This window comes from Sinohyriopsis cumingii, chromosome 6 (assembly GCF_028554795.1).
Source record: "Sinohyriopsis cumingii isolate HCF-2022 chromosome 6, ASM2855479v2, whole genome shotgun sequence".
Classification (NCBI taxonomy): domain Eukaryota; kingdom Metazoa; phylum Mollusca; class Bivalvia; order Unionida; family Unionidae; genus Sinohyriopsis; species Sinohyriopsis cumingii.
The window spans coordinates 113,807,156-113,879,244 of record NC_142966.1 but is presented as its reverse complement, the minus strand read 5'-3'; the positions used below and the strand labels follow the sequence as shown (position 1 = coordinate 113,879,244).

The following is a 72,089-nucleotide window of genomic DNA, read 5'->3' as shown; positions in this document are numbered from 1 at the left end:
TTAAGAGTAGCGTATATGATAAGGATCACTTACCGTATCCGACATAGCTTGGTGTTCGTTTCTTATGTTTACAACCTGACGTAATCAAATCTTGTGTTCCACGGATGTCGTTGAGTTCGAGGGAGAAATGTCATAGCTCATAATGTGATGAAGCGTCGATATTATTAGGTTTCAATGGAACTCAACGATGTTTAGGATCAATATCTTTCATGATTAAGTATTATTCAGATAATTTGACAAACACGCTGTTTTGCACGTAACGACGACATTGGGGCTTGAAGATCGTGATACACTGCATTCGTTTATATGCTTTATGAAATACTGTGGTACATACGTACTAATGTAGTACCTTAACAAATGCACCACTGCTTAATTTTTACTAAACTTACGTAATCAAGCAAATTAATAATTTATAGAACCGTCGTTGTCTCTCTGTGATTCAATCCACTACATCGAAAACAGTAAAGGTGCACCAAAAACAAAGATATCAGAGAGCTAAAGCAGCTTGTATGCAAATTCTATAATTGATTCCGAAAATATATGAATTTTAGAGTAAAACAGTAAATATTACCCAACTTTCTGACAAGTTCGCGTAAGTGTAGTATGTTTTCATACTGATAAAAAACATCTGCTTGGCACTTCACAAACAATGTCTGATACGGTATACGTGCAGCAATACGCAACTTTACATCCGGTATGAAGTTACTCACGTGAACAACAACATAATAAAGAGAGTTTTGTGTGCATTAAAGTGCCGATCGTTATTTACGTAGCAAAGTGCAAAACCGACTGAACGCGTATGAAATACATGCATATCAAATAACTAAGAAGGTAAAGTTGGTTGAAACATTGACTAATGTTCTGTCTATATTACGAGAAGATATGCTTTCAAAACAATGATAAAAATGGTGTTAGGACAATAATTATTACATATGTCTGCATAACTGCTCTCAAGTAAACATAGAAAGGTAAGAACTAAACATTCTTATCTTATTCATATTAACCCAAAATACTAATATTCTTGATGTTGTCATTGTCGTCGTCATCGTCATCGTCATCAGTAGCAGAATCAGATACAGCAGTCGCATTAAGCACTTGAAAGTGACGATATTTATTGATCAAGGTTAATGCACATACCTAAGAATAAAACAAACAAGTTGTGTTGATAGCATTTGAGAGAACCGGAAAGCTATTGCTATTTCCTGAAGATAATAAGACAGTTTTACTGTCTAGTGGAATATTTGATCTGTTTAGTCTAGTTACGTCCAGTTATGTCGACCATTTGCAAAGAGAGAACAATTTAAACAAGTCACTGGTGGTATATTGCTTTAAGATGAACTAAATTCACCTAAACGTAAAATAAATAAGTCGCGCTTTCTAATTAAATAGTTCTTATTTTTATCCTGTTGGACTAAAAGAACTTTGACGAAAAAACGAACATTATCTGCCTGAAAATTTAACATGCTTTTGAGATGACCAACAAATATATCCTATACACGATTTATGGGAAGCTAGAAACTTAACAGTTTAAAAGAAAAACCCTCATTGGGGCAATATTTAATTTCAGATCGTTTAAAACAGTTAAAATATGTCAATTTTCAATGCGTTTCTGCGCTCGTTTGAACGTTTTTAAATCGTATTTTAATGCATAAATAAATGTTTGAGAAAATACTTCTTTAAATCAATGCAAAACTCTTTTGACTTTAAAGATCGTTTATTGAGCTGTAAACTCGTTTGAAAGATTTTTTTATTAACAAAAAAAATCGTTTGAATGAGCTTAAATCTCGCTTTAACGACTTTAAAAAAAAAAACATCCTTATGATGAGTGTGAGTTCCAAGTCGTTTGGACGAGTTTATAACTCCTTGAACAAATTTAAGTCTCACTTCAACGACCTGCTTATCCTAACGATTATGCAGTCCGCTTAGAAGATTTCGGGTTTTTTCAGTGTCTTTAAAAGTCGTTTAAAGCTTACATCACTGAAGCGAGAGGTTATTTGTTTCAAACGCGTTATAAACACGTTAATCACGAGCTTAAACTAGTTTATACGAAATTAAAAGGTGATAAAATGTTTCAATAACTAGTTACAAACAAGTTCCAGAACCGTGTTATGAGATATGAAGCAATTAAACTAGTTTTTAATTTTGCTCAAAATACTGTGCTACTAGCTTACACTATTAAAACTTGTTAAAATGAGTTACCAACTAGGTTAAAAATAATCCGACGTCGTTGACACTGGCTTATAAACTAGTCCAAATGAAGGGTTTGTTATCTTTAATGCATGTTATTTTCTCTTTTGAATGAAATAAAACTGCTTCAAACGTGTAAACAACCTCCCTCAGGCAAGACTTAAACTCTTTTAAATTCAAGTTTTGTTCTTTGAGATAGCTACAAAGTCGTTAAATGATTTGTCAATAGTTCTGTTCTCAGATAAACCATATATATATATATATATATATATATATATATATATATATATATATATATATATATATATATATATATATATATATATATATATATATCATGCGGTACTAAAAGATGTTTGAGTATGTAACAGATTAAAGAAAAACACCGTACCTATTGGAAATGTATACAGCCAAGTAATAATTTATTATATATTGTTTTTATCTGGGTGAAATACAAGTGTATCGTACACGGTAATCAAACATTATAGATTAAAGATAGTCCTAACGCCTGCATGGAGTTGAACATATGTCTTGCGATATTGATCTAGCGTCTATGTAGCAGGAGTTAATAATAGAAAGGTTCTCTAATTTTTAAGGCTTTTATAGTAAACATTGCAAATTTAGTCATCAGAATACTTCTAGTATCAGTGTGTATACAAGATATACATTATTCTCAATTTGGATTCTTATATACATCCGTGGGTAGATATTTTCTTCGTATTTCTCCATATACCGGACAATCAGTAATAAAATGGAATTCATTTTCTATGTTAGCGTTACAAACTTGACACAATCTTTTCTAGTAACAAATACTTTGATATCTTCCCGTATTACTTCTGATTGGCAAGTTCCCCACTCTAAGCACAGTGATTATATAACAAAAATCGCTAACTCCTAACAAATCTAGATATCTTAAAAGTGAATTATATTCTCCATAACCTATAAGACGCAGTCTTTCCATTGACTTAATCTCATCCTGCAGTTTTTGCATCAACATATATCCTCACATGTCTGGCTAGACAATCTAAGAAGTGTCTGGCTAGACAATCTAAGAAGTTTATTTTCATCATTTCCGCACTGAGTGCGCTGAACATTCCCATATGTATACGTAAGTAGAAGCATTTTACCATTGTTACCCCATCAATCACAATTTTCTCCATCGTGCCTGTAAATTGTAGCATTGTTTAGGATATCAGTCATCCGGCCTTTGTAGAATTCTAAGCCAATTATTCAAAATACATTGATATCTTATACTCTGCATACTAATTCTTCCTAATTCATTATGCACGAATGCTTTTATAGCAGACTTATATGTATCAAGAATATATTTACAAAATGACAAATGAAGTTTTCAATATCAAAGGCTTCATAAAACCCACAAACTGCAGCCTATATAAAAGGAAAATAAAATACATAACGTGCCAATGGTATCGAAATTCGTCTCAAGCGGTATGTTAAAAAAGCACATAAACTTCAGACTGGTTTCAACGTTTGTAAATAGACTATATCGGTATTTAACCCCAGTTTCTGATTCTAGGGGTCCATAGTCTCTGTCTGTTGTTCTGAATTCTCTCAACAAGTATCTGGAAAAGGTCTGGGTCAGGTATTTGTCTTTGCATATCTTGAACTGCAGTCTCCGTTTCTCTGATGTCTATGTATATGTCCGGACTGAGATTGAGGTGTTTGGACATACATTTTCTATAAAAGACGAAACTGTTTCCCATAAGAGACACAAAATTGTCCATTATGTGTCTTGGCTGCACGCCATTAACACTGACATGATCCACATCAGAATTACCCTCTGAAACGTACATAGACCTAAATGTTGCAAAAGGATACAAATTATTTTCTCCAAAAATGATATCGTACACAATAACACGTGTCTCTGTCAAGCTGGTTTCAAGCTTTAATTTCGCAGATCCGCCATCTTTGTACTTCACATCCATGATTAAAGATTGGAGATCAAGGTGAACACCAATGATAGTGGCATAAGGACGTACAACGGTAGGGTTTGCTTGCCCGATTATGACAGAAGAACCAAATGGTATCCAGTCCACGCCTTCTGGTGGTACCGGAAGAAGACGGGTATTTCCATCCTGATACATCACGAAGACTTGTGCATATCCCGAATTCCATGGAATAGGTCTATATATTCTAAAGTAAGATACGTTGTTATATGAGTGTCCGTTAGAAAGTGTAAGTCGCATTGTGTCTGGAGCTAACCACCAAAACTCCACAAAAATAGCTTCCACAATAACATTATCACTCTTATATAGGGTGACGACCTGGTCTGGCAACATTGGCCTCCTCTCAAGAGATAACGTGTCAATTGATAGTGGAAGAGACGCGTTGGAATTGATATACAGGAAAATGAAATTGAGTTCGGTCTCAGTCCATGAAAAGTCAGGAATCGACCAGGAGGCTTCAAGCTGGGACGGTGTTAGAATCTTGTGCTCAGTGGATATTATTGCCGCCTTACCCTTGTATCGCATTTGAATTATGGTCTGTCCGGTCATTCCGCTAAATTTTATTCTAAGTATTGATCCTATATCCGCATCAATCATCCCTTTTGACTTCCCTTCCAAATCAAACTGCGGAATTAATATAGTGGATAACTTTGATGTTTTGTCACTTCCTTTGGTGAAATAAACAGTAGCTTTGTCCGACTTAATGGATCCAGACATTCCATTGGTGAGCTCAATATCTCTAAAGGTCCAAAGAAACTGAGAAAGATGAGAACATCCACTAGTGTTTTCAGTTCTCCAATTAGAAAATGACCTATACTGTGGCAAGGCAGCCGTTATTTCAAACCTCTTGACGAAGTGGTTAAAAATGGGAACATTCACATTGTCCACTTCTGGACAAGTAGTTTTATAAGATTCCTGGACGGCATAAGAAAGTCCCACAGAACTCTCTTTGGGACGCAAGTTAAAGGCTACATCGGGAACACATGTTAGCTGACACATTGCAATTTCTTGCGTCATAAAGTTATCGTCTACATCTATTTCAACATAATCCACCGCAATACCATCGTCAGTACCGTTAAAGCGTACATGAATAGTATGCCAGCCTATATCGATGACAGATCTTCTGGGAAACCGTCCGGTGGACATGAAAGCGTTCCAGTCAGGATGAATCGAGGTGGGTGTAGCGAAGATACCGACAGCTTCATCGTCTATTTTGACCACTACTATATCGGTTTTGTTTCCGTTAGAAAATCGCAGATCTGATACTTGTACCATGCTTGCGGTACGTAGGCAGAAGTTGAGTGAGAGAGGCTCGCCCTTCCGTAGTATTAAGGCTTTTCCGTCCGAGGCGTTGGGCAGATCCCAAACTTCATGATTATCTTTGTTCCTCGTGAAATCTGCCTCAAAGCGAAACACTGTGCCGCTCGTCATGACAAATAAATATAAAAAGATGATAAGTGTTTGGCAAACACGCATCGTGGAAGATGGGCTAATTTTTTTCTTTGGTCTTACGGAGATGTAAACCTGCAAACAGAACCAAAATGTGACATTCAAATTACTTTTGTGTAAAAATAACATTAAAAAAGCAAACCAATTGCACCCACGCAATAAAGACGAAGCGTAATGAGACACGTCACAAGACAATAGCCTTATTTTGTCTTCCCTTAAACAATTATGAATATAACTCAGAAACGAGTTTTATATATTATCCATCATATAAATAACGAGTTGCGTCAATATTAGTAATAATATGATACATTTTTTTATAAACGAGTCCCAGGAGTGAAGCTATTTTCTTCAGCATGCTGTCTACAATATCGTGCCTTTTCGTCCAATTGTAATTTTCATTGATATGTGTTCTAAGTCACTCTTGAAGTTTGTTGCGAAGATGGAATCGGGAATTTCAACTTACACCTATTAACACTTTGTAATTTCTACATTTTGGAATATACACTTATATTTTGTAAATTTTTATTCAAAAATAAATTTCAACTATTTAATGATTAGTAGTGGATGCAAATACGTATTTTCCTGATAGAAGGTTCGCTGTGGGTCTTTTGGGGAACACGCACTTAATACATCTGGTATTAATACTTCAGTAGGGTGAATTACAACAGATACAATTCGAATAATCTTTGCAATCTATAGTTAAAACGTAAGAACAGAAAGGTTAATTGTACTAATAATGGAACAATAAAATTTTAGTTTTCCTCACTATGCACATATGTGCTACATGCTGACTTCTAGATTTAAACCTGCTCCAATAGTCCATTACGAATATACATTATACATTATTCTATTTAAAAGGCGCCAAACCTATGTCCTAAATAGGTAAAATGTAGGCATATTTTTAAAACCTTGCGGTTCAGACGCTTGTACGCCATCGGCGAACACACACGATTTTATGAAAACATATTTACGATGGAACACATGACGTATTTTACTTTAGTAAACCGACCTACTTACAATGTAAAGTATTCAATCAATTCTAGTCTTGCAACAGTGAAAATTGTTATTCAGTTTGCTGATATTAACGTCACTGAAATGAGTTACATGTTGCAGGAACTAACGTATTGTGTCTATACTTTGAACACCTTGTTCCGTTCCAAACCAATTTTTAATATAAAAACAAAAATACAGAACACTACATATTCTGAGGGAGATTTGGTAGGTTCAACAATAGATGAATAGGTTTTGGTAATGCTAAAGTTTTCATAATCATAATATTACAAAGAGAGGATTGTGATCTCTTTCATCACTGCAGATTGTTTCAAATGCTAATATTGTCATCAAAAGTTACATCTACCATATTATTGAGCACCATCGAAAATTGTATGCTCGGTTAAAAAAAAATTCGGATGAATCGTTATGTAGATGATACCCTGGACGATATTTTAAAATTGTTACATGTTCTATTTCGGTTTTCTTCAATATTTATGTTAAGGCCTCAAAAGATAAGAGTATTGATGAGTGAGGTCAAATACATTGGCAAATCTGAAACGAGGACTCTCATTATCATGGTCATTTTATTTTACCTTTACACTTTTCTTTTAATTTAGTTTTATGTATAGTTTCTTGCCGATTCTCTAGAGAAATCTACATGATTTGCTAACCATAATTTTTTTTCTATCTCAGTCTGGTTGTCTCAGCCCGGTTGTCTCAGTCATTGTGTCCAGGTTGTAGGAAATTGTTTTAAAAAGAAGAAACCCTGGCGGAGTTGTTAAAAATCAAACAACAATATAAGAAATATAACAATAACAAAAAGAACTTCACTCATTAAGTAGCTAAAGGCTCTCCAGCTTGATAACACATCACACAAACTATTTTGCGAGACAGACATACACGCGCACAAAGTTGAGTTATTTGCCAGAACTCATAAATGAAAGCATATCCTACAGGCCTAACAAAAATTGCAAAGAATATCAGTACTGATCACAGGAATAAAGGGTTTAAATCCGCATTGTTGGGCCTAACATTCCATCAACTTTATTAATCACTTTATGAAGGGGGTGATATCTTTAAAAGCAATATTGTGAATTTAATTTAGAATAAATTAAATTTACAATATGCAGAGTTTATAGAAAGCCTGACGAACACAAGGACATGCGAGTAAGTTAGAATCACAAGCAATAAAAAAACAAGAATGTACTCTAAACTCATAGTTCCATGTAGGTGTTTTATATCTACACATGTTATAAGAACAAATGTCGCAGTGATGTTTGTGACTTGACCACGCGTTCGTCGTTGCCCATGTGACAAATATGAATGCAACTGTGCCAAATGAGCAATGGATTTTCTACCTGCAACAGTCGAGTCAAGAAAGCTTAATGGCTTAATAAAAAATGCCGTGATAACAAACTTGTCAAAGTTGACTTCAAAACGTATCACATAAACTCAAGCGTGATAAATATTTATCATAGAAACCAACAGAAAACATCGTTCCAGAAACCTGTTTTCGGTGTATTTAGATTTTATGATTTGTACCCGTCTGTTTAACATGCAGATTACTTAAGACCTTTTACAGCTCCGGTTACCTAATGGTTAGAGCGTCCGCCTCGAATGTGGGAGGTCGCGGATCCGAACCCCAGACGATTTATACCAAAGACTTATAAAAATGATACTAACAGCTGCCTCGCATATCACCCAGCATTGATGGGTTAATGTTAGGACTGGTCGGTCTGGAGTCAAGATAATGTGACTGGGTGGGACATCACGATATATGTCCTCGGTATGACGTTCCAGTGCTAGACATCACTATAAACTGCCACACCGAAGACATCGTAGCGATATGACTGAAAAAGTGTTAAAGCTACGTTAAAAATCCAAAACACACACACACACACACACACGCTTAAGACATTATACGTTAGTTCAATATGGATATTCCCGCATCTGGGAGTATATTGCTATCTTGTAGAAAATATACGTCCAGCCAATATATTCAAGTGCATTAATGTTTCGTTCTCATGTCCAGTAATTTAACCTTCCAGCAGTGCCATCCAACCCCACAAATGTCTTTACTCAATAATTGCTAAACTAAGGCTACACATGAAACGTGTATACTGATTTAATTGAAGCTGAAACAAATTTGTCTATTAAACGCCAGACCGAAATTCCATAACCAGCTACATGCACACTTATTTCGTTTGGCAATAAATTCACATGACACTATACTCTGTATCTATTCACCTAAACATGCTATCAATTTTATAGTGATGTTCTCAAAAATGTATATTGATTTGTTAGTGGAAAAAAAAAAAGAGTTTCTATGTATTATATTGTTAATTATATTGTTATCCCCTTAACTATGTTTCATATGTTAAGTTACACAATTTATAGCGTTACATTGAACTGCAGATTATGGTAAGTTGCTAAACACTTCATTTTTTATTTTATTTTATTTTATTTATTTATTTATTTATTTATTTATTTATTTATTGGAATCTTAATTGTGTTATTTAAATTCAGGTAATTAATATTATAGGAGGATTTCTTATGTAAAATTATTAAGCCAGAATTCACTCTTCTTCACAGTCACGTGTATTTTGTTGCTGATTTCCTCTATGTAAGCATCTTACATCATCCACAGTTACCCCAGCTTCATGTCGTTGATTAAAAATACTCGTTACATATTTGATATTTTGTTTTTCCCTTTTCTATATCCTCTAACAGTTTTTATTGAGAGGAGGGGTTTAACGCCATTTCTGAGTGCAAGATGGGTTATGCATGGCGGCCAATATAACTGTTGGAAGAAGAACCGGGTAAAACCCCGGTAAGAACCACCGGACCCCACCCCCACCCAACCCAACCCACGGAAAGCTACTGGCAGTTCTCTCACTTTCAAGCGGTTTTCGTTGTCCTAATTCCACATTTCATTGACTATACTACAAACTAATAGTTTGTGTTCGCTCTTCGTCGTTGTCAATGCGTTGTCTGATGCATTCTTTCTAAATCCCGTACCATCCATTCTCACGAGTCACGAAGGTTTGACTTTTGTTGAAATGATCTCGTATGGCGCAATCCTAATACACAAAAATATAACTGCGCCAGAACTTCAAAAATGTATACTACTCTTATGTTAAATCGTGGTAGTTTGCGATCAGAATTTTACTGTCGGAATTAAATGTATGTATTCTTTGCTTTGTTAAACTTAGTTCCGTGTTATAAATAAAGTCGTTTTTAATCAAAACTTGTTTTGCACAAATATATGCGCAACTGCAAATCATATCGTTTGCGGAGAAAAACCTGGATTTCAAGGATATGTAATGAATCAGTTATTTGCTGAATTTCGGAACTGAAAAGGTGGAATGTGAAAACTACAATACAGTTTATGATGTATAAATTCTATCAGATGGAAACGGAACAAATACTTATATTAAACACTGTGTTGCAATGCATAACAGTCATATAAACATGCTTAGGAAATCTTGTGATAGCCTTGAGCGTTAAACGTACAAGATCTCTTCGCTTGTCAAAATAACCACAGACATTCAGGTTAGATATATTTCAAAGTTTTACAACTTGCCATCAATTTAGATCAAGTGAACCCAAGTTCTTGGTGCAGAAAAGTAGTTCAAAGTAATAAATCTCAATGGGGTTCGGTCTGTCTCATTGATGTGGAAAATAGCTGAAACAACGACGAGTATATGGTAAATAAGCTTAGTTTGAAGCGGAGCGACATCAACAACAAAAACAATTCCCTGTCTGTTTGGCCTTCTAATTGAATATTCATGAAGGTCTATTCCATTCTCAAAATAGGCTTTAATTTACATGCACGTGACAAGCACGATGCTGATGAATCATTTCGTGCGTATCCAGCATCCACAGTACATGCGTACCGATAAACCCTTCTCTCAAAAGGACTGGACGCTGATTCATCTCATAAACAATAGTCAAACGGATACATCATTTACGTTGACCTTCAACAAGCAATAATATTAATAGCAGACAATGGTCATATATTTACCATTATTTAAAACGAAAACTGAAACAGCTACATTAAATATTTTCAGGCAATAGCTGATGAAACAATGTCCTCTGGTGTCAAAGTTTCAGGTGAAATTATTTCTTTTTCAGAGACATGCTCATAAATGTTCATCAAATACACGGGAAAGAGGGTGGGGGTTCGGCTAATCTTTCAAATTAATTCAGGTTTTAATATCGCAATAAAAGGACTTAATACATGAACCCCTATCACAAGAACATTACTGCTCAAAATGATCGACGGCAGATTATTTTATCTCTCCCATAACTTATTTTTCACTGTTATTAAAATTCTTTTTGATAATAAGTCACAGTCTATACATGAAAATCTTCCTTGAACAACAATCTTCGACAGAACTAATAGTTCCTCGTCTAGAAACTATGCAAAATTAACGTTCATTGGTTACTGTCATTTTTTTATATCAAAATACCGGATGCTAGGGAAACGAATAGAACAAGAAATGCGAATGAACCGAATATTAGCAACTTTAAATCAAATACAAATTAAAATATTGCTAAGTAACATTGTTGTGCAGTTTTGCTTATATATATATATATATATATATATATATATATATATATATATATATATATATATATATATATATATATATATAAAAGTTTTTAGTAGAAGCGTATTGTCATAAAGGGACTTGAACATAAAAAGGTGACTTCAGGCAAAACCTCTTCCCAAGCATGTATTATTAAACATATTCATAGCATTTGCATTTTAATTCTTAATTTTAAAGATTGTTGACGAGATACATTTGAAGGATCACCATAACAGCATAATAACGTAGTTACACAAGTAACACACGTGTCATACATGTCTGTCCTGTGATTAATCGCCGTTGTTTAAAATCATATTAATTCATTGTTCTATACCTCACTATATCTATGTAACTTTGCCACCGAACCATATTTTCCTGACAGGTTAATGATCCATACGGCCTAATCATACTTATTTCCTGATGTGTGTGTGTGTGTGTGTGTGTGTGTGTGTGTGTTGTTTTTATTGTTTACTATGTCATATACTACAAACATGCCGACAAAATTGCAAAACCCATAATGTAAATTTAATATATTTAAACTTAAAATAACCAGTTCAAGTTACGATAATGCTGCTGTTTCCATAATCGTGTATTACTGGTTATGCTCCTGCTTCCATTGTTATTGCTGCGTTTGTGGTGGTGGTAGTTCTTTTCCACGTCATTGGTGACACTTTTTAGTATGGTTCTTGTAGGACTACAATTTTGAAAAGCTGATAGATAAAACGTCACGCGCCTTCTCTAAACAGGAAGAGACAGAAATAGTAAATACAGATGTTCTTCGTTCACAGCTAGGTCGTAAAAGAAAATCATAAAGCACGCCCATACCGTTTGTGTTCGTGCCTATTCAAACCCAGCGCGTGGAGGCAGGAAATGACATCCAGATCCTCTGATGAATGATAAGGACATGCAAATTCTCAATCCGCCAGAAAATAATTACGATCAATAATGTTTAGTCTGCTGTTTTGGAAGTATTTAGCATGTATATCGCGTGCAGCCGTACACTAATTTAGAATATACACAAAAGGTAAACGCACGTCCTGATGTAGACACCGCAGCAACTGCAACATTGGGAGCCGCAGAGTAGTAATACTAGATTACACATAATAGCATCACTTCAAAAGAAAATCGTGCGACTTTCGAGGAAATGGTAATGAGTGAAATTTAGTATATACTGATGTGTGAAATATAGAAACGTATTTGCGAAATCATTTTCATATTTTTGTTTCATTATATAATAAATCTGTATATTTTCATATGTGAAAAATATATCCTTACATTTTCACGTGAAAATATAACATTTCCCTTCATGCCATGCGACGTTTGATCGTACGTATCTTCAAAAGTTATACCAGCAATAACTAAAACGAGTACTTGGTGAGCTACACCAGATAAATAGAAACTGCCTTGCATTTCAGACATGGAAATTAATCTTTGATAAAGTAATCTGGGCAGACGAAGCCCGCCACTCGTTATAATATCACGATGTTGGTACCACAAGATGATCAATACCCGGTATTAACACAGGAAAAGGAAATGTCCTCTATGGACTTGTTCGTCTAGTGAAAAGCAATACACATCTGTGTTGTAACTTCGTTAATTACCAATACAGCTGACATGAAATTTATATTAAGCGATAGCTGTTATATTTACGGCTAAGTATTGTTGTCACAAATATTTATATAGATAATTTTGTGTATCGCGATCAATCAGTTTTTGTTCATTATCGGTATGTGTGCCGGAAGGCCGGCTGGCTTACTGGCAAATCAAGTTCTGCTGCGATCAAGTGATTGATAACACGACTTGAATACTTACCAGCCTTTGAGTCCAAAGAGCCACTGCCTGCGTTGCGACACTATGTGAGGTAGTTCTTCAAGTCCCGTGGCTTTAATAGGTGAATCTGTCACGCATGGCATGGTTCCTATTACGGCGCATTCGTCAGTTATTTACGTGTTGTTCGTCACACACTTGGTCTAGCTCAGTCATTAAATAAGAATCAGTGTTGCCTGTCGTTCGCGGTCTTCACAGCCATTTCATTTATCACACACACACACACACACACACACACACACATATATATATATATATATATATATATATATATATATATATATATATATATATATATATATATATATATATATGTATGTATGTATGTATGTGTGTGTGTGTGTATGCCGACATGACCTAAGCGTATAATTTGTGTAAGGAATACTGTGACCTCAACAATAACACAAACCAACACTACCAACAACAACAACAGCAATAATAATAATAATAATAATAATAATAATAATTAATAGAAGAAGAAAATTGAGTTTATTCTTTTAATAAGGTAGGCCAAAGGCCAATTATTACATTCCTAGTTGATTATAATTTCTTTACATTCATATATTTTTGTGTGTAATAAGTTGGTTCACAATAACCGGTCATGGAGCTGCTCCTGCTGTTTAATGTACGCACTCGTTCAATCAGAATGTTTGACTCATGGGTTTTAACTACTTCCCAATAAGGTCACATGCAGACGATATTTTACCCATTTTACCTGGACGACGGACAACCTTTGCGGTTTCTCCTATATGCGACCGCCAAAATCGACCATTTTGAACAAGGCACGCTAAAGCAAAATCAACTTATAAATTACAAGTATAATACTAACAGAAAGCCTGAGCTGCGTTCTGTTTTTGTATTTATGTTTTGTAACGGTGTCTTGAGATTCAATGAATTTATTTAAACTTAAAAACACTGTATAAACTCAAAGGGAAATTTGCCAGCATACCACACATATGGCTGTTAATGACGTCATTCGGAACAATCTAATAACACCGGGCTAATCGCATTTTATTTTCTCTTTCCGTCAACGATTCTTTATATTTATTTTCTTCAGTTTTATATCCATCTGTATTGAACCAGTCGTATCTTCAGTTAGAGTCGACAAGTTTGGGGATTCTGAATGAACCTGGGGCAATGCTTGGACCTAAGGCTGGGTTGAGTGAGTATAGGGACATATACTGTCTTTTAAAACCATGCACTGATTCGCCTATTTGTATTAATTTATTTTTTATATAGCTTCGTTAGGTGGAATAGGTGGATTGTTTAAATTACTACTGTGAGATGTAGGCACAGGAGTTCTAGCCTCATTTAAATTTCTCTCAAACCTAGTACTGTGATATTTTCCTTGCGGGTGTTTAATAGGTAGCGTTGACGTCCGCGGAAATTTTCCGAGGAAGAAGGGTGGGCAAAGCAATATTCCTGGTGGTGGTGGTGGCGGGTAAAAAGGCAAGCCAAAATTAGAAAGACCACGGTATTAAATATAAAAACTACCCACATCCCTCATGTTGTCCCTCCCCCTTCACGCGGATGCCCACGAGAGCTAACAAGAACCTACACATGGAGAAAGTGTTTCGCTTTTACTAGTTTTCCTCCACTGTACCGAATCAAAGCCCATCCTACTATTTAGTCAAATCACACAATTAGAACAGGGATAATCGTATGACCGATATAAACAAATACAACTTCACATGGCTTCGTGTATTAACTACAGGCATGCACTGACCTAGTCCTTTGCAACGCTCGCTGAATGAATGTAGAAACGTGCACGCATTTTACAAAACTGTGGCCAAAAAATGTTCTTTCTCAAAAATACCCGAGCAGATAATTTCATTCCCATGTCACTAATCCACCACATGTAGCATTCAGTCAAATATTTACTGACTGATTTGTTATGGATGAATGTCACGATTATTTAAGAAACTACAGAATATAATCAGAAGCACTGATCTCTTTATTCACTCATCCTGTATAATAATAATAATAACAATAATAACAATAACAATAATAATAATAATAATAATAATAATAATAATAATAATAGTAATAATAATAACAATAATAATAATAATAACAATAATAACAACAATAATAATAATAATAATAATAATAATAATAACAATAATAATAATAATAATAACAATAATAATAATAATAATAATAATAATAATAATAATAATAATAATAATAACAATAATAATAATAATAACAATAATAATAATAATAATAATAATAATAACAATAATAATAATAATAACAATAATAATAATAATAATAACAATAATAATAATAATAACAATGCACCCAAAAGGGTTTGTCGGCAAGGAGTCTGAATCTTATCAGTTCCATTAAAAGAATGTCTTTAAGATCAAAACATAATATTTTTAGTAACAGGACTAAAAACTCACGGAAAAACGTTTATAATCTGGTACCCTGACCGTCTCCACTACACTTCGCTCCATTCATAATGGAGAGAAGAGTAGTGAAGACGGTCGGGGTACCAGGCTAATACGTTTAGTCAAAGTATTGAAATCAAGAAATTATTTTTAGTAACTTTTTTATGTTCGAATTAAGGCAGCAAATTATAGATAGGCAATAAATCTCTCATATGTAGCTTTTGACACTATATTTCTTATTACTATAATTTTACTGTAGCTAATTCAGACGGTCTGCTGTAATAGCCTCTAGTTCTTTTAAAAGTTACCTGTGCGATACCTCTGAATCTAAGAGGTTATTTTTAACGTATTCAGATTGTATTTCCTTATTTGCTGTATCTAAGGATACAGTACGGTGTCTGTATGATGATCAGAACGTCAACATTGCAGTAATGTTATAATGTATATGTATGTATCTGGTTAAATACCTATGCACAGTTCATGTTTTTGTCATTATTATTATTATTATTGCTGTTGCTGCTGTTCTTGCTGCTATTATTATTATTATTATTAGTGTTGTTGTTGTTGTTGTTATTATTATTTAACAGTAGTGTAATTCGTAACAAGAGTCCATCGATTGGATTTCAGCTCGACAAGCGAAAAGATTTTCTAGGAATTCAAGTTAAGATCATTTTTCCTTCTGACTGCTGAGTATTGCCAACCATTTCCGATATTCGTCATCTATAACAAGATTTTAAAATTAGCTGCTATGGTGGACATACTGGATGTCAAATTGGCATCATCTTCATTTTGTACCAACTAGAAATCATTAGAAGTTATGGGGTTACCCCCCTCCCCCCGTCCCCCCCCCCCCCGCCCATCAATAAGACCATCCATGCAGGGTAATTAGTAATAACAAGTATTTTAAGACAGCTATTGTGGCAACGATATCTGAAGTACGATTCGCACCATTTTAACTGAGTACCAACTAGATGTTATAAAAAAGTCTATTGGTGAAAACTCCATGTTGATATATCAAGATATTGGGTGGAGTGGAGATAACAATATTTTCAAGAGAACCTTCTGGGTGACCATATTAAGGGCTAGGTTGCATTATTTTCATTTAGGACGAATTAGACACCATGAGAAATCTTCTGAAATGACTTCCCATCTACGAGGGAGTTGCAGTGCGAAGAATTTCAAGATAGCTGCAATGGTGCTCATATTGGACGTTATTAGCACCAGTGTAATTCAGGATAAACAATAAATTATAAGAAGTCCCCTGATGAAAACCCCATGTCGATATGGCTTTCCGTTTTTGGAGGTGTAACAATAAAACAAATTTCAAGATGGCTGCTGTGGTGGCTATATTGAACATCAGAATCACACATTGAAGAAATCTTCAGGTGAAATCCCATTGTTGATATAACAATCCATTCAGGAGTAGCGATAACAAGATTGTTTGAGTGGACGCAGTGACGGCCATATTGGACGATCGAGCAGCACCATTTACATATAAGGCTATAAAATAAACATGTGTGCAAAGTATGATGGCAAAACTCCAATTAGTTTAGGGATAGTAGAGATAACGGACTATATAAAGAAACGTAAAGTTTAAAAATAAGAAAAGGGTCCATGAAAGATAAGTGAAAACGGAAAACGGAAATTTACAAATGCGATGGCCCGTCATTTATTGGGTAATTCGACATGAAACGAGCAATTTAGTAAATTTTCATGTGAAAGTCAGTCAGAAGAAGTATTTATTCGATAATCACTGATAATCGAAGCCTCCTGGCTAGAATTATCTTAGACTCATCACTCCACATCAACAGCCTGAAGGGATCAAAGTGTAAGATTTAATTGACCAGTCACTGACTCGTCTTCTTTCGTACCTTGTCCATGCATGTAGTCTGAAGAAAGCATGATGTCTGACAAATGCTCTCTCTATCTCTCTCATACACACACACGCAAACACACACACACACACACACAGGCGCGCGCACACACATATACTTTAACTTCTAATTTATGTTCATTTATGAAATATAACAGTCGTGGCGACAACACTCATCCTATTTGATATATGTTTGTTACGAAATCCATATCAAAGATTTTAAAATAATTGTAAAAACCGTTTAAAATGTTAAATATTGTGTTTTCCCTTTCTATTAACACTGCAGATGGATCGGGTTTCCTCTTATAACTTTAGGCAAGTTCAAAAGCATCGGTTCCTTTCAATGAAAACTTTGTACAACTTGTGGTATATCAAAGATACAGTACACACACTATACATTTTTTATTTATTTATACCACTTACGAATGCACATACTTGTTTAAGACTGACAACAAGAAACTGTATTGACCGAGGTTGTGAACACTTCAAATTCTTCCCCAGTGTTTTTGTTTTCTTTCTGTATTTGACTGCACCCAATATTACCAGGTGTACAGTAGCCGCTCGGTCTGTAAAACAGTCAAGTCCATGTCAGCATCTTGAACACGTTTTGAAATTCATATCTATCAATTACCAAATTACATTCCAAATTAGTTTTTGCTACGCAAAGTAACACGTAAGACATCTTACATTTAATCTTTGTTCCAATTTAGAATAATATTTAAGTAGCTTTCCTTGTTGCTATATGTTATGGCTACCGACAAAGTTATTCCCCTAACGTTAACCGGATGAAGCTTAGCAATCACGTGAAATTCTGGCTGATTTGATGAGATAGTGATCATCGAAGGGACGCTCGGGGTTTATATTTACAACATTTATTTTTTTGTAGTATCCTCATACCCGTACATGAGATGGTAATATTTGATTTTGGGAAATTACCATGTGTGTTCAGGTAGAAGATATCCATATTCTCGCACATGGATGCTGCTAGTATTTTATGGACACGATAAGCTAATCTGTTGTTGTTGTGGGGTTTAACGCCATTTTTCAGCACACGATAGGCTATGCATGGCGGACAGTATTAATGGTGGAGGAAGAACCAGGGAAAACCCCGGGAAGAAACACCGACCCACGAGAAGCTACTGGCAAGCTTTCTCACATTACCCACATTGGGATAAGCTAATATAATATTGAGACAGGATAGTATTTTGTCATTGTATTGGAATCGCGAAAAATACCAGCAAGGATTTTGTATTCAGAGGTTAATGTTTTCAAAACGCAGTCACATCAGATATTAGCATCAGCTGAGACTTTCACATAAATGATTTTAAAAATGATATATCCTCATATTTACAATGACAGGTCAATGTCTGGTAAACCGAATGCGAATGTTTATTCCAGTGTTATTAAAATAGGTACTATAATGCTGCTTTATATAGTGTCTTAAGGAAATATTTCGGGAGTTTCCGATTTATAATGAACGTCATTGTCTCGTGCACCATAACCACAACCATCCTTGAATTAGTAGGCTATTCTTGTATTCTGTTTTGTTTGAACAATCTACTTAATAATAATACAGTCAACAGGTGAGTACAATAGGACGTATATGGTAACAGATTACAGGACATTCATGGTGAACTCGTTCTTTAGCGCAACGAAGATTAATGATAATTACGTCTCTTTATTTTCGTCTGTTCGGGATACAACAGCACTGACTAATCGCATACTTGCACACACAAATATTTGTTGTGCACTAACGTGAACAAGGGTAATTTTGGTAACTTATTTTGATAAATGATAATTGAAATGAGTTGCAATTTGTGCGATTTTCCCAAAATTACGATTGACGTCATTCTTTCATCCATGTGATACGCTTGAATATTCTTCAAGGTAAGTAATTATATATATATATATATATATATATATATATATATATATATATATATATATATATATATATATATATATATATATATATATATATATCGAATAAACAGTCATGTATGCATAGAAGTCCATACTATTTTTTAAATATAGTAAAAGTTAATTAAAAAGATTATCTGTTTTATTTTACCTTACATGTAAGTTGATTCATATTAAACAAAAAAATAATACTGCTATTGTCTTTGACATAAGTTGCATGAATATAGTTGGAAACGATGCACACAAAAAAATAATTAACTGAAAAGCTTTTACTATCAGTGCATATTGATTTAATTACATTGGCATCTCTTCAGGCATTCGTAATAGTTTTAAACCTTAAAAAAAATAGTTTGTAAAGCCTGGATTGTTTTTCCTGAATGCTAGTAAAGCCTGGATTCTGTTTCCTAAATACTAGTAAAGCCTGGATTATATTTCCTAAATACTAGTAACGCCTGGATTCTATTTCCTAAATGCTAGTAAAGCCTGGATTGTTTTTCCTAAATACTAGTAAATCCTGGATTATATTTCCTAAATACTAGTAAAGCCTGGATTATATTTCCTAAATACTAGTAAAGCCTGGATTATATTTCCTAAATACTAGCAAAGCCTAGATTATATTTCCTAAATGCTAGTAAAGCCTGGATTATATTTCCTGAACGCTAGTAAAGCCTGGATTGTTTTTCCTAAATGCTAGTAAAGCCTGGAATATATTTCCTGAATGCTAGTAAAGCCTGGATTCTATTTCCTAAATACTAGTAAAGCCTGGATTGTTTTTTCCTAAATGCTAGTAAAGCCTGGATTATATTTCCTAATTACTAGTAAAGCCTGGATTATATTTCCTAAATGCTAGTAAAGCCTGGATTCTATTTCCTGAAAGCCTGGATTATATTTCCTAAATACTAGCAAAGCCCAGATTATATTTCCTAAATGCTAGTAAAGCCTGGATTATATTTCCTGAATGCTAGTAAAGCCTGGATTATATTTCCTAAATACTACTAAAGCCTGGATTCTATTTCCTAAATGCTAGTAAAGCCTGGATTCTAATTCCTAAATGCTAGTAAAGCCTGGATTATATTTCCTGAATGCTAGTAAAGCCTGGATTATATTTCCTAAATACTAGCAAAGCATGGATTCTATTTCCTAAATACTAGTAAAGTCTGGATTATATTTCCTAAATGCTGGTAGTAGTTGTTGTTGTTGTAGGGTTTAATGCCATTTTTCAGCACACGATAGGGTATACATGGCGGCCGGTATTAATAGTGGAGGAAGAACCCGGGAAACCCCCGGAAAAAACCACCGACCCACGAGAAACTACTGGCATGCTTTCTCACATACCCACATTGGCTTTATCTGAGACTCGAACCCACGCAGACCCATGAGAGGGCAGTGATCCGTAACGGAGAGCGCATTAAACCACTCGGCCACTTCCTGAGTAGTAAGTGTCAAATGCGTAGAAAATAACGCCATTTAAATGTAATCTAAGTCTATTTATAAATTCCCTCTGTAATGTAGTTTTAGATACTGGTCAATCTGCTGTGGAACCGAATGCGATCAAAAGTCTTTGTTTCTGAGTAGCGTCGATACATGAGTTTTTGTTCAGTTCTTTAATGCAAGCGGCACAATTGATGACCTTCCCAAAAACAATTTGGTTATAGAACATCCTAAGAAACATACAAATTTTATCCTATTTAATCAGACGTTCGAGAGACAAAAATTATATAGGCGTTACGACCAGCTGCTGGGGAAGCTAAGATAGACACAAGAGAGGCAGATTTTCTATTTTTAAAAACTGCTGCTTTATTTGATGGCAGATCGACATAGCTTTTATCTAAGATTTTTACAAATATGACTCGAGACTTTTATTTCAAATTATGTTGAAATGTTTAAAGAGGAGTCCGCATTTTTCTGGTTTAGTAACAATAACCTATTGAAAGATCGGCATACATTTATTAGATTTGAAAGAAAATTCGCCAGAAAAATTAGTTATTTAGATTGTGAAGAGAAGCTGACGATAGCTGTAGCAAATGTTCGCAAACAACGTATGGCTCACTAAGCCATTGTGTCATAACCAAACGCACACTTGATTTTAACAACAGGCGAGCAACAAATATATGTAAAAGAGGTCATACAGCTGCACGAAAAGAACGACTGAGGACGCATGATCATACCAAAAGAACGACTGAGGACGCATGATCATACCAAAAGACGTCAGCCTGGTGAGCTCAAAACGGGAACATATTAGTAATAAAGCAAGAATGTTGGCTCTCAGCAAATTCTTGGCACCCATAGAATACCCGTTAGGTTCACCATTATGATTTGAGGATAGGATAGAGAAAGTAAGGAGGCAGACAACAGAGGAACTGCTCCTCCTACTGGCATTGTCTACCATTCAGATATTCAGGCCAAATCAATCTCAGCCACGAAATAGTTTAGAAGCCAATGCTGGCCAGCAACATTTACGTTTCAACCTCAGTCTAATTTCAGGTGACAACAGGCTTCTAAATATTATTGGCGGCGAGCTAGTTTCTGCAGAGTTTATAACACCAGTGGCATTAGCGGAAACAAAAACAATGTGATAATACATCTGGTCCCTGAACAAAACAACATTTTTATGATTCTATTTACGTAATACAATCAAATTTTAAAAAAAACTAAACTATAAAACTGAGTTAAATTAACCATAACATTCAAAATTGATGATGACAGGTTTTCTCTTGAAGTACTGGGGCAATCACGTGCTTGAGTGGCGATATACATTCAACAATTGGTACGTACAATACTTTTTATTTTGATGCCAGTTTGATGGATGCAACTATAATTGATACTTTGTTTACAGCTATGTCTTTGTTCGACCAACTTGGCTATGTGAGAATTTTGCCAGTCGCTTCCCGTGGTCGGTGGTTCTTCCCTGGCTTCTTCACGTTTCTTCCTCCACCAGATATACCGGCCGCCACGTATAGCCCATGTGCTGGAAAAATTATATTAAACGTATACAACGCAACTCAACACAGATACACACAAACTGCACGATGGATAGAGATCACGCCAAGTCGACTAACAAAAAAAATCAATTCTTCGATTAATCTAGAAAACATTTGACTGGTGAAATAAAAAGTTGCTTGTTTAAAAATATTTTACTGTTAAAATGCTAACAAAAATTAATTTATTCATACTATGGTTAACTAAACGTCAACGAAGTTAAAATTTGAACGTCAGCAAGACATGAAGTATTTGGTTCATAGTCACAAGATTCGAAAATGTATTAAGAACCATCGACTCAATGGTAGCTGCAGGCAAAATTGGTTAATTCTCCATTTCTCCAAGCCAGAATAAGTAACTAGCTTAAAACTGTTCGTGTATAGTATATACAAAAGATGTGCAGGTAAAGTATATGAAAATGTGCATGTATACTTTCCATCCAATACTAACATCGATTTATCATCATTAGAAAAAGAAATGAAAGAGTTTTATGTGTGTGAGCTTTCATTGCAATCTATATTCAATATACATTGATTATAATCAAAGGATATTCATGTAAACAATGGTTGTTAATCATACAGTATAGATTTAATTAATTAAAGGTATTTAATCATGCAGTATCAATCCAATTAATTAATTGAATTTAACTATACAGTTTCAATTTTATAATTATTCAGACAGAAGCAAGCATATTTCACTTAAAAAATTGTTAAAGGGATAGTTTCTTGTTTCCTATTCTGATAAGTGATAACAGGTAATAATCAGGCCCAGTGGTGTATGGCGGCATATGGCCCGGGTCTTATCCGCTCCCCCCACCCCACCCCGGCTTCAGTATTTATATATAATAATCTAATGTTGTGTACTTAATTGTCATTTAAATCTTTATCTCGTAAATTATATGTGCTTGTTTTGTCATTCGATTCATTTCCAAATTTCAATATAACCAGTGTCTAGGGGTCTCAGACTCTCTAAGTAGCCCGGGGCCTCTCTCAGTCTCTGAACAGGTCTGATAGTAAGTAGTATAGATATATTATTCTTTTCACCGAGGACTATTTATGTCTGATATATTGGAACTATACTACTTCACGCTACCCAGCCATCCAACGCATAATTGTGTTGTTTTATTAAACAGTGGGAAACATTTACAACATACTTTGCCATGCTCCGTCTATCTTTACCCTAAAATTTTGTTTAGGTTGGTATATGCGGTCCAAGCAAAATATACACGATCTCTGCATGTATGAACAATGCTTTCACATGATCGATATCAAAATGGTAATTTATCCTGGCCTTTGTAAATTATTGTTTAACGAAATATCTGTTTCTCCGCTAAAATTTAATCTATCCTAATTCCCGATGTTCACCGTAAGAATAGTGAAAAGTCATCTTGTCCAACTTTACCGATTGCATTATCTCCCATATATATATATATATATATATATATATATATATATATATATATATATATATATATATATATATATATAATTAAATTTTGAACTGTGAAGGAAAAGACGAAAATATCAATTTGAACGTACCAAAGTTATATTATATTGGTAAATAAGACTCGCATTTAATGGAGGCGGGGTCCCCCATATACGACTTTTAAATAAACAACAAAATAACCGCAGGTTATTTTCGTCGATAGTTATATGACTAAAATAGAATGCGATGCACATTTTTCTCATTGTAGCAAATGTAATATAAAAGTTGGATTATTCGCCTCTGCTTTTGATGTACAGTATTCTCACGATTCTTTGCAATAATTGTCATCATTTGTCTCAAGATTATCTGGACTGGCAAATACAGTCTTGCACGGCATAGTGCGAGAGTGCAGAAGAGGCAGACAGAAAAAGAGGTGGGAAGACAACAGTAACGAGTGGACAGGCGTGAGGTTTGGAGATTCCCAAAGGGCAGCAGAGTACAGGTGAAGATGGAGAGAATTGGTTGTGAAGTCATCTGTATTGCCCCAACGACCTCTTGGGTTACGGGATTGCTGCTGCTGCTGATGATGATGATGATGATGATGTCATCATTTGTTTTTTTTTTATATTTCTTTCAATCAATTGATAAACATATCGAACATGGTACGTCATTAGTCTTTTAAATTTCTAATATTTCTACATTACCACAGTTTATTTTATAACTTAATGCTAATTCCCTACATTAAAATACCTCCTTTAGTGACTGTGTGTGTTTCGGGGAGTGTCTCTATTTTTTTATATTTTGCTTATGTGTGGTATTTTTGCTACTTCTGCATACATAGCAGAGAAATGGAAAAAAAAAAACAACATGCTCTAACGTTTGTAAGCGTCATACGTTTAAACAGAATTATTAGAAAATTATCTAATTTGAATGTATACTAACAACCAGCAGTGGTTCTTATCAGGTAAAGAAGATTAACAGAAAAGTTGAATGACAAACCTCTGTAACTAACCTTTCATTGAGTATGGTGACCTGCTTCATCCTGAAAAGATTTAGAATAGCAATTTAAATATATTCGCAATAGTCACAGTTTTAATGCAGTTAGGATGAAATATTTGTAGATATGTTTAAATATAGATTAATCTATCAACTAAGAAGATGTAAATACAGTCCTGAGAATTTCTTTTCACCGTTAATTCGATGTTTTTCTTATATTTGTTCCTTTGAATGTGAACTGAATACGTCTAGAAAGCTGGTATTGTAACATAAGAATCCCGTTTCATTTATTGTGCTTAATACATTCATCTGATTATTGGTATTCATTTATATCAATCTCCATGCGTTGATCGATTTGTAGACTTTTCTTTTCCATAAAATTTGGGCGATGTCTACATTTGCAAGGTTCTTCTTAACTTTTGCATCTTTGAACTTTTCGAATTCCCCATACATATTGTAAACTTTCTACACAATCGTGAAAGGTTTGTTGATCTCAATCTACTTAAATCGCTCGAACGAGCTTTACCTTGTTGTTGTTTGGGATTTGTTGCGGTTGTTGTGTTCTTTAAGGAACTTGTCAAAACACTCAGGTCAAACTACATCTAATCCTGTTTCCCATATCGTGACATTACTAAGATCTATTTCATCATGGTAGACAATACGGTATCGTGTTCATTTCGTAACCTATTGCAAAGTCCCTACATTATAATCTCTGTGTTAGCAAGTTTGTTTGATATTTTATTATTTTTTGCCTTTGGTGGTTTCTCATCCTCTTCTGTATAAATACCATGGGCACATAAAACACGTGCTAACCTGAGAGTCATAATTTTACAGACAATTATTAGAAAATGAATTAAATGGAATTTGTAAGGGGGCTTTCAGGCCTGTATGGGTAAGAAATAGGTTGAATAATAAACCTCCATAACTTACTTTAAAGTGAGCATGGTGACTTGATTGATCCTGAAAATATTTAGAATGGCAAGACAACGATCGTCTCAGTAGTTGTCATTTTAATGGACTTAGGTCTAAATGTTTACAGACGTCTGCAAATATAGACAAACCATAAGCTAGGAAGATATAAACAGTCTTGAAAATTAATTAAACCGTAAATTCGACTGTTTCCTATATCTCTTTTGAACTTGATCATAATATAGCTATTCTGCTGGTAAATATAAGACACGCACTTTGATTATACGTATATTCTATTAATTTTCTCAATAACACTATACATATATCTGACAAAATAATGAATCTAACATTTGGACGACTTCTTCAGCTATCTATCTTGTACCTAAGCTTATTTCCTGTCCAAATAAGATATGAATGATGTGAAGAAGAAAAAAAAGAAAACGTTCAATATCACATCTATTTAATATATTGAGCTTGTTTTTGCGATCGTTATTTTCTTGAAATAAAAAATGTATAAAAAAATAATTAAATTCAATAGTTAAAAACGTCTTCAAATGACCAAATTGTGGAATTGTGGAATTGTCTTAATAATAAACTCCCTCAAATAAAGCTGGACATGACTGAGAAGTTAATATCAATCTTGACTTATACAGCCGTAAAATTCGTATTTGTTCACATTGCGAAACATTTCGAGATATATTTAACCATTTTGAACGTGTTTTAGTATCAATTATAGAAATTTTCATTTATATGTATTTAACAAAACATCGAAATATTCATGTACATGTATTGAAGTAAATAGATATGAACTATTGGTGTGCATGTAATTAAGATATTTCTGATTCAAGCAGGTTAATGTTTCACAACTGTGATAATCAAGCGATATTTCGTTATCACGATGTTAGGTGTGATATGGATTGTTGATTAACATAATTTAGGTGTGACTGTCATTGCAAGTCGGCAGACTCCTATTCTAGCCTTCATTGTTCAAAAGTCAGATGATTATATTTCCTTACAGAGAATTCAAAATAACATTTGAGGCAGAATAGATTAAAATGACGAAATTGCTGTAGATAGACAATCATAAAATTGCACTAAGATATGAGATAGAAGGTTGACGCGAAGATACACTTGGAATTCTTTGTTACTTTCTATGTCCTGGAAACTGAATCTGACTGAAGGACAAAAACCACAAAGATGCATTAGGTGTGATATGGATTGATTGACAATTAAGTTGTTTACAGCATTCTAATAGTTCTGGAATATTTATTTAAATCTTCTACCCTCGCCTCTCCACCTCCCTCCATCGAAGCTGTTTTCAAATAAGAAAGCTGGAGCACAATAAAAAAAAAAATGACCGAAGCCACTGATTCCACAAGGAGAAAACAATAATTTCAAGGTTACTTACGTCACAAAAAGAAGCGAGAGAACATTTAAGATTGTCGCACTGAAAACGGATGATGTTTAATAAAGGATTACATTTTATCAAGAAAAAATAAAACATTTAAAGAAAATATTAAGAAGGATACAACATTCGAAAAATATGTAACAAAATGAACAGGACAAGTTAAAACATCTTTTTATATTTCCATATAAATTTAATATATCGAAAAATAGGATATAATTACAAATTTAACGCGAAATAAAAATGTTAATTAAATCAAATGTTAAGGCGCGAGCTCCCTCTAGGAAAGAGTCAAAAATATTTACTCAAGAGAAAAGTTTAGCAATAGCTGCTATAGCAATACCAATAACAATGTCAATATCAACACGTTCTCTGTCCATAGCAAACTTGGTAAGAAGCGCAATAGCTAGAAGTTGTTGACGTGGTGGAGCAGATGTTCCTCCTGAACCTCCGAATCATCTTTTTATCAACATTTTGAGTACAATTCCTTGCCGTACTGTTGCATGATTTATCAACATTTTGAGTACAATTTCTTGCCGTACTGTTGCATGATTTATCAACATTTTGAGTACAATTTCTTGCAGTAATGTAACATGATTTATCAACATTTTAAGTACAATTTCTTGCTGCACTGTTACATGATTTATCAACATTTTGAGTACAATTTCTTGCCGTACTGTTGCATGATTTATCAACATTTTAAGTACAATTTCTTGCCGCACTGTTACATGATTTATCAACATTTTGAGTACAATTTCTTGCCGTACTGTTGCATGATTTATCAACATTTTAAGTACAATTTCTTGCCGCACACATGGTTTATCAACATTTTGAGTACAATTTCTTGCCTCACTGTTACATGATTTATCAACATTTTGAGTACAGTTCATTGCAGCGCTGTAACATGATATATCAACATTCTGAGTACACTTTCTTGCCATACTGTACACAAATGATTTAGTAGCAGTTTGAATTAATCTGTTGCCATACAGTTAACTAAGATTTTTCAGCGTTTTCAATACAAATTCTTGCCGTACTGTTATATATGATTTATCAACCTTTTGCATACTGCTTTTTGTTACCTCGGTAATTGTGTTAGGGTTTAACATAAGTTTAAACGAGTCAATGGATTTATACTCATGGTTGTATTCCACCACACAGCCTATTTTCATAGCTGTGTCACTCGTAACAAAGAGATATCTCTACCACCAATAGATGGTCTAATTTTCAGTCTCAGTCAGTAACAAAGATATATCGCTACCACAAATAGATTGGTCTAATTTATAATGTCACTCGATAACAAAGAGATCATGCTACCACTAACATAATAGTCTGCTTTTATTCATGTAAAAATTTTTTATCCTGCAACAAGAGTAATGGTATAATTTTTTAAAATTAAATGCCAGTAGAAAATCCCACAGCCAGAACACCATGAATGTTGTATATTGTTGCGCACTGTCGCTCCATGATGGTGGCCAACCGTGGTTCCATCAGACAGAAACTTTGCCTACTTGTTTACGCTCCGCCTAAAATATATTCCTTGATCTACCCCTGAGTTGGTAGATCCTCCGACTCGTAATTCAAGGGTCACAGGTTCGAAACCAGACTAGTCACGAGTCGTTTACATTGGGAGAGCCACTTAGCTCCCGGTTCCTTGCCATGATATAACCTGTAATGTGTCATAGTGCCGTTGTAACCAACCAACCGCCCATAATTATAAAATTGTTTTAGATTTTGAAATTTTACTGATTCGCCAATTTGAAATTTGGGGTTCGAAATGAATCAGTTTTCAAATCACCGAAAAGTTTGATCCATACCTTGACGTTTCTTTCCTGCTCGTATCAAACAGGGTTATCTCTATACTGAAGTGTGATGAGCGTCATTGTATCCGTAAATTAGCTTTAGCAAAACGTCAATCCCTTTCCTCGTTTCATTTCGAGTGAAACAATCGCATATTCTATATTTCATGAATATAATAAACCTTTATACTACATGCGCCTTATTTTCTGAGTAAATTAAAAAGTGCTGCATGTTCTCCATTTCCAAAAAATTCTTAATTCTTTTGTTGAAAACCATATTTACACTAATCAAACATTACATTTTCTAACTTTCTCTTTTTCAGGAGATTTCTGAAAAATATCGCGTATGTCGTGTCTGTTTTGTAGACAGATATAGCTGCCAATATTTATAAATCTTTTACTCTGATGATTGTAGGATCAATATTACCAGAGAAACTTACAAAATAAAACCGAATACGGGTCTGTAAGGTGTAAAATATGCGTCACAATGACCCACTTTTGTGACCACATGTAGTACTCACAATGATGGAACTCCTCAAATAGTTCCATGATTCTGCATTAAGCAGTATATATGCAGGTGAAGAAAAAATAAAACGAACAGACCCATTGTATTTGCTCACAAACTGTGCTAACACTTAACTTATACCAGTAACATATGAAATGTAGGTCACTGTGGCCTTTTATAAAGATGTGACACTAATAGAGATTACTATAATCATCTAATTTGATGATTGTACCATAGAAAGAGCTTGAGAAAAAAATCTTGAATTTTTTTTATAGCCAAAGTAAACAAATGATGTCGTACTTCTCAAGATGCATTCTCTCGCAAAGCTGCATGACACTACCAAGAACGTACAACTAATCCCCATGTTTATACAAAGTTAGTCCTATCAGCCTCCCCCCCCCCCAATATGGAGGGTACTATGAAATCCACTCTTAATTGGTGCCAATGACCTCAGAAAGAAAGAATCGTTGAGATGCTGACGAGATGAATGTATCAGATTGCTTTTATAGATGTGGACACCAAAACAGCAAGTAGTACAATAGACCTCTCTCCTTTGTACACGTGAGCTAATTAAAAGTTACTTGACTTAATGGACACCACTTAACGATGTCTGAATAACACTCAAGTCAGATTGATGTATACCACGTAAAAATGACGGAAAAATACTCGGGTCAGATTTAATTAGCCTCTGGGAATAAACTTAATTATTTTATTCTAAAACCTCCACAAAATGCATGTTATAAATAATTAACTACGCTAACTTTTCTGTAGATTCTCCTTGCATAACGGTAATTAATCGCTGAAACGTAAAGATTATACTTGGCATACACAGGCTGCTTTGTAAACTGGAAACAGAAAGAGACCAACTGTCACTTGAGAATCTTTCTTCTAGGTTCCGCTTCGTTCTTGGGTGTTTGTGGACATCTCATGATTGTTTAACAAGTTATTACTTTTACATTTTCCACTGTTTTATCAGACTAGAATCAAATAGAAGCTAACAAAAACAGTATATCATAATCAAAACAAGAAATAATTTTGCAGTCGTACATTATGCAGAAAAAATAAGCTCCTATATGAACAACACACATTTGTATGTTTTGCATAGCTTGAATAACTTTTCAGTCATATCGCTAAAATATTTGGCATGTGGCAGTTTATAGCTATGGCTAGCACTGGGGCATCATGCCGCAGACATGTAATATCATGTCCCACCCAGTCACATTATCCTCACGCCAGTCCAACCACTAACATCTTAATAGCGAGCGCCGAGCGAAATAACTGTTCGTACCATTTTTATAAGACCCTGGAATGACTCAGCCGGTGTTTGAACCTATAACCTCCTGCATCTAAGGTGGATGATCTAACATCTTAGGCCACCAGAGAGGTCAACAGCTAAATAAAACCAACAATGCTTTATTTTACCAGCTGACACTACCGTTGATACATGCGTCTGTGTAATTTTTGTATGCCATATATACTCGCTTATAAGTCAACTGCAAACAACACAGACCCTGATGCTCTATCATACTGCACCAACAGATCAGGGTCTATGTTGTTTATTCTACTGATTACTTCTAATAAACTGGATACACCCATATCTGCTAGTGCATTATGTGATGGGAGACCTGGGTTTATTCAGATGGCAGTTGGACAGGACTTGTAAGCAAGTAAACACAGTAATGAATAGTAAAGATCGTTGTGAAATACTACTTATTTTTATGAAACATGTGAATTTTTTAAACGAAATCTTCAGTAAGATTCCACCATACATGCATTTGCCACAATAATATGATAAAACTCCACCTTGCATGTATATGCCATAATAATCTGGAAAAAATTACACCATGCATGTATTTGATAGAATACTCATAAAATAAGCAACAGAATCAAGAAAGACTTATTTCAAATGCTCTTATTTCTGAGGTCAGAGTCACGGCCATGTATTGAAAGCAATACCTCCGTCGGGTCAAACAAACCCCATGCTGCTTTTATTATGGAGCATTATGTCGAACGGGTGATTCGGCCAATCATATCCCTATTTTGGATTAGAAATCGATCCTATTGAAAAAGAAATTCCTGATTATTATTTGATTGAAAATGATGTTGATCAGGAAAGTATTTCTTTAGCTGACACATGTAATAGTCAGGATTTGATGAGGTTACTTTTACTCCTGGTTTGAATCAAAGGGTATTGATCACAGTGATTCTTATTTGACTATCCATTCTCTTTATTCTAATCAGGGTGACAAACGAAAATCACTTGTCGAACATGAAAAAGATCATGAGATCTCCTGTTTGTTTCAGAGGGCCAGTGGTGAAAATGAAGCCACAGAAGTACCTGTATGTTATTTTGTTAAAAATGGGATTCTTATGAGAAAATGGAGACCATCTGAGGTACCTGATGGTGACAAGGGGTAAGTGAACCATCAAATTGTAGATCCAAAATGGTATAGACTGGAAATTCTTAGTCTGGCCCATAAAACTCCTTTGGCTAGTCGTTTAGGGACCAATAAGACTTATCATAAGATCTTGAATCACTTTTATTGGCCAAAAATGAAAAGAGGTTTGTAAATACTGCAGGTCTGGTTATACTTCTCAAATGGTTGGAAAACACAATCAGAAGATACTTATGGCTCATCTGCAACCTGTTCCTGCATTTGATGAACCATTGTATAGAATAATGGTAGATTGTGTCGGTCCCTTACGTAAGACCAAGTCTGGTAACCAATACTTGTTGACCATTATGTGTGCGTCAAAAAGACTACCAGTGGCAATTCCGTTGAGGAATATTGAAACTAAAACAAAAATAAAAGCTTTGATAAAGTGTTTTTAAAAAAAATATATATACTGAATTTGTCCTTCCCAAATCTGTCCAGTCGGATCAAGGGTCAAATTCTATGTCTGGAATTTTTCAGCAACTTATGCATGTGTTACGTATCCAGCAATTCTAGTCAAAAGTGAAATTAAGTTGCGACGGAACTACAATGGAGATTCTTTTTCAGTTTGGTGATAGAGTTCTGTCTCTCTTGCTCATTCTTCAAAATTTTCTTCAGTATGTGTTATGGCTCTTACAAATTTAAGATGAAAATGAGTGAGTTAAATTACAATAATAGTACTCCTCGAATATAAATGTATTAAAGGAGTACAAGTATATGCATAGAGATAGCCAGGTTATTCATGCAATTAATTTAGTTGTACCTGTTCCACACACGGAGGAATTAAGCGATGGAATGAAATCGGATTGTTTTGACTTTCGAGGAACAATTCGTCGGAATTCAGAAATAATGAATAATCTGGAACAGAAACTCTCACATTTGCAGCAACTAGAAAAGAATGATCTAAACAGTCATTACTTGAATATAAACACTTATTTCCGGATTTTCCTACAAACACAAATAAAATATAACATGACAGTGAAATTGTACATTCCACACTTGTGTATTTGCTGGAGAATGATTTTATAGAACCGAGTAAAAGTGACTGGCTTTCACCATGTATAGTTGTTCCAAAACCAGATAATACTTTCCGCATGTGTACTGACTATAGAAAGGTAAACAGTGACTAAAACAGGTTCACTTCCATAGCCAAGAATCGATGATTGCATTGATACAATTGGAAATGCAAAGCATGTCACCAAATTTGACCTTCTGAAAGATTTTAACAAATTCCACTGACGGAAAGGGCAAAGAAAATTTCAACATTCATGACTCCAGATGGACTTTATCAATATAAATTGATGCCGTTTGGGATGAAAGGATTGCCTAGTACTTTTCAAACTCTAATGAACATGATTACATCTGGTCTGGATAATTGTGATGCTTACATCGATAATGTCATCATATATAATGACACCTGGACAGATCATTTAGCGACAATTCGGAAATTTCTTTGACTCACTGATGCAAATTTGAGGATTAATCTATCTAAAAGTGAGTTTTACTGTGTTTGTGTTAACATTACTAGGACATATAATGGGACATGGACAAGATAAACCCATAGATGTTAAGGTCAATGCCATTTCTGAATTCTCTATGCCTACCAGTAAAAAACTGATGCGATTTTTGGGTATGGCTGGATACTATCAGAAATATTGTTCCAATTTTTTACATAATTGCTGAACCACTGATAAATTTATTGAGCAAGAAAACCAAGTTTAGTTGGTCTGAAAAATCTCAGGAGGCTTTTGATAAGTTAAAGGCCATACTTAACAGTACACAAGTTATTTCAGCTCCAAATTTCAGTCAATCATTTAAAATGTTGCTGATGCAAGTGATGTTGGGGTTGGTGTAGTTTTGATTAAAGAAGACAAAAATGGTGTTTATCATCCAGTGTGCTATATTTTATAGGAAACTAAATAAGCACCAGAGAAATTATTCCACAATCGAGAAGGAATGCTTGGCTTTGATATTTGCACTTTGAAGCAAATATTAGTTCAGCTCCTTCTCCGATAACTGTGTTTAGGGATCACAACCCCCTACTGTTATTGGCAAGATAAAAAGCAAAAATCAGAGATTATTAAGGTGGAGTTTGACGTTGCAGGAATACAATATTACCATTAGGCACATCAAATAAAAAGGCAATTTAATACCAGACGCATTTTTACGTGTATAGAAATAAACTGTTTCGTGTATACTTTATCGTTCGTAAGATTTCATCTGATTTACTATGTTTTATCATGTACATTTGAATTATCGTAAAAAATAGCTTTATTGCACAGATCATTTTCTTTATGACGGGAAGAGTTATGTATATTTATTCTGCATTGTTTCTAGTTTTTGTTTTTAAATTATTTAATTACAAGCTATTGTAATGTAACATTGTCAGTCGGACGTGACCTTGTCCAAAACTGAATTCATTTCTGCTTGACCCGAATTTATTTTTTCTGTAAACAGCTAACACATAGCTAAATTATTCTTTATGTGTATGGGTTTAAAATCAGAATTATTAATAGACGTAAATATGTTTATTTGGGTCTAGATCTAGGCTCTGGAATTTCCTTAGTGTATTTGATATAGTCCTGGTTATGGTTTCTAATAATAACTGATATTTTTATTTTGTAAACATGAGGATAATTCTAGGAGGTTATTTTCCATTTGGAAATAGTTTTTTTTTTTAATAGAAAATGCTAGTTGTGATATGAAGTCAAGTAGAGAACTATATAACCTTGTAACTGAGAGGATTTAGGACCTAACAATTTTAAGTTTTATTATATGTTGTGTCCAGTTGGGTCGAAATTTATTTTTTTAACGTAATGAAGTCAAGTGATTATTTTCTCTGGAAATACTAAAGTACTCTGATAAAAATTCTTGGATACAGAAAATTACTGGAATTTATAATGATTTCAAACCTGGAATTATGTTACTGGTATTTATTATTCTCAATACTCTACAAGCTACCACAGACACATCATCACCTTAAATTTTGTATAAACTCGAAACAATATTCAGCCTTGATACACTGAATTAATTGATCTCTGGTTAAATCTCAATCTGTAGACTATGAATTATTCTTGTTTTAAATTAGCATAAAGTAAAAAAGTCCACATCATTTTATTTATGACACAAATCCCAACAAGAAATTTTGCTTATTTGGCTCATTATGGTTTTTGCTGAAAAATGTTGCTGATAGAATCAGCTACACATGTGTCTCCTATTATAGTAAGGTCAATTCTGCGTACGATGACTGTCTGTACAAGCCAGGTTCTCTATATACATAGCTAACAGGTCTGGTCTTTCCTCCAGCTAGGTCATTGCATGTATTCTTCAAGCCTTAGAAAAACCCTCAGAAGGATAGAACTTTTGCTATTCCCTAATCTGCTAATGAAATTTAATAACAGGCCAGAGCAAAAATGCTTAACGTCATGGAAAAAAAAAAAGACAGCTTTTGGTACTTATAACAAAAGGGGACCCTAATTCATGTGCAAACCTCATTTGATATTTCATTATGATTGGTGAATGCAAACAATTCTGTTGAAAAGAAGTATTAAATATGATGGATTTCATCTGTGGACAAAAACGAATTGGGAGTTTGATAGCTTTCTCTAGGTCACACAGAAAAATTTCTTAAGTATTGTTGGTTACTTGATTTTTATGGCACCGTTAACACATTACTTGCCATATCTGATAAACTAATGAGAGATAAGTTCCTTATCCAAATGGCACAGCATCGTGTCCATGGCCAGAAGCAAAACAAACACATACTAGCATAGAGAACTTATTTAAAATTCATTGCCACTGCTGTCAATCATCAGTTCCAAAATAATCCATGTAAAAATAGTGAACCAAAATATACTTGAACATTTCAGTATGTGTATGTGTGTGTGTCGGCACTCACATACAGAAATGTAAAAAAATATTTGAAAAAAGAAATGTCATAGTCACGTTTGCTCATCCCAGTTCGTAAGTCGTGTATAACCTATGGTATTAGTACAAGCCATGTTTGATGTCTGAACATAACCGCAGGCTAGTGTTAATCTTTTACGCACAGCTAACGTGATCAGAGTGAAGATCCGGCATCTTGACTTGGCAAAGGTTTTAGAACGAGCGACTTCCTACCTGGGTGTTACAGCTTTGTCCTAGATCAGAGGAACTGTGAGGGGGAAACGGGGCATGTTCTAAATCCGTCCCCACATGGATAGGCAGCAAGAAGGACAATGTCCGCTATGTTTGATTCGATCAAATCAAAGAGACATCCAATCGGTATTGAGACGAAGAGTGTAATAACAATTTCGATCCAAATTATAACTTCTAACTAGCAAGCAAAAATTTAGTCTCGCCTAGGAAGATTGATGAGCAATATAGGGTTACTCCGAGACAGCCACTTGTAATATGGCGGTTAAACTTTGAGAGAAGATTCTAAAGAAGCCTTTAGGGGACATAACTTCGTGTTCGATTGAGTCACAAGTCTCTAAGTGGGGAAACGTAAGTAAGACTAGTAGAGCAGTCGGAGTCGACAAGTCTAGTTGGTATAGAGTCGAGGAGGAGGAGGAAAAGGAGTCGATGAGGAGAAAGTGGAAAAGAAGGAATATAGAGAAGTTGAGGACGAGAACGAATTTGGAGAAAGTCATAGTTAGAGGAGAAGGAATTGTGGGAAAAGAATAAAAGAACACACAAATAATTAGAAATACAAGGACAGGTGGAAGACTATCTCACACTAAATGATGGATTAGGCTATCATAGGGTCGAGTGGAAGAAGAAATTTTAATCATTTGATTATTGAATTGTCAATAAATTCTTGTTATTGAATTTCACTTCATTTGTATATTCAATCATTTAACCATCGGCATTGCTGACTGGGGGCTTGGAGCTTTACATCTATCTTTCACTAATTTAACTTCCTACCAAAATCGAGCCTGGATGGGACTTCTATGTGTGTGATTAGGATTTTGAACGTAGTTTTAACAATTTTCCAGTCATATCGATATGATGTCTACAAAGTACCAGCTTAAAATAATGTCTGTACAGGAGCATCATGCAGCAGACATGTAGCATGATATCCCACCCAGTCACATTATCCTGACACCAGGCCGACCAGTCGTAACACCAACCTCTTAATGCTGAGCGCCTAGCAAGGTAGCGGTTTGTACCAGGGACTTTTATAATAATTTCAATAAATATTGGAAGCACCCCACCCTACACCTACCACAGTGACATCATCACACCCTGTCATGCTAGTCATAGGTCTACTAAAATTAGTGGAACAGGCCAAGTTAATGAAACCATTCCTGGCCAAGAGGTAACTCTGCCTACCAAACTCCAAAGAAAAACTGAGAATCTAGCCAAGAACGCACATTCTGGGTGAATCTAAACAGGATGATGGATGAGATGGATCTAGGAAAGAAACTGTGGCAACAAGGACTCCAATATACTCTGGCATTATGACAGAAGGATTGGAAATAAAATGGCATTCTACTGACCAATAAGTTTTCAAAGTAATCCAAGACCTATATTTCTTTTTAAGTATCAAGTGTTGAAACCATCTTTGATGTTTTTGAGCAATATAATATTTTTAAAACAACCACTACAGCAGCCACATTAGATGTAAGATCAGCATCATTTTCATTTAATACTAACTAGAAATCATGAAGTCCTTTAGTGGAAACCCTACGCTAATTTGACCATTAATTCAGGTGGGGCAGCTATAGCAAGATTTTCAACAAGGTCCTCATAGTAGCCATTTTGAATTTAATATAAGCACCATTTTTTCCCATGACCATCTAGATTTCACAAGCCCTTTGCTGAAAACCCCTTGTGCTCAATCACTGCAAGAGAAGCTGACTCTGAGGTAGATAGGACCAAAAGACATCATTTTGGACCAAAAGACATCATTTAGGACCAAAAGACATCATTTTGGACCAACAAGACATCACAAGAAGTCTTTTGAAGTTGATATGACCTTCTAATTTGAACAGGAAGAAACAGAATGTCAAGATGGTGGCCATAGTGGATATCAGATTGGAACCATTTCCATTTAAGACCAACTAGACATCAAACGATGTCTTTTGATGAAAAAGCACAATTTCCATATGACTAGCCATGTAGAAGTAGCAGCCAGAAGATTTACAATATGACCAATCTTGACAATTTTGTTATCCCGACTCCTCCTGAATGGCTTCTCATATCAACAAGGAATTTTCATCTAATGATTTCTTTACGATGTATAATTAGTTCTAAATAAACTGGTGTGAATCTGATTTCTAATATGTCAGCCACAGTGGCCATTTTGAATGTTTTGCTATTGTTTCTCCTCCTGCATGGATGGTCATATGAACATGGTGATTCCACAAGAAGACACATCATGTCTAGTTGATCCTAAATGAAAAAGGAGCCAATCTGATCTCTAATATTTCAGTCATATTGGCAAATTTTAGTCTTGTTATTGCTACTCCTCCTGAATGGATGGTTATATCAACATGTCCAATACAGCCACCATCTTGAAAATTTAATATTGCTCTTCCTCCAACTGAACAAAATGATTGTTATGTAGACTTTTTTTTTGGTCCTATATAAAATGATGCAGCTTGCACATCCAATGTGTCCACAACTAGGACCATCATAAAAGTCATGTTATCACTATTCCTCCTGAATGGTTGGTCATATCAGCATTGGGTTTTCAATGAGAGATGTCTTGTACATAGATAATTGTGCCAATCTGACATCCAATATTTTTGCCATCCAATATGCACCATTTTATTTAAGGACCAACTAGATATGATAAAAATCATCCACTGAAAATGCCACATCAACAAACCTTTTCACTAAGTTGTAGTGATAACAAGATTTTCAAGATGGCTATTTTGGCAACCATATTGGATGTCCAAGCAGCAATACTTTCATTTAGGATCAACTAGATAATGGAATAAAAGTGTGTAAAGTTTCATGGCAAGTACTTTAGCAGTAACAAACTTGTGCTAATGTACAGACATTGAACAACAGACCATTCCTTACATCCCTTCAGTTCATCTCATCTATGACCAGTAGAGCTAAAAGATTAGTTACCATAACAAGGTTTGCTTCCTGGAAAGATACACTGTATTCAGGTGAAAGTCAGAATGGCAATGACTCTAATGACACAAGAGGCCCTTGAAGGGATTTATGTTCTACTGACCAGAAAAAATTCCCAGGAATGCTAGATAAGATTATATCATCTTTTTAACTGTTAAGAATTGAAACCAGCTCTATCCTGAAAAACTCAAACAGACAAATTTGGTAACAAAATCTACGAGTAAATATTTTTGGAAATACAAGTTACTGAAGCAATATTCATGTATTCAATAGATATCAACAAAGTAAGATAAATGATAAAAATCTATCCATACTTGTTTGTGTTATCATCCTTACAATCCAGTACACCTAAAAGACTAATTCAAGGTAGCCAACTTTCAAATCAATGTCAGAATGTTACCAAAATTGGTTACTGGAAAACAAACAAGTAGAAAATGTGGCAAAAATCTACATGTATATGTAAAAGTCACTGTTCATAAGCTAAGTTACGTATAAAAATGAAAGAAATTACCTTCAAACTTGACCCAAAGGTCAAAATAAGCAATAGCTTTTAACATGACCACAAGGTCAATTAAGTCTGATTTTCAAATGTCTTTGACAAAAGTGAGGATATGATTGTCATCAGATCTGCTTAATTTTCATTCATAAATTAAATATTATAAAATGTTTAGTATAAAACCCATATCAATGCCACCATTCATACAAGAGTAGTGATAACGATTTCTGAGGTGACTATGGTGCCATGCTGGTGGTCAGATGAGCACCATTTTCAGTTAGAACTGGTTATATATTGCTGTAGTGAAAACCCCGTGTAATTCTACCATCCAATATGGAGAAGTAGCATCAGAAAAATTTCTGAATCGGCCATCAAGGCAGCCCTCATTTTAATACAGAACAACTATATTTTAAAAGAAAAAAGTGTTTACAAAAATGTAACTAAGTTCTACAAAAAAGTAGGAATTCCATGCTTTTTCACATTTAGGGAGGTCACACTGGCATCATTTTCATTTAGAACCAGCTTAATGTCCAATAAGAAGTGTTTCCGTGAAAACCATATGTCAATAAGGCCATTCCTTGAAGTGGAATATTGATGAAAGTTGGCGACCATAGAATAAAATAGACATGATAAGAAGTCTTTTAGTGAAAACCCCATGGAAGTATGTCTATAGTTGATAACAAGAACTGGCAATAACACAATTGCCATTATTCTACTAAGGTATCAATTCTGGATGTAACTTCAGCATCATTTTCATTTAGGACCCAGTATATATCAGAAAAGTCTTTAGTGAAAATCTTCTGTCACTATGGTTGTCCATTCAGAAGAAGCAAAGGTAACTAGATTTTCAAGAATTCCAACATGATGGTAATATTGATGTCTGATGACCACTAATTTACTTGAGACCAATTGGACATCATCCAATTTTTTATTTAAAACCTCATTTTAATACAACCATTCTTTCAGGAGTAACGATACTAAGATACCAATGTTGGCTGCCATGAAGGTGATGCTGGACATCAAATCCAGCCCCATTTCATTCATTGGAGTACTGCTGAAATGAAGACAGCATCCTTAAAAAAATCCAGACACTGGACAACTGAAGCATATTTTCTTTTGTCTCAGTCTCAGAAACGATCTGCCACTGATGATCATTCCAACCCTCAGAATCCAAAGAGATAGAAAGTTAGTAACAATTCTGAGGAGATGAAATCTATTAAAGTTTTAAGAAATGTTAAGCATCAGTTTGCTCCATGCATAGGGAACAATCCTAACTTTGAAATCAAGATTCAAAGGACTTCTGATTTCAATTTTGGTTTCAAGGGTCAGATGACTTCAGTTTTTAAATTTTGTCGAGAGTCCTGGCTCTGTGACACACAGAAATTGTATCAATAGTGACCTCAATAGCCCAGTGACACATGGAATCTTCAACACACAACTTTTCTCACAAAATATATAGTCAGACAGGTAGGTTTTGTAGCATTTGAATCAAATGGCTTGAATTTTTTTCCAAGTAACCTTTCCAGAATGAGGTGAATCACACCTGTCTGGTCATTCTATGCAAAAGACAAGAGAATGAACTCAATCAACTTGGTATTTTCTGTTTACTTTTTAATACTACTTCCTACAGAAAACAAGTAATATTCTTTCCTGGTTAGCAAATCTCCAAGACAAACCAATACAAAAAATAGCTGACTGTCTTAAGGACATCAATATGGGGTAAAACAAAAACATCTATGCTACATACCAAATAGGTATTGTGATACACAACCTATGCAATATAGTGACACACAAAACAAATGATGCAGTAAAAGACTAATTATTACTCATGACTATTTAAGATTAAAAGTAACCTTTTTTTTAAAAGATAAATATTGTTCTGAATAGATTCTCCAACTATAGTATTGATGTGCATCGTAACCAAAAAAATGATGCATCAATATATCATTTCACCCATACACTTCGATAGGAAGCAGTAACAGCTGACATCGCTCAATGTGAGTAATAATAACTATCTTCTGTTGTTGTCACACTTTTTGCCACATCCACTACCGATTCAGGGATTTAATTCTGTCTAACTATTGAAATAGCATCTCTTATAGTTTACCTTGGTATAAAGTAAACGCATCTGACCAAAACACTTGATTTCTGGAATGTTTTCAAATATATCAGGTTACTATTTATTCAAGATATTACTGTATTTATTTACATAATTGATGGTTGAATTCTTCCCAGGGTAAACATGACTGTCTATCTGTACATTGTTCCCTTGGGGTTTTTCAGTAGCTCCCTCTTCCAGCTGCTGATGCTGCCTTCTGCTGGAATTTGGTAATGATGAAAACCGATGTGTCTATGAATCTCCCTACACAGTTTGAAATACAAGACTCCGTACGCGAGTCCATCTTCTCCCGTGGTTTATCAACACAGGTATCCCAGCAAACATCATTCAGTTTACCTATCATTGCATTTATCTGTGCCGCTTGTGACTCCTTCTGTAAGAAGGCCCGCAACTCTGCATCACCCTTACCCGCTCCAGTGCTTGATGAGAAGGAATCGGATCCCAAATTCATTCTGGTACTCTACCGTTTCTAAATTTCTTTTTTCATTAGAATCCTTGAAAGAAAAACAAGATTAACATGATACCAATGTTTAGCATTCGAAACAGTGAAATTTCATCATTTTAAGACTTTGAGGATGTGCAGAATTTTCCATCAAAGAAGCAATGGATTATATTCAGTTATATGTAGCAATCTTTGAGAAGAATGCATTGTTGTTAGATTGTTATTACCAATACAAATGGTGTAAGTAGTGTAATTACAAAAATTACACAATTCTTTTTCAATTTATTAAGTCAATTTTGGGGGCAATATTTCCATATTAAATCAAAAATCACCATGACATTAGTCAATCTTTATTTGCAACAAGCTATTTTCAGGCGGGAAAAATTAAATATTCTATAAATTGGTACAAAACTTAATATTTTACTGGGCAAGTAAAATATCTTGTTCAATACTCAGAATCTGAATTTTGCATAAAACATGAAGAGAAAATCCAGATTTCAGAGGAATTCAGTGAAAAATTCAGTTGTGGACAAGAAGACAACATTGGGTTTTTTCCAGCTCTTCTGTATATGAAGGTCCAATATATAACAAGTCTCTTCACCCAAGATGCCTGTCCTCACCCGACTTGCCTCTCCTCTCACAATATGCCTACCCTCACACAAGATGTCTGTAATTACACAGATCAGATGCTCATTAGAACCAATATACAGCATAGTTGTTGTGTTTTATGTCCGAACAAACATCATGAGAAAGATAGTTATCACTAAACTGAGGTGCCACAGCATGCTTTTTGTTGAACAGTTCAGACAGGATTAAGATCATAGGGTGGTTATAGTTATCATGAAACCCAGGAAAATACCTGAAAATTATAGATGTCTGAGATAAAGCACAGACCAGTTCATTTTCGGGGTGAGGGGGTGGTGGTTTCAAATATCTTGAGAAAAAAAATATTCTTACACTGGTTTATACCTGAAAAACCTCTATTATATCCATTAATTGAAAAAAATATCCTAGCTCCCCGGCACCACCACAAAAAACATTAAATTGGTTGGTCCCAAAGTGTGGTTGCCATTTGTTCTGCAGTAGCTAGAATTGCCTATCTAATATGCACGAGGAAAATCAACAACATTTACTCAAGAAACACCAAAAGTTTTCAAACTCTCAAAATGTACCAACCCTAAAACATCTAAGCACATTATAAGATCCGAAGAGGTCACCAATAATATGACCCCAAAATAATGTCTACTAAGATGAACCTATAAAACACTGCTGGAACAGATTTTTGATCCCCCCACACAATTTTATTATTTCAGGGAGTGCTGAATTATAGCTGGTAGTTCTGAGTGGTCTGCAAATAGTTATTATATATTGGGGTGGGGGGATAGTAAACCTTACAAGTTCAGTTGATTTTAGGGTCATTTATTTCAAACGAGGCATCCCACTGTTATAGCAGTTTTGAGCTGTATATTGCAGTAAAATTGCATTGCAAAGGAAATATTTGGTATTACATACTAATAAAGACACATACATGTATCCAAGCAGACCTTATCCTTCTTGATTTCAATATGGCCATCTGACAAATTAGGCCACCGGCAAGTTCTTTTCAAACCCCACTAACATGGTGTACAAAGCAATACCATAAAATGAATCAAAACCTCTAAATTAGTTAAATTCAAAGTATGCAACTGATTAGATACCATCCAAATAGATAACTGCAACATCTGCGGATCTACATGGTTCTGTCGTAGACCCAATTCTCTTCATAACTGACCTGCCTGAAAATGTACTATCTCAAGTCAAGACTTTTTGATCTATGACCAATTGTAATTCCAAGGGATGTGCCTAACTCCAAACAGATCTAGATAAATTACAGTTATGAGCAAAGGCATGGGATATGGAATTTTACCCAGGTATGTACCAAGTATTACACATTTGTAGACCATTACACAAAAATATAAACCACATGACCAGATTCTATAAGATACTGATAGCTTCAACCACTATAATGACAGTCTCTACAAGTGCAAAACATAATGGTACAGCCTCTGAGTACACTTCTACTGCCAGGAGCCCTTATATACAACACAAAATGCATTAAATTGAGATGGATCAATACAGAGCAAATACTCACTCCTACAACAATGTTAAACAACTGATTGAAGATCTAAGCCAGATGTCTTTGGAACACAGGAGTGCTGATGTGTTAAGAATTACTATGTTTTACAAAATTTACCATCGTTTAGTTACTATACCCCTAGCAACAAATCTACAGCAACCAAATACATTCACCACCTTTCTGTTAATTTTTTTCTTCAGTGAGGCCATAATGAATCAAGAACAATGCAACTCAGTTTTCTTGTCAAACATGTCACGCAAGGCAATTTTCTCCATAGCAGTATATGAAAATTTATCAATTCCAAGAGATGAACTTAGATGTGGTGCTAAGCTGTGTAAAGAAAATAACTCCACTTTTCAGCGTTTATAAGAAGAGTTGCCCAGAAAATGTATCACTGAAGTATGCCATAATTTAGGCTCGGCTAGCGTGGGTACGTGGGAAAGCCTGCCAGTAGCTTCTTGTGGGTCGGTGGTTCTTTCCTGGGTTTTCCAGGGTTCTTCCTCCACCAGTTATACTGGCCGCCATATATGGCCTATCTTGTGCTGAAAAATGGCATTAAACCCTAGAACAACAACAACAACAACAACAACGCCATAATTTACAGTTATCACACAGTTTTGCCTGCTGTCCACTAGTGGCTTGTATCTTCCCCTAGGTTTGATCAGCAGAGCTCATTTATCTTTATCACATACACACGGTTGTAAGCTGTAGTTTAAGTGGAACAGCAAGAACTTGTGATAATGAAAAGATGAACAACAGACAATGGATGGATGACAGACAACAGACCATCCCAAACACTCTTCTGGCCATGACCAGTGCAGCTAACAATACACCAAATTTTTGTCTTTAAAATCCATTGAACAGTTGAATACAATCATAACTTTTGCAGTATTTTTCAAGCAAAACTAAGGCTGGAAATTTGTTTTCAGGAGAAATTCCAAGCCCCATTCCCCCAACACTGAACATTTTTGAACTTGACTTCATCTTTGCATTCATATGGGACCAATCATTTAAATTTATGGGTGGGGTTGGAGAACTGGGAATTCTTGTCTGAGCAAAGATATTTATTTCTACCTCACGATAAAATTCAATTAATTTAATTAATATAAAACATGTAAATTCTTTATTTTCTATAAATAGAAGCAAGAATATTTTTTCCATATACAGTATATGGAGTTGGATTTTTTTTTAAAAAAGTCCATCCCACCACCACCTGTCTGAAAATTAAATGGTCATCCCTAACAGACTGAAAACTACTGTCTCAGCCTTTCCTGAAGATCTTGCTGAATTTTTTTCAGCACTGAAAATGACCTTTCTGCATCGGGTACCGTCGAGAGAAAGAGTCAAACATTCAATGAACAAATTACAGAACTCAGAATTTGGAATTTTTCATAACTAATCCAAGGGATAAGCAAAATAAAACTTTTACTTCTCCTGCCTAAATTTCACTGATCCTGCTAAAATCAAACAGAAGCCAGTTCTAAGTCAACATTAATTAATAACATTAATTCAATATAATAACTGTATTTCACAAACACATCTTATGAAAAGTTGAAAGTTCAGGTCAGTCTGTTCCCCTACTAAGGAACCAACTTTCTGCTCCGACTTCATGCATCCATCTGCCATTTGATTACATGTATGGAGCTTGCACTGTGTGATTCCAGAGATGATTTATGAAAATGTCTACAACCATCACTGAATAAAGGACCCCAAGCACTTTGATATCTCTCAGAATATTCAGTGCAGAAAATACACAAAATCACAACCTATCCAGAGTCATAATAAAGCCACGTGTGTTCCTTTTCTCAGCATGTCTTGCGTAATTCTCCTTAGGCCCGTGCTTAGCATAATAATGTATTACTCTCTTAATAATAATAGCCTATCCCAGGACATACTTAAGCCATGTGTGTTCATTTTCTCAGCATTTCTGGTAATTTCTTATCTCTTTTCCAGATCATATTTGCAATTGCACTCTCCTATTGTCATCAAATTTCTGCTGTTTTGTTGGCTGTTGCACAACTTGCAAATACTTCGTTTAAAACCATCACCATCCTATGTACTGAATGTGTATCAACAATGATATAAACATCAAAACCAACTGTTCTGTAGATTTTTTGCTGAGTCAGCAAATGAAACTTTTCACAACTGGTCAATATAAGCCTGAGAACACATACCTTTGTTATTATCGGTAATGAAATCGTGCTTGTGGACAGTACAGCAAGCTAATTCCACATGTGAACACAATAATATACTTAGTAGTGTGACAACAATCACATTAGTTTTTCAGGGCTTTGCTCACTCTGTCAACGTCTTGTCATTTTTTTAATTGCCATTGCATTGTAAGAGCTTGCTGTTAAAAATGAATCAAGCTACCACACTATACCAACTATAAAATGAATCACACTACCACACAAAACCAACTATAAAAATGAATCATACTACCACACTATACAAACTATAAAAATGAATCACGCTACCACACTATACCAACTATAAAAATGAGTCATGCTACCACACTCTACCAACTATAAAAATGAATCACGCTACCACACTATACCAACTATAAAATGAATCACGCTACCACACTATACCAACTATAAAATGAATCACACTACCACACTGTACCAACTATAAAAATGAGTCATGCTACCACACTGTACCAACTATAAAAATGAGTCATGCTACCACACTGTACCAACTATAAAAATGAGTCATGCTACCACACTGTACCAACTATAAAAATGAATCACGCTACCACACTATACTAACTATAAAAATGAATCATACTACCACACTATACAAACTATAAAAATGAATCACGCTACCACACTATACCAACTATAAAAATGAATCACGCTACTACACTGTACCAACTATAAAAATGAATCACGCTACCACACTATACCAACTATAAAATGAATCACGCTACCACACTATACCAACTATAAAATGAATCACACTACCACACAAAACCAACTATAAAAATGAGTCATGCTACCACACTGTACCAACTATAAAAATGAGTCATGCTACCACACTGTACCAACTATAAAAATGAATCACGCTACCACACTATACTAACTACAAAAATGAATCATACTACCACACTATACAAACTATAAAAATGAATCACGCTACCACACTATACCAACTATAAAAATGAATCACGCTACTACACTGTACCAACTATAAAAATGAATCACGCTACCACACTATACCAACTATAAAAATGAATCACGCTACTACACTGTACCAACTATAAAAATGAATCACGCTACCACACTATACCAACTATAAAAATGAATCACGCTACTACACTGTACCAACTATAAAAATGAATCACGCTACCACACTATACCAACTATAAAAATGAATCACGCTACTACACTGTACCAACTATAAAAATGAATCACACTACCACACAAAACCAACTATAAAAATGAGTCATGCTACCACACTGTACCAACTATAAAAATGAATCACGCTACCACACTATACTAACTATAAAAATGAATCATACTACCACACTATACAAACTATAAAAATGAATCACGCTACCACACTATACCAACTATAAAAATGAATCACGCTACTACACTGTACCAACTATAAAAATGAATCACGCTACCACACTATACCAACTATAAAAATGAATCACGCTACTACACTGTACCAACTATAAAAATGAATCATACTACCACACAAAACCAACTATAAAAATGAGTCATGCTACCACACTGTACCAACTATAAAAATGAATCATGCTACCACACTATACCAACTATAAAATGAATCACGCTACCACACTATACCAACTATAAAATGAATCACACTACCACACTGTACCAACTATAAAAATGAGTCATGCTACCACACTGTACCAACTATAAAAATGAGTCATGCTACCACACTGTACCAACTATAAAAATGAGTCATGCTACCACACTGTACCAACTATAAAAATGAATCACGCTACCACACTATACTAACTATAAAAATGAATCATACTACCACACTATACAAACTATAAAAATGAATCACGCTACCACACTATACCAACTATAAAAATGAATCACGCTACTACACTGTACCAACTATAAAAATGAATCACGCTACCACACTATACCAACTATAAAATGAATTACGCTACCACACTATACCAACTATAAAATGAATCACACTACCACACAAAACCAACTATAAAAATGAGTCATGCTACCACACTGTACCAACTATAAAAATGAGTCATGCTACCACACTGTACCAACTATAAAAATGAATCACACTACCACACTATACTAACTACAAAAATGAATCATACTACCACACTATACAAACTATAAAAATGAATCACGCTACCACACTATACCAACTATAAAAATGAATCACGCTACTACACTGTACCAACTATAAAAATGAATCACGCTACCACACTATACCAACTATAAAAATGAATCACGCTACTACACTGTACCAACTATAAAAATGAATCACGCTACCACACTATACCAACTATAAAAATGAATCACGCTACTACACTGTACCAACTATAAAAATGAATCACGCTACCACACTATACCAACTATAAAAATGAATCACGCTACTACACTGTACCAACTATAAAAATGAATCACACTACCACACAAAACCAACTATAAAAATGAGTCATGCTACCACACTGTACCAACTATAAAAATGAATCACGCTACCACACTATACTAACTATAAAAATGAATCATACTACCACACTATACAAACTATAAAAATGAATCACGCTACCACACTATACCAACTATAAAAATGAATCACGCTACTACACTGTACCAACTATAAAAATGAATCACGCTACCACACTATACCAACTATAAAAATGAATCACGCTACTACACTGTACCAACTATAAAAATGAATCATACTACCACACAAAACCAACTATAAAAATGAATCATACTACCACACTATACAAACTATAAAAATGAATCACGCTACCACACTATACCAACTATAAAAATGAGTCATGCTACCACACTGTACCAACTATAAAAATGAATCGCGCTACCACACTATACTAACTATAAAAATGAATCACACTACCACAATATACCAACTATAAAAATGAATCATGCTACCAAACTATACCAACTATAAAAATGAATCACGCTACCACACTATACCAACTACAAAAATGAATCACGCTACTACACTATACCAACTATAAAAATGAATCACGCTACTACACTATACCAACTATAAAATACTCTACTGAATGTAGCAAATTTTAACTTCAAACAAAAGCTGCCACTGATGCCTAACTCATCAGTAATCATAAAGACATAAGCATTATTATTCATGAAAATGAAGAATAATTATTTCTGTCTCTTCAATGTGTGTCTCATTGATTTACCTAGCCACAAACTTTGATGTACTGGTACTTTACATTTCAAATTAGCCTAATAAATGGGCTCTCCACAAAGAAATCTGAACACGAGTCTGGTTATTGCCAAAAAAGCATTATGTGTGACTGGTTCTTTATCTCTGACATGCTTACCTTTTAATCACCTCCATGAGAATCAACTGAATGTACGACTCTTTATTGTTTATACAGGTTTAAAGCATATATCACAGTGTCATGAAAAGTCTATCTCTCTCTTATTTAGCTCACTGAAAATCATCTTTTTAAACACAGCTGTCTTGGGGTGGAGCTTTGGAGTCTAAAATCATGTTTATACATGACATGTCATATGCTGGTAGGTATAATGCATCTTGGATGAAAATTCTTCCAAAGCATAAGGGGTGGGGTGAAGATAATTTCTTAGTATTTTGGGGAGAGATCTTTTGTTTCTTTTATTGTGGTGAAGAGGGTCTTTTAACTTTTTTTCGGAGGGGGGTGTAAAAATTTGGTATATGATGACCATATGAAACAGTACCAGCCCAAATCTCCTAGGCCTTGTCCTAGACATGCACAGACCTGATGGGATTACCAATATGAAAGAATACCAGCCAAAATCAGTTAGGTTAATGGTCCCAAACCTGTCAACAGCAAACCCTCTCCTGAAGGCAGGTTGGAAATGGGTTTATTGTCCTAGACACACACACAGCCCTGATTTGATATTACAATGAATAAGAGTACCATGGCATAACAAACACCATGTCACAAACTAATCAGCCTAAAATGGCATAAAAAACACCATGTCACAAACTAATCAGCCTAAAATGGCATAAATAAATACCATGTCAAAAACTAATCAGCCTCATGGCATTAAAAAACACCATGTCACATCCTAATCAGCCACATGACATAAATGAACACCATGTCACAAACTAATCATCCTAAAATGGCATAAAAAAACACCATGTCACATCCTAATCAGCCACATGACATAAATGAACACCATGTCACAAACTAATCATCCTAAAATGGCATAAAAAAACACCATGTCACATCCTAATCAGCCTCATGGCATAAATAAACACCATGTCACATACTAATCATCCTATAATGCCACTATTCTAGACAAAGAAAATGTTTTACATTGAACAGGCAAAGCACAGTCAAACCTGTCAACAGCATATATCCATGGGAAAAGGCCAAACTAGTCTTTGTACAAGTTATCCTCTATATGCAGTTTCACCATTACTTTTATTATTATTATTATTAGTATTTAATATTAGATATCAACAGATTTAGCACTGGACACTACTCAACATTGTCATGAAATATGTTATGTTGTTCTCTGCTGGTACCAAAGTTACGTTCCACACAAGACAACCATATCCTTCTTACTTTAATTCATCCTATAAATTAAATCATCACTGACTTTAAAAAAAAAAAAGCCCCTCAAATGGTCTGACAAATTTCAAAAAGAATTTCCAGGAATTCAAGAGGAGACCATTTCTTCTTTCTAATTGCCGAGTGTTGAAACCATCTGTAATATTTTGAGAAATAAGTTTTTCACATTTTTTCAAGTTAGCCAGTGGCAGCTATACTGGAGGTCAGATTAGCAACTAGACATCAATTCTTTTGGTCAAAACCGACATGTGGATATGACCCTCATTTCAGGGGAAGTGGCAGCAATATGATTTTCAAGATGGTGGACATGGTGCTCATTTTGAACAGCACTGTTTTCATTTGGAATTAACTAAACCATCATAAAATATTGTTTGGTGAAAACTCCATGCTGATATAATCATACATCTAACTGGAGTAACAACAACAAGATCTTCTATATATTGGATGCCAGATTGGCACCGTTTCTGTTTACAAGGTGGTCGCCATGAAAGCGATGTTGGGAATCAGATGGCACCATTTTCACTTAGGACAAACAAGACATCATTAGCAATCTTTAACTTAAAGTTTAAGTGATTTCTCTGTTGTTATCTTCCATTCAGAAGTAGCAATAACACACTTTTCACGATGGTCATGGTGGTAGCCAGACTGACTGTCCAAGCAACAACATTTTCATTTAGCTCCAATTAGACAACTGAAGATGGTCAAGGTGGTGGCCATATTGATTGTCAAAGCAACGCCATTTTCATTTAGGTCCAATTGGACAATAGGATGAATGTGTATAATGTTTCATAACAATCCTCCAAGCAGTTAGGGAGACAAGTTACAACAACAAACAACAGGCCAACCCATAAGCTGTTCTAGTCTATGGCCGATAGTGCTAAAAATCACCGATTTGAGCACCAAGAGAAAACACTTATTTCACTACTAACTGACAGCTTAAATGTGACTGAGAAACAGAGGACTGACTCTTTGTTTGTCGAACCTGTATAATTAGGCCTCAAGCAATATCAAAAATCAAACAAGTGTGTGAAAGGCCTGTGATAAATAAGTGATGAGAAGTTTAAAGCATGAAAGCATGAACTGAACCTTTGCCTTCCATGAAATGCAAAACAACCCCTGACCTTCTAAAAAGTATATAGCTTGTATCTCTTATCAAATATTAACTGTTTTCATAAATTCAACTGAGATTGATTTTGTTCACACACAAATAAAACAGACAATGATATTAAACTCTGTCATACTGGTGCAAAATTCATGTTTCTGATGCAACAAGTCAGCTAATTTTCCCACCATCATGCAAATGAATCACTCCAGAAATATTTGCACATCAACTCACAGCCACCATGCAAATGAATCACTCCAAAAATACTTGCACATCAATTCACAGCCATCAAGCAAATGAATCACTCCAAAATTACTTGCACATTAATTCACAGCCACCATGCAAATGAATCACTCCAAAATTACTTGCACATCAATTCAGCCATCATGCAAATGAATCACTCCAAAATTACTTGCACATCAATTCACAGCCACCATGCAAATGAATCACTCCAAAATTACTTGCACATCAATTCACAGCCACCATGCAAATGAATCACTCCAAAATTACTTGCACATCAATTCACAGCCACCATTCAAATGAATCACTCCAAAATTACTTGCACATCAATTCACAGCCACCATTCAAATGAATCACTCCAAAATTACTTGCACATCAATTCACAGCCACCATGCAAATGAATCACTCCAAAATTACTTGCACATCAATTCACAGCCACCATTCAAATGAATCACTCCAAAATTACTTGCACATCAATTCAGCCATCATGCAAATGAATCACTCCAAAATTACTTGCACATCAATTCACAGCCACCATGCAAATGAATCACTCCAAAATTACTTGCACATCAATTCACAGCCATCATGCAAATGAATCACTCCAAAATTACTTGCACATCAATTCACAGCCACCATGCAAATGAATCACTCCAAAATTACTTGTACATCAATTCACAGCCACCATGCAAATGAATCACTCCAAAATTACTTGCACATCAATTCACAGCCACCATGCAAATGAATCACTCCAAAATTACTTGCACATCAATTCACAGCCACCATGCAAATGAATCACTCCAAAATTACTTGCACATCAATTCACAGCCACCATGCAAATGAATCACTCCAAAATTACTTGCACATCAATTCACAGCCACCATGCAAATGAATCACTCCAAAATTACTTGCACATCAATTCACAGCCACCATGCAAATGAATCACTCCAAAATTACTTGCACATCAATTCACAGCCACCATGCAAATGAATCACTCCAAAATTACTTGCACATCAATTCACAGCCACCATGCAAATGAATCACTCCAAAATTACTTGTACATCAATTCACAGCCACCATGCAAATGAATCACTCCAAAATTACTTGCACATCAATTCACAGCCACCATGCAAATGAATCACTCCAAAATTACTTGCACATCAATTCACAGCCACCATGCAAATGAATCACTCCAAAATTACTTGCACATCAATTCACAGCCACCATGCAAATGAATCACTCCAAAATTACTTGCACATCAATTCACAGCCACCATGCAAATGAATCACTCCAAAATTACTTGCACATCAATTCACAGCCACCATGCAAATGAATCACTCCAAAATTACTTGCACATCAATTCACAGCCACCATGCAAATGAATCACTCCAAAATTACTTGCACATCAATTCACAGCCACCATGCAAATGAATCACTCCAAAATTACTTGCACATCAATTCACAGCCACCATGCAAATGAATCACTCCAAAATTACTTGCACATCAATTCACAGGATATGCCTTTATCTAATCAGTGTCTTCCTTATGAAGCAATATTTTAATCTGCTTACATAGAAAGGTCACTGTCAACAGAATAGTGATAAATTATTATCTGGCTCGGGAACACAAGGCTGCCAAAAAAAAAAAAAGCAGGTGACCATCATACATACAACTTTTACACAAGAAATTGGCAGGGGAAAAATTAGAACTGTTATTAAGGCCAGGTAACCATACAAAGAAGTTTGACTGCAATTAACTAAACTGATTGTTGATACACATTTTTTACAACTGAAGTGACAACCATTATCAAACAAATGTTTGGAACAATTATCAAGTTCAACTGGGTTTCTGCAATGGTTTTAATATTACAAATCCTGGACAGGTCAAATTCAGGAGTTTAAATAAAAAGTCTTATAAAATAAGTCATTTTTGTGAATCAAGTATGTCTTTTTTATTTTTAGGAAGTAGTAAACTTGTAGCAATATTTGGTTAAAAAAAACTTGTATCATGATTCATTGTACTTAAAATTTATTTTCTTATAATTGTCAAATTCATTTTTTCCCTGGATCTTATGTGAAATTGTTTTCCTTGAAATAATAAAACACTCAAACTACTGACAATGAAACTATGCAATTTCACATTCTTTGCCACTGGTACATCTTAAAAAGGAATATAATGATATTGGTTACACACATTAGCTGTGCCATGTGCAGATTACGTTGTGGAAAAAGAACAGATATAGAGGACATTTGCTTGAAATGAAAAAATATTGGATAATATCCATCAAATGGGTTAAAAACTCAAGATTTTCTTCAGTGCTGAAGCTACGAGTGAAAAAAAAGGTCTTCACCCACCAGATGAAATATAAGCATTCTTCACTTGAAGCAAGCAAATTTTCTTTTCGTTTTATGCTCAAACATATTGGCTAGCAAGAAGGACTGTTTAACAGATTGAAGTAGCAAATTTCTTACAAGATCCTGCGAAATGTCAGCAGTTCACCATTTTTGTTTCGCTACGTTTTGGGATTATTCACAAGAAAATATAAACAGTTCCCAATTCAAAGTAAAACAACACATTAAGAACAAAAGCAAAACATTGCCCTTGTTGAATTTGATCCCTAGTAGCCTTCAAGGTGCCCATATTTACCTCTCTACTATGTAAGCACCTGGGGGCCCCAAGTGGCTGAGTGGTCCAAAGCGCTCTCCGTTACGGATCACTGCCATCTAACTTCTGTCTGCATGGGTTCGAGTCTAGGATCCGGCCAATGTGGGTATGTGAGAAAGCTTGCCAGTAGCTTCTCGTGGGTCGGTGGTTCTTCCCAGGGTTTTCCTGGGTTCTTCCTCCACCATTAATACTGGCTGCCATGCATAGCCTATCGTGTGCTGTGCTGAAAAATGGTGTTAAACCCCACAACAACGTAAGCACCTAAATATAACTTCGAATTTCATGGTTATAATGTTATCCATGTCTACTGACGGCCAGTGAAAAAGGATATTTTCCACTCCAATCATTTATCAAGAGTATTTCGTGCAGAAAATCCAGTAATTCATGGCCTAACTTAAAATAAAATATGATAACTGCTTGTTATGATAAGACATAAGAAACATTTACACTTTTCATGCTGCTTTTCATGGTGTAACATAAAATAAAATATGATAACTGCTTGCTATAAAAAGACATAAGAAAAATTTACATTTTTCATACTGTTTCAAGTGCCATTTAAAATCTCTGTTACTTTGTTATAGTTTTCAATTTGGTATCAGGGTCTCTGGGCTTTTTTGTTTCTATTTTTAGTTAAATAATCATTATGTAAATGAAAAGCAATGTAAGTCATGAATACATATACCAGATATCATAATGTACCAGATATCATAATGTACCAGATGTCATAATGTACCAGATATCATAATGTACCAGATATCATAATGTTCATCCTTCACCTCACTCAACATGTGACTGTTTCATTTGCTGTACATCATTTACCCATTAATCAGTTGGTAAGACATGTCTTTCCTAAATATATGAGAGTTTTAATAAAATAGCCACAGGATTGTTGTGATATTGTTTCCTACTGTTACATGTGTTTATATAACAAAAAAATTGATAATGGAACATGACATACATTTAATCACTAGAGATGCATCTTGGATGCTTTCATAGAATCTACAGAGACTACGAAACTGCAATGGTTTGCAAACTTGAGAAAGTGTTCCTTTGAAATTAAAATGTTACAAATCATAGACTCTAGGCTCTTTAAAGGTATATATTGTAGTTTAAAGAAACTTTAATCAGAATTATCAATAAATTATCCGTATGTGTAATGTAATAACAATGTTGTGCAATTCTGGCTATAACCGGTTCTAGTGTTATAACGAATATAGATTATAATCGATCATCAGTTGCTTGAGCAAACCAAAAAGATAATCAATTGTTAACTCCAAAATTGATTGCATATAAAGGGAGGTTACTTCTTTTAGTTGCATGCAAAACACAATGGTTAGTAAAACTCCTGTTTAAATGGAAAGCTAAATAGGGCTTCCAATCCATTAAAGTTGATCTGAATTATTTATTCCCTTCACAACTTACAAATATAAAACCATACCATATTCCATAGGTGTAAACTTTCATAATTAGGAACATATAGTCATGATTACATGATTTAGCTGTTTATTTGTAGAGTTAATAAGAGTTAATAAATTTAGGCACAATTTGATGATCTGTTTCAGTTTAAATGTAAAATGCTTTGAAGTATTGTATTTGTAAATAAGTACAAACAAGAAAACCGTGTATTCTATACTTTAAATAATGAACACATCACATATGAAAGGATTTTCGGGAAACTGCAACAGTACTTCAGCTACTGATCAGCCATAAAAGTTGCTTTCATTTAACAAAGTTGTAGAACAAAAATAACACAACAGAAAAGACAAAATGTAATATTTTTTATAAAGTTAAAGTATACATATCATTAAAAGAGATTACTCCTGTACATTTGCTAACATTTTGAACTCTTGAGCAAAGATATAACTGTGTAACAAACAAAAATTAAAATTTGCTCATAGTAACTGATTATAATCGATTATCAGCTGGTTAAGTGGAACCAATCATTGATTATGAAATTCTGACTGATTCCCATTACTAACCAATTGCCTTCAACCTCTGCCTGTTTTTGTTGATGTCATACATACATTTTATGAGAAAATCTTAGACATATACACTATTTACAGACCTAAAAACATCGGACGATCCATCTAATGACAGATTTGCATGTTCATGTGGTAGCTGTTAACTCAAACAAACCACTTTCACACTGTCCAGTTGAAGAACAACATAATTTTGGGATATCAGAAACTGTAGTGTTCAATTTTGTACATGGGTAAATATTAAATTAAATCCCTGCTGTTAATTAGTATACATTTTAGTCATCTAACACAATAATGACCCTGAAACTAGTGGAAAACAAAACGCATTAACCTTTCAGAAAGGCTCAAATCTTCTAATTACATTTTTTCTAATACAAGTTAAAATATGTATATAAAAAAAAGAAAAGCATTTTTGCAATGACTCACCAATACCTTCAAAATGATGAAGAGACCACTCCAGTAGCCAAGTGGTTGGAGCATCCACCTCAGATGCAGGAGGTTGAGGTTTGAACCCTGGCCGAGTCACACCAAAGAATTATAAAAATATACTAACAGCTGCCTCGCATGCTGCTTAACATTAAGTGGTTAGTGTTTGGACTGATCGGCCTGGTGTCAAGATAATGTAATGCTACATGATGCCCCAGTTTTAGACATCACTATAAAGTGCCATACTATAGACATCATATCAATATGACTGAAAAATTGTTAAAGCTACAATAAAAATCCAAATTAAACACAAACACACAAAATCATAACAAACTTATCAGGTGTAGAAAAAAAAAAGCACTGCCTAGAACAACTAATAAAAACAAGTTGCTAATTCCATATTTTCCTGTCTTTGGTATGACTCTGATGGAGTTTGAACATGTGACCTCCTGCATCCGAGGCAGATGCCTCAAACCACTTGCTGGGTGATGGCTAAACAAAACTCCACTCCTACAGTTTCTGACAAATTAAACAAGGGATTAATAATAGTACTGGATCAATAAACCGTAATTATGTAAACTCTGATAAGCATAAAATAAGTACAAGTTTGTAGTCATCAGTAGCCAGCTTGACAAAAATGTCAGACAACAAGACAGCATCAAAAAAGGGAAATGTTTGACGAGGTATGACATTCGGTGAAGGTTACCTTTTGGTCACTATACATTATAACCGACTCCTACAGTACAAGTCACACGAGTCATGTAGGCATTCAGCACAGACTATGTCAATAATGGGTGTCATTTTTAGAATTTGATTCTATATACCTTTAAGTGGCAATTAATCACTTCGTTTGGATTCGTATACATCCATATTCCTTTGGAAGGTCATTATTTAGACGCCCTTAGAAGTACATGCAGCAAAATCATTGTTAAAGTACGTATACATTTTTGGATGAAATGAACCTAAAGGTGTGAACCAGTACAACCCAGAATCAAGTGCCTGTGATGCATGTTATATGGTGTGTGTACACATTAGTTTACCCAAGAATCAAGTGCCTGTGATGCGCATACATGACCTATGTGACTTGTACTATACCAGTATACAATGGAAGACATCGACTATGATATGTATGATGAGGGTCGACATCTCAGTCCTTCAACGTATAACGTCAACCCTGATACGTATTATGGGGGGGGGGGGAGGCGTATATCAGCCTTAAAATATAGAACAAACATATAACTGACCCTAAAAGCAGGCAACCATGCCGCATGCGGCCAATAATGTGTGTACCCATCGTCTGTATTTAGATTTCTCACCTTCCTGGAGCTATATTACTTCTTCCACTGTGAGATACTAACTTCCAGCTTATTTAAAGTGCGAAATATATCAGAAAAAGAATATATTGTGTATAGCAGTTATTACCACTGGAAACTTACACGTTCTCTTAAGTTTGCCCGATCATGTAATTGTATAGCCCATTCGGACCAACTCGGCTATTTCACACAGACATGCCTAGATAACCCATAGGATTGACCTTGAATCAATCGAAATAACCTCTGCTTTTTTCTTCGATACGATAATACGCATCGAATAACGTAAGCAGTGTCCTTTACAGTAAAATCGTATTTTTACTGCAAGACATTTCTCGACAAAAAGAAACCGCAATCTATTTGAACTATCTCGGCTATTTGTATTAATTCAACGCATTTCATAACTTAGGGGGCGCTCACCAGTTATTAAGTACTCTGACGGGAGTGACATGTGTAAGGTGAAGTGGTTTGTATTTGAAACATGTACAGTGGAGAGAATGTTGGCATACTTCTATGCTACTTTGATGTAATGTGGCTTACATACCTTTGGATATTGCACTTGTGGAAAGTGTACATTGTCTAAGCACAATGCTGACTAAAATGAATGCTCCCTTGTCCTAAAAAAAGCAGCCTGAATTAGTCTAAAGTGCTGACTAAAATGACTGCTCCCTTGTACTAAAAAAAACAAAAAAACAGCCTGAATTAGTCTAAAGTACTCTATGTATAGCAGCTAATCAAACACGAAAAAATGAATTTTGCCGGACTAGACAATACCAGCTTCTAAAAGTGCAAGGAATTACCAAATACATCAAATGTAAAAAAAAATAAATTTGTCAGCTCTTTTTTTTTTCTCTTCGATTTACCTCTGAAGTTTAGGAAGTGAAAATGACCACATTGAGCTAGCAGTGTTTTGGAGTAAGGCCAATATGTATACTCTATAACCCATGTTACACCCATCAATCATACACCAAAATAAAGGAATTAAAGATTATGAAAACAATATCTGCGAGAAACACTGTCTTTTCTTAAACAGCCAGTGTAACCAGTGAGGAAACCCGGAGAAATTCTTTTTGTTTAAAATTCTAAACCATACAAAATACGAAACTGTAGATCGCCATCTTCAAAGTCAATCCTTGTTATGTAAATAGTAGAGATAACCAGAATGGAGAAACAAGTATGTGTGTGATACTGATCGGTCCCCTTTACCAACTTTGTACATATCATTACAAAGCGACCTGGAACCAGGCTGCACGAATAGAATAAGGAGCGCAACAATTTAAAGAACACTAATTTTATACGCTATTATGTTTCCTTGCTTCGTATCCTCCCTGCATTTGTACTCCGCTGTACCAAGTTCAACATAAGGAGCATACGAATCAGGGAACCAGACTATTTATACGCAGGAAATATCTCCGCAAAAAAGAAACCATCAACTATTTGCACTACGTTGCCTATTTCTATGATTGGAAAGATTGTTGGATTGATCGAAGTGTTATGAATAAAAACAGTTTTATCCTTCTGGCTTATCTGTCATTAATCTGGTATTCTGCCCTCCACACTAAGCTGCTCTTCAGCAAGAATCAAGAGAAGCCTAACTGAGACTGAGAGGATACCATATTTATGTCACTTCTTGTCCGGTAAATAAACAAAGGTCCGAATGAGGACTGTCGAGATACATCCAATCTGATTAAAATGAGATTTCTATTGTCCTATGTGAAGATCTGACACCGACCGCATAGGGGTCACGTACTGGTGACCTATGTTATTACCATAATCGCTAATTTTATCATCCAATTAGATCAGGTCTTATGCATTAGCTCTTGAGAGACTGGTCAGCATAGCTGAATAAGATCAATGTGTGCCGAATTAATGATTTGATTCACCTTGAAATTTCTCAAATCTGCACTATTGGCTAATGCAAAGGTCACCAGAACATGCGATATCAAATCTTTATGAAAGACAGCGGAGAGCTGATTTTAATCGAATCCGAGATCAAACTGCATAAGCTCCTGTGTTTATTTCAAAACGGATCACTTCTAAGTTCTTTTTAGGCATTATGGGATTCAGGACATTATGCACCATTTATTTACCTCCGAAACTGAAGAGCTTAACAACGTTCAAAACTACGACCCTCTGAAATGGACATAGAACACAATTAATTTTACTTTATGTTCTCTACATTTGTTTCTCAATACTGACTACTCCACTGTGTGACAATCAATACAAATCATATGTTAATCTAAAATACCTACAAAGATGACTTCACGGTGAAATTCTTGTCAAAGGTTGACCTACATTTTTTTGAGCGGCTAGACTGTAAAAAGAGCAGCATGTAAACAGAACACAGATGTCACTTCCGGATTATCACCAAGGCCTTATTACTCACTGTGCACTGTCGCCGAAATACACACGGAAAACCACACCCTGAGCTCATATTCTCAAGAATAAACAATTACCTTTAAATCCCTACCAAAAAACGCATAAATATAACTCTTCTATCACCACTAAAATGAGAGAGGTTAAAAAAGACTAGAACTACATAAACTGGAAGTACTAATTGTGACCCGATTCCAATTGAAGATTTGACAACGGAAGTGCTCGAATAAATATATGTTACCACATTTTGTTTACGAAGACTTGAATTTTAAATAACAATCAAGAGATTGATTAGAATGACATTTATAAAAAAATTTCTCATTTAACGAATTATATATTTTTCCAGGTAAATATATATATAACAGATGAAAAGTGTGTTTAACAAACTGCTTTGGATAAGACAACCAATTAGAACAAAACACTTTATCACACTTTTAGTTTTAGCGAATAATAATAAGAAGAAGAAGACGAGGATGCGGAGGATGTGGAAGAGACTTTATACAAATATTTTTGATTTAGTCAAAGGCTCCTCTCATAATGTCAGGATATAAAATGATACCTATATATTACATCACAAAATTAGCTGATTAAACGAAACAAATATAAATGACTGTTTGTTTGCTTTAATTTTAACCAGAATTATATTACTAGTGTACTAGACCTACAATAAATCGTAGACCTAAAACTATAATGAAAAGAGACCACTAGACCTACAATAAACTGTAGCCCTAAATCTATAATGAAAAAAGACTACTAGACCTACAATAAACTGTAGCCCTAAATCTATAATGAAAAACCACTAGACCTACAATAAACAAGACTAGTAGATTTACAATAAACTGTAGAGAAAACAGACTCAACACGTATGTTAAAATATTCAATTTTGTATCTCACGTAGTATAATTATGTAAATATTCTAAATTTTACGAAAAATATATGAGAAAAAGTTTGTATGTGTTTAGTTAAACAACAAATTGAAGTGGCAATGTTCTATTAGATTTTAAAATATCATTGTGTGTGTTTTCGTGTCGGTAGTTCTCTCCATGTCAGTTTTTCAAGGCCGGAAGTTGAGCCTTAGTCACAATATCATTACGTAGTTCATCATCATTGCTGTGCATGATCAGTTTTATTCATTATAGTAGATTTTCAACATACATTATACCTATATTACTATGCATTAATACACATTACCGCCCATGTTAATACATTACCGTTGTTTGTTTACACGTCTGTTTTTTGTCCCTAAAATAATTATTATCTTAAATTACTGGCAACTTTGTTTCGTATATTCTTCAGTATATTAGGATGTGTAAGGCAGAATTTGTCCTTTCATCGTAAGCTTATACAATTTGAAAAAATTATGCTTAATTCGCCAACTTAAGTAACGTCATTTTGAATACATTTTAACCACACGCAAGATAAGGTAGACGCCTCTTTTGCCAATATAACACTATATTTGCATGGCTATTCCCCTTTACATAAAGCATAGTCCTTTCAATTTCATTTTTTAAATGCAGCAACTTCTACATAGGTCTCATAAAGGGGAGGTCGTTACGTTCTTTCAGATTTTCATGGGCGAACATTTGGAAATTAAAAATGTAATCAGGAATGCATTTAAGGTATTGAACAACGAAACTGGGGGAACCATAACTTATTTACATAATTTTACTGTGATTATAATGTGCATGACAATGCTAAAACATACCAAACTTCCACAAAAACAATATAATCATGCGCTGTATTTGACAAGAGTATATTTCCAGTTGTGTGTTGTTTTTGAATGGTTTGTTTTACATCTGTACTTGTATCTGATAGTTACTTCAGACCCTTTCATTCTGAATATTACACTGTCAGATGTTTAGATAGTACACACAGGGGAAAACCGTTTGCACTGAAATAGTGTTCAAGAGAGAGGGAGAGAGAGACAGAGAATGTATGTATGTAGGATTTTTAACGTGGATTTAACAATTCTCCAGTCATATCGCTACGATGTCTGTAGTGTGGCACTTAATAGTGATGTCTAGCACTGGGCATCATGTCTCGGACATGTAGCATGACGTCCCACCCAGTCACACTATCCTGACACCAGGCCGACCAATCCTAACACTAACCTCTTAATGCTGAGCGCCAAGCGAGGCAGATGCTAGTGCCATTTTTATAAGTCTTAGGTATGATTCGGCCGGGGTTCGAACCCGCGACCTCCCGCATCCGAGGCGGACGATCTAATCACTTAGGCCACACCGGAGCGTTGTGTTCAAGAAAGAGAAACCTGAACACGAATTTGAAGTTTATTCATGTGCCACATCATGCAACTCCAATATACTTGCAGCTCAACCAGTCTGTCCATGATAACACTTGTAAAGTGTTTGGAACGTATTCCTGTCAGCTCACCATAATCAGCAGATGGAGCAGCCTAAATAATTTTTAAAAAATTAATAAATGAAACTTGCACCTCACCTTATAACTCAGCAATTTGTGATAAGCAATTAATGCCTTTAATTAATGCAATCGGCGCTATCTAAAAATATTTTCTTTAATTTTGTTATTTTTGGGGAGGTGTGGCCGCGGGGTAATACAAATGTTGTCTCTGCGCATATTAATTTGTTCATGCAACCAGCCACTTCAATATATTTTACCTTACATTTTATTTACCCATCTGTTCTGTCTTACGTTTATTTTACCTTTAACATTATCCTTCCTTTCCGTATGAGACTCTTCGCTTGATTTGTGTAAATACCCTTCAAACAATATTAGTTGTTCACTCTTGTTAATTCGTTGCATGAGTTTTGTTTCGAATTTCTTAAAATATATGTATCATCTTTATAAAACAAATAATGGTATTTTAGTAACCGATGAAAAATATTTTAAAAAATTGTTAAAAATATAAATATCAGATTTAAAACATTTGCATCATGTTGGGAGAATATGTACGAGATTTACCTTGCCTCACTTTTCCACAAAATAATTAAATTCAGTTGTTATAGTTTATCTTAAACAACAAAATACCTATAGAATAATTTATTGACTTATCAAAGAGGCCCAAGAATGTTGTATGAGTTTTCAAATATGCGTCAGAGCGTTAGTGATAGCAGTGGAGCAAGCACGATGAAAACTCTGTCATTAATACAATAAAAAGCGTGAAAAGGCATTGTAAGATATCGTGCACGAATCTTTAAGTAGTTAACATTAACCGACAACCTTGAAGACAGTGACAGACCCAGTGAAGGCAATGAAGTATCAAACGAAGACGACAACGACAGAGGAGGCGGCGAAGGCGACATAAAAGGCGAAAACAGCGAAGAGTTTCACGACCACAGTCAACAATAATTAATGAGAGAGATGCCTTCAGCATATACGGAAACATAAAGGGCAGTTACACGTAGGTACGGATCTAAAACCTCCAGAGCCTGAGCGGCATATGCAATGTCAGGAGTTCTGTGAGAAAATATTCGCATGTATACACAGAATCCATCGTGTAAATATACTCGCAGTGCAAGATGTTTCAATCCATCGAATATAATTTTTCAAAGGTCGGTCATTGTTTTCTAATACTTGCATACTGTCAGCATGTGATGATTTGGACAAAATGCCGGCGTGATGAAAATTATATTACTTCATTACTGTTACGTATCTTAAGATCTAGGATCGTAAGATGATGTTTAAAAACAAATTGGATATGATCATAACAGCGATATTGGGTATTTCTTCGAAATTGACCTGGAGTATCCGGATGAACTTCCCCGCACAATGATCACCGTCGGCCCCCAAAATCACTATTGGTGCCCCAAGATTAGTTCTCATCGTAACAGTGTGCATTCATTCACGAATAGAATTACAATTGCACGAAACATTGTCTATTTTCATCGTGTAAGGCCTTCTCGGAACTAATTACGCCAATAGTGCCAAGGTTGGATTTGTAAACAATGGCATAATCGCTTTGTTCAGCAGAACACGGAAAGAAGGAAATCGAAGCAATTCTCGACAACACTAATGTCGCTACGACGATTCTCCGACTTGCCACATAGTAACCCGTCTATGGTGTTCACCAAGGACTCAAATAAAACTACAGATCATATCTAGTATCTCTTGCACTAAATTACGCTGGCTGCTTTTGTGGACCCGTAGCCTGCTGCGATGCCGCCCAGACCTGACCCTAACGGCGCCGGTATAAAAAGTTGAAAACCAGATTACAATTTTGGATTTCATCAGCATTGTGGACAACTTAATGGATCATAATTGCCGTTTTCGTTTGCGTTTCCTTTCAATCATTTATTCTGGTTTTGCAGAGATTCTGCAAGTCAACATTTTGGAGCCATACACAAAGTCACTTTAAACCGAAAGGACAACAATAAATGGTGTGGTGAAGGTGCCGCAGGCAAAGTTATTTTATTGAAAATATTAATTTTATTGAAAATAATATTGTGGATGCCTGTGCTAAACCCCTCGTTGTCCACAGAATCGCGTTTGTTGTTGATTTATGAAGATACGCGAACGCTGTCGTTTCTCGCACTCACCACAGACAAGCATGAAGGCGAAATTCAGTAGTTATCATGGTAAATAATTATCCAATAAGATATCAGCCCACCAATATTTCGTTTCAAATTAGGGATCATGTGCATGATGAACAAATCAGTATTTGACCCTTTCTGAGTGTCTGAAGTTTCTCTGCGCCTAATAGGTGCCTCGCAAGAAATGTTGCTAGATTGGGATACCAATCAAAGAAAATACGCACTTGCAAATCACAAGCTGTGTTTGTGCATGAGCCAGGATCAAAACATTGACACAGGTCTGCAGATTGCCCGGAAAGATTTCACTGCGTTGTATCCAATCAATTAATTTTGCCTCTAGCATCTTGCACTTCTACAAACAGTATGTGGTTGACATTTACTTCAATAAACGTGCAACCCATCACCGCCTTCCCCGTTACAGATGCTCTGCTCTGATTCTCTCCGGCAAGACTTTATTGCTGTAGGGTTTTCTTGGTTAAATAAGGCAAGTGACGCGCCTGTTTAAAACCGGTAGTGGATTCTCAAACTCGTAACTGAACATGTTGTGTTTTCAAATAACAAAGTCATACCACGAAGTTAAGGATGGTCTTTGCGACAACCAGCTTACGAAGATAAAGAGAGCAATAAGAAAAGAACATGGGGTCACAGTGAACCATTTTTTTTCGGCAATGTTAACTGGAAAAATCTCCGTGTAGTTGACCCAGACAACTCGAATTGCTCAAGGCGGAAAACCAAAACAATACTTCGGTGACATTAAACGTATTGAAGTCAGAAGTGATGTAAATGCAAAGGACTGGCAGAATATTTCAATGCCTCGCTGAATTCTGGCATTATTGTCGTTGGAGGCTCCCACGATCGCAAACGTTGTTTGGGGATGGACCTTTCAGTTCTCGAAATAAAGAGAAAGGTCTTCGACTACCCGGAATAACTCTCGCTTAACTTCTATTGAAGCGCGCCCGATGACAAATTGTGATTTACTCGCTTATACGAAATCACTCAAGCGCTTTCGAGTCGTCTTCGTGCTGGATGAAATTGCATCGATAACCTCCAGCGAGTGGGAGATCGATATCTACGGGCTTGCACCGCCACGTGAAGATGTTAAATTTTTACACAGACGCTTTTCATTGGAACACAAAGTTTGCTGTTGTATTCAACACCACCGTTGCAAACTCAGATAGACGGCTCAATGTGTGGGCATCTCTCCGTTTGAGTGCTGAAAGTACTTGAGTGTGCATAGAACCCGTGCGCGCTTGTCGATTTTTTGTCTCTAAAATTATTTAGAAACTATACTTATACAACTATACAAAATCTATGTTGACATTTACGGACGCTGAACCACCTGACGCGGTCGCCAATGTGGATCAGACCAGGTTTGCCACCAAAAAGGATTTGGACAAATTTTGCGTCCCTTAAATCGTAATGTTAAATGAGATACGTTCATCACAGTGTAACTGAACCAAGATAAAATATATAAAAAGACCAAAGACTCTTGTATGTTGAAGAATCATCCAATGCTGTATGCAACCACTATGGTGGCTATTAACTGCATCTAGAAACATTCCCACTGTCGTATTGTTTAAATACTTTTTTTGTTTGTTGCCATATGTTAAGTGTAACTTCAATTATTCGTTCATATTGCTGTAAAAGTTCAATAAGTCGCATCGAGCATCATTTTTGAGGGGTGTGGGAGATATCCGTGATATAAAATAGAACCATTAGGAACAAGCTCTCCGTTACTTGTCGCCATGTGATTCTCTTGCTGAGTGTGCGATAGTGAAGTATAATTTCAGTGGTTTTCGAATAAATCTACAAATGTAACATTGAAATTGCAATTTATGTTGACAACCTGTTTTGCCTGATTCGGACGTGGTACATTTCTCCAAAAGTTTACACGCAGAATTTTGCTTGACTTTCCTTTCCTAAATTCTTCCTACATTTCTATGGTGATTATGACACGACACGTCCAGTCACTACATGGTATACAGATTATATAAATGCTTCCATCTGCTCGGTAAACATCGTTTGTAGAAGAGGTTTTCTCAAGCGGTAAACCTTTTACCGAGTATGTCAACAAATTTCACATAGAGTTGCCCGGTATATGTCATGAGTACGAAATGTGACGTCGATGTCGTGGTTGTAAATTTTTTGAGAAGCAGAAACTTGTTCTTACTATTGTCTGATCACTCTTCTAAATATGTTTATTATTGAATATAATATAAAATTTAGCAGTTAAATTGGTATTCCAGCTGATGCTGGGATGTATTATCAACATCTTACTAGTACTCTCTCTCTCTTAGACTGAAATTTGTAAAAGCACCGTTTTTGTACTCTAATCAAATTACTTACCTAGCATTTAGTGGTAAAATTATCTTTATCAACAAAATAATTAATTAATTTAATCGGTCTATTGATGATTTTGGTTTGTCCATCTAATTATCAATCTATATGCCTAAATATATACCGCTCTGGTGACCTAGTGGTTAGAGAGTCCGCGTCGCTGGTTCGAACCCAAGCCAAGTCATTCCGAAGACTCATAAAAATGGTACTAACAGCTGCCTCGCTAGGCGCTCAGCATTAAAATGAGAGTGACAGGACTGGTTGGCCTGGTGTCAGGATAATGTGACTAGATGGGACATGATGCTACATGTCTTCGGCATGATGCCCCAGTGCTAAACATCACGAGGGGGGGGGGTGACCGGAGATATATGTCGAGGCCGGGACCCTTATGGGGCCCAGGCCGAACAACACTTTTTAATTTTATAAAAGAAAATTTTTGTTTTAACAAGAACTAGGAGAGGCCCTGGTGTTTCTTACCACAGAGCCCGTAATCGCTCTCTACGACCCTGGCAATTAGACAGGACAATTGTTACAGCTACGTTAAAAGAATCAGACACACACAAGCACACACACACTTACACACTATCACTCGATCGATCGATTGATCGATTGATTGATTGATTGATTGATTGATTGATTGATTGAACACTGCTTCAATCCATACAGTTTTATCCCGTGGTTACTCTCTAAACATCTGACAGAGTAAATGACAAACCTAAAGAGTCTGGAGTAACCAACAGGTATAAGTACAGACGTAAATCAAACCATTAAAAATAAACACAGAACTGGAAACATACGCTTGTCAAACAGCGTACATGATCATATTATTTATGTGGACGTTTCGCATGTTTTAGCGTTGTCATGCACAGTATAAGTACAGGACTTTTTGTGTAAACAAGTTAGGTCACCCCCGTTTCGTTTTTCAATACCTAAAATGCATTCCTGATTACATCCTTCATTTTTAAAAGTTCTTCCATGTAGATCTGAATGAACGTACCGATCTCCCATGTAGGAGATCTATGTAGTCGTTGCTTCATTATTTTTTTTAAAAATGAAATTGAGCCGTTGATACTATGCTTTTATGTAAAGGGGAATAACCACGTAGACATAGTGCTATATTGGCAAAAGAATTGTCTACCTTATATAGCGTGTGGTGAAAATGTATTCAATATGACGTTGCTAAAGCTGGTGAATTAAACGGAACTTATTAATATGGTGTAAGTTTACGATAAGAAAGACAAATTCTACCTTATATAAACTAATATATTGAAGAAAATAAGAAACAAAGTTTCCAGTAATCTGAAGTAAATATGACTGAAACACTGCTAAAGCTACGTTAAAAATCTAGATCATACACACACACTAAATATATGCCTGTTTATCCGTCTGACTTTTTGTCTGTCGACCTGCACGTCTGTCTGTATGTATGTATGTATGTCTATGTGTGCGTATCTGTGTCTGACTGAGCAGTTATCCTCGCATCCCTCTTCTAAAAATAAAAACAAATATTAATAAAATTATACACACACACACACACACACACACACACATATATATATATATATATATATATATATATATATATATATATATATATATATATATATATATATATATATATATATGCTTGTCGTAAGTTTCAAACTAAAGCAAGGATTCGACCGACAGTATATTGTGTACAATAGTGACCCAAAACTTGCACGTGTCAAGTACGTTAACATTTTACTCAATTGTCTAGAGTATACAAGCCTTTTGATTCTAGAACAAAGCGTAATAGGATATCTTGAGACATGGCTAAAAAGTATTAAATGGAGAGAAGAAAAAAAAATGCTGTATACGAAAGGGTTTTTGTACCTTGCCGTGACAATTATTGTTCGCAACCAAACACAAACCATGATCATGACTTGCGCTCGCAGTATGTAACTTGATTAAGTTTCCTCATTTTGTACTAGTACACTTTCAAATTACCTAGCTCAGACCTTTCTTGACTTTGAGAACAGTTTTCGTACTGTTTAAGTAAAAGCTGGTGAGTTGGATGGAATTCCTCGTTGTTACACACAAGCTATTGTGTATTGGAACACCATTCTTGCTCTTTTGTTCTAAGACGATTTATGGCACATTATATACACTTTCATGTTCCCCTTAAAGTGTAATTATGGATTTGTTATTTTGCCTGCAGTAATGTAGATCATCGCATAATGAAATGGGTAAGTAACCTCTCGCTGATACATGCAGTAATCGTTGATATATGCAGAAATGGTTACGTTGTTGAAAAAAAAATAGGTTTTTTTTGCTGATCACATAATGATTTACTGGTATTGAATTTTTTTAAAATATAAAATTAAATTTTAAGAGGACAACAATCACCTTATTACCATCTTTACTTGCTTATAAGTTTAGTCCAGCCACCAGACTTCACAAACCAAGATCCTTTATCGCGTAATGCGCAGGCGGATCTGGCTATATGCATTTGGTAGAAGTAATCAGTTTAATAAACAATATGGACCCTGATTTGCTGGCGTATTATCGACGGTAGATTAGGGTCTATCTTGTTAGCTGTTGTACTTGACTTATAAACGTGTATATGTAATATTTATTGCTACATACAATAAAGGATCTAAAATCCAAATGTTTATTTTTTTTAAAACAGGGACGTATATGTATGTATGTATGTATGTATGTATGTATGTATGTATGTATCAATGTATGTGTGTATGTATAATATTACACTGTATTTATTTATTCATTTATTTATTTATACCACTTACATTAAAAATAACATGGCATTTAAAGTGTTGGTATAAAGCAAATTGATATACCAATACTATTAGTATATGAAATTGTGATCCGCAGAATAATACCAATATATAAACATTCTTTCAACTGCAGGACTACAGATCAATGATGAATTTCCAATCATTCATGAATCATAAATGACATAAAAATAACGAAAAATGTATTAATAGTCCTTCTTTTCTAACTGAAATTGAAATGGTACACAATTTCATCTGAATCCTTTCTTTTGTTCCATTCCCCTCTCCCCTCTCGTGCATAAGGGACAAAATAAGAGAACAGCTGGAGTGAGAGAGAGAGAGAAAAAAAAAACATATTGTACTAGATGTAAACATTAAAAATGAACTTGTACCAAGTAATCTACAGTAATCTGGTTCGTCGTAGCGGTAGTTTATGATTTTTCTTGGGATCTATATACAGTGTTCATAATATCAAAGATGCATGGTTGCAATCGCCAGTCGACACTAGGCCTAGATGTTAAATTTGTCGGTTACGAGGAACACATACTGTTTCGCATTTAATGCTTTGTTGTTTTTGTTTCTTAAACCTATTATAATGTTCTAAAAATCGATTATTAATTATTAAATATAAAAATGTCCAAATAGTCTCCCCCGCCCACCCCTCACCGTTTCCAAAAATAATTTACTTTACATTGGACATAATATGATACACATGTACGGTAATATCACATGTACATTTAATTCAAATCTAGCCACCAATACCCGAAATTTTACATATTGTTTTGCAAGAGGCGCTTAGAAAAGTATGTACAGCGTAAAGTAATTTTTCTACTTTCAACCTGACTTGAAAAATCCGTAAAACTGCCAAATCCGCCACAAAAACGAGATCACAGTGGAAATTTCGCCATTTGCGTGAAAGCAAAATTATCCGTTGTCACATTCAATGTCTTAGAGAGTAAGCATGTGGTAAATGTGTATAATTTTATTATTATAATGAATATGAACAAAATTCATTTTTGTGTAAGTTCGTTTTGTGCTCACATGAAGAGACTTGGTGCTATTTTTCGAGTTGCCTCCTAATTTATTTAAGGATTTTCTCACTCGCTCCTTACAGTTCTCATAGTGTGGGATACTCCTATCAGGGGAGGTAACTCACCGCGAACTCTTGATTCTCGCACGGACATCAGTTTCAACAGCCTTTCTTTTTTTAATTATACTTTTTTCTATAACCATTCAAAAGTAACTTCAGTCAGACCTTGTTTTAGAGACAAAAACAAAGCAACCTTACTGATCACAACCGACCAAAATGGCGGCTAAGGATATCGATACACCTTTACATCGATTAATGGAGTATTTAGGGGCTGGAGATTATGCCAGGATGCCAAGAGAGTTTACTGACTTCGTGAAGGACGATTTTGATGAAAGAGTTCAAGAGGTCCAGATTTATAGCAACGAAAAACGTTCATTTGTATTCCTCAAATCCTTTATTGATAAGGTGAGACGAAAACAGTACAAGGCTGCGAAGGAATATTTGACAGCTGCGCGCCAAGAATATGAGAAATTTATGTTACAATACGAGTCTTTGCCACCAAGGAAAAAGCCACCAGCCATTAAACCATACCCACAGCCAAAAGACAATGAGGTAGGCTCATTTCCGTATTTTCTTTCTCCCTTTCAAATTTGGATTGCAGAACCTGGAACTGCTTGGC

At 35.1% G+C, this 72,089-nt stretch overlaps 2 protein-coding genes and 1 long non-coding RNA gene across 5 annotated transcripts in view; 1 reads left to right on the top strand and 2 right to left on the bottom strand.

Annotated features, from left to right (window-relative positions):
- Window positions 1-2,579: 2,579 nt before the first annotated feature.
- LOC149797754 (uncharacterized) lies at window positions 2,580-13,130 on the bottom strand. The gene is made up of 2 exons (XM_089962698.1): window positions 13,001-13,130; window positions 2,580-5,678 (listed from the first exon to the last, which is right to left on the bottom strand). Exon 2 carries the CDS (start codon window positions 5,628-5,630, stop codon window positions 3,702-3,704), a length of 1,929 nt encoding a protein of 642 aa, XP_089818824.1. The 5' UTR covers window positions 5,631-5,678; window positions 13,001-13,130; the 3' UTR covers window positions 2,580-3,701.
- Window positions 13,131-40,806: 27,676 nt separating this feature from the next.
- Window positions 40,807-58,816, bottom strand: LOC149797753 (uncharacterized). The gene is made up of 2 exons (XR_016421875.1): window positions 58,413-58,816; window positions 40,807-41,834 (listed from the first exon to the last, which is right to left on the bottom strand). It is a non-coding gene; the product is annotated as an uncharacterized LOC149797753 (long non-coding RNA).
- A 10,815-nt stretch (window positions 58,817-69,631) lies between these two features.
- Window positions 69,632-72,089, top strand: part of LOC149797752 (uncharacterized) — a 16,449-nt gene continuing 13,991 nt past the window's right edge. Inside the window, exons 1-2 of one of the 3 annotated variants that reach the window (XM_089960474.1) lie at window positions 69,632-69,834; window positions 71,876-72,022. In XM_089960474.1, coding sequence (XP_089816600.1) covers window positions 69,826-69,834; window positions 71,876-72,022 — 156 coding nt within the window. In that variant the 5' untranslated portion in view covers window positions 69,632-69,825. Of the gene's footprint in view, window positions 69,835-71,645; window positions 72,023-72,089 lie in introns of all 3 variants that reach the window. The other 2 variants (XM_089960473.1, XM_089960475.1) reach the window with 2 other exon arrangements.

What these genes read in the sequence shown, in the direction of transcription:
- LOC149797754 (XM_089962698.1), bottom strand. Translation starts at nt 5,630, where the DNA reads ATGCGTGTTTGCCAAACACTTATCATCTTTTTATATTTATTTGTCATG.